This window comes from Leptinotarsa decemlineata, unplaced genomic scaffold (assembly GCF_025532065.1).
Source record: "Leptinotarsa decemlineata unplaced genomic scaffold, Ldec_3_MD MMD2_tig00026328_RagTag_RagTag, whole genome shotgun sequence".
NCBI classification, from domain to species: domain Eukaryota; kingdom Metazoa; phylum Arthropoda; class Insecta; order Coleoptera; family Chrysomelidae; genus Leptinotarsa; species Leptinotarsa decemlineata.
Window position 1 is genome coordinate 24,241,193 of NW_027412688.1, and position 60,948 is coordinate 24,302,140.

Genomic DNA, 60,948 nt, shown 5'->3' on the forward strand with positions numbered 1-60,948 from the left:
AAAAACATAATACAAAAAAAAAGGTACCTATCCGTTAAAAAAGTGAATATTTTAGTCAGAACCATCCGAATCACAATTATGACAAACGTAAAACAAGCCCGCATCTGCGCATTTTTCATGTGCCCACAATTTGCATTGGGTGCACTGAATCCATTTATCGTTAGGCAAACTATTTGACCAGGGTTCAACGCAAAGCAGGCAGAGGTTTCTTCATCACTGATTGAATCGTCTTTAATTTTTTAATTCTTCGGATTTGCTTGTTTCTTTGTGTTCTTTTTGGTTTTGCCAAAGACCTGTTTTTTATCGATTTTTATTTTCTTTTTTCTTTTTTTTTTTTCTTCTAATGCATCTTTAATAGGCGTATCTGTCAAGATTTCAGATTTTTTTTTGTGTGACCCCGTTGCACTTTCCTTTCTGCGGCTTTTGGAAACGGCTTCAAATTTTCGAGATCTGTAAAACTACATGTTGCTACCTTGTTAGATGACTGGAGACACTGAGAATTCTGAGGCATGGGCGTCTTACTTTCTGCAATTCTGCTTGATCCAGCTTGTTGCACGTCTTCGTTGTGATTAGTCTCTTGGTCTGGCAAGGGGTTGTCGACACGGTTTAAAGCCTCTTCGATGGGTGTAATTTGACCAAGTTCAGGTAGATTCGCTTTAACTCCCAATACTTCACCAGGGTTTACGTTTTGCTCAATATCTTGCAAATCTTGTTCAGGATCTGGTCTATAAATTCACTGTCCGGAAAAATATCCGTATTAAATGGATACATTCCGGAAACCTGGAATCCAGCTGTAATGTTGTTTGGAGTTGCCGCTAATGGTAGTGCAGTAGGTACGAACAATACTGGGTATGTCATAATGTCATAAATGGTCATCGTTGCACCCGGACGATTAGTCATCCAAGAATCACAAGCACTATTGACATACTTCTTCAACGGTCCATACACACTACGAGGTTGGAGCTTATGGCTACAGTGAGGTGGAAAGGATAATTCTGTTACGCCGTGATTATTGCAGATGTTTAGTGCTTCGGAAGATGAATACGAATCGTGGTTGTCTATCAAAAGCAGGAGAGGGTTTTCTTTAGACGCTTTGGAGTATTGAATGAAATGCTGGATATATTGTATAAAATGAACTTCTTTCATTCAGCCTGATAGATTGGCACTTCCATCGCTTCCAGGCGGGGCATCTCTGAGAAAATGGGGCCTAAAATGAACACAAGGAAATATGAAGAAAGGTGGCACAGTATTTCCAGCAGCAGAAACAGCATACGCCAAAGTTACAAGCGTACCGCGTTCTGCCGAAGTAACTCTTCCCAGTTGTTTGACACCACGTCTACCCACAATTCAGTCAGGTCTCTGAACTGTAGTAATCCCTGTTTCGTCCATATTCCAGATGTCAACAGGAATAAAGTTTTACCATCTAAGAACAATTTCTAGATTGCTGAAAAATCTGTCTACATTTGTTTTATTGAAGCTCGTGGCTCTAGACAAACTGGTGGCTTCAGGTGTTCCTGTAGCCAATCCAGCATTTCGCTTTAAAAATGATGTAAACCAGTCGGGGCCTGCTATCTCATTTTTCTTCCAGCTATTTGGAACCGTCAGGTGCAAAGAAGTTGCATATAAATAAGCTAATCTTTTCACTTCTTTGGGCGTAAGACCATAGTAAATATCGACAGCTTTTTTATATAATCTGTGAGATTGGACTCTTGAAGCTCGGTGAGAATCTAAAACCAAACATTTTACTAGAAACTAGATCATCAAGTATATTTTTAAAAAACCTGCCTGTCTATTTTTAAAGTATCCAACAACTGTTGAAGGCATTTCTCTTTTTGATTACAGTTCCTCTAGTCAGGGCCGTAGCGAAAAGAAAAACCAGGGGGAAGGGAATCCAAATTTTCCCAACCCCACCAGCAAAATTTCCCAACTGTCGAAGAAATGAAAGCCGAGGGATTAGTTACTACTATAATATATTAATTTTCTTACTTAGCTATCCAAAGATTGGCTGAATGCTTAGGGTATGCACAAACAAAAATGAATTTTGGTGATTATAAAAATAATAATGGCGACGGCCCTGCCTCTAGTGTAAACTTGAAGCAATATCTTCTTTATGTGTTGAATGGAATTTCGAAGTCACTGGCAGCAGATCTTAGAAATTGCCCTTCCAATTTTACGGCTCTGACCGCCCTTAACATAATATCCGGGGTATTTGCCTCTTTCCGATTTTCTTTCAAACGTACGCATTGAAATGAAGGTTTCCTAAAAAGGCCAGCTAGTAGCAAAACAAAAAAAAACGTAAAGCTAGCCCCCGGGATTGCTTAGTACACTGTACCAACCAGCCCCTTGCAGTTTGTACCAACCATCCCCAATGCATTTTTACCTTATAAATGTCAAAACTACATGTTGAAGATGAGTTTCTCCTTGAAGCCTAATTTAATTGTATTATATTAACTTTTTTTATGTATGTTTTATGTTTATATTGACTTTTTTATGTTTGTTTGAAGGTAGTTGACAATGTTTCGTGATGTATTTCAACATTTCGGACTTCCATTGTCTAATATAATATAAATTGATTTGAAATCCCTGAAAAAAACTAAAAAGATTACCCGAAAATAACAATTTTATTAAACAATAAACTGAAATGACTAAGAAATAACATGCAAGCAACAACCAAAAAAATAAAAAATTGAAATATTAATAAAAGCTGAAAATTAAAAAATCAAAATATATTATTAACAAAAATAAATAATGAAAATTGAAAGATTCCAAACCAAGTTACGTCACGACGTTTCGATTGTTAGTATCCACAATCATCTTCGGGTGATAACTGGACTTATTTCTCCGAGATCTGACTATTCGACTATTCGGTCATTCGAGTGCTTTCACGTATCCCCTCTTCCCTCTCTCCGCTTTATTGGTTTTAGCAAGAGATGACCGTTTGGCGATCATTTCCCGCCGAGAGGAAAGAGGGGATAGGTGAAATCACTCGAATGACCTATAAATTAAATAAATAGTCAGATCAGAAATAGTAGATACTAACAATCGGAACGTCGTGACGTAACTTCGTTCGGAATCATTTACTTTTAATTATTCATTTTTGTTAATATTTTTTAATTATCAGCTTTTATTAATATTTCAATTTTTTATTTTTTTTGTTGTTGCTTGTATGTTATTTCTTTGTAATTTAAGTTTATTGTTTAATAAAATTGTTATTTTTGGTTAATCTTTTTAATTTTTTTAGGGATTTCAAATCAGTTTATATTATATTAGACAATGGAAGTCCGAAATGATGAAATTGACTTTTTTATGTTTGTTTGGCCTGTTGAATCACCCAGAATGTCATTATGTTGGTTTGTTTTTTGTCTAATGTGATTGTGAAGGAAAACTGATTCAATAAATGTTTGATTGATTGATAATAGAAACGTTGCGAATATGAATCATATCTGTACTCGAATGACTATATATTGTATTAGTTAGTTGATTCTGAGCATTCATCAAGATAGCGTGTGTGAATGAATATAGTACAGAATAGAATATAACTTTATTGCGCCCATAAAAATACAAATATTTTGGACAAGTCACCTATTACATTGCACAGTAACATAAAAAAGCTGTAAATGTAACAATAAAATTAAATGTAGAGTATGAAATGCATTTTAAAAATTCTTAACGTATAAAGAAACAGTGATAAAAAGTGGAAAAGATGCACTAGGTATCTCCAAGCGAATCCTTAAGAGTAACATTGAACTCACTTAGAGTATACAGGCTCATTTTAGTGAGAAGTTTTTTCACTGTTTTTCTGAAAAGTCTGATTGGCAGATGTTTGATTTTTTCAGGAAGTAAATTGAAGCAAGTGATGCCAATTGATTTGCTTGTATCCAATCTTCTTAAGAGGAGCACGATATTATTTACATTGCGTGTTTTGTAGGAGTGAATATCCGAGTGTGTCAAAGATAATTTGTGAGAATAGAGTCATGATTCCTGTATTCTCAAACAAAGGCTCACAGTGTTCATTATATTCAGCTTTTACAATGCTACTACAGCAGCTTTATGCAAGACAAATACTCTTTGAAGATGGGTGTAGCTTGCATTACCCCAGCACAGCAACCCATAATATTGCTGAGTGGAACAAGGCGTAGTATGTCATTAGAGCTGCTTTCTGCCAAGCGTTGTAGCTATTCACCTTATGGCATAAACAGATTTTGCTAGTTTGTTGCAAAGATTACTGATGTGGGTGGTCCAGGCAAGAGACGAGTGAAGATGAACTCCCAAAAATTTATACTTTTTGATGTAGAAATGACATCGGTGCGATAGTTTGAAAATACACAAATTTCTGTTTTTGTTTCATTAGAGTCAAACCACTGTTTAGCAGTGGCACAAATATTTGCCGATATGTTATCAACATCACGGGTTCAATTTATATGTACAGAAAATGACGTGTCGTCAGCGTATAATATTGTCAATAATTCAAGTTTGAGATGCATATATGAAGGTAAATCATTAGCATAAATTAGGAACAGGAAAGGCTCCAGTATGGATCCTTGTGGAACTCCCATTTTGATAATACGTTCTTGACTTATCATATTGTTATTGTAAACTCTTTGTGTTCTGTTAGCTAAATATGATTCAATTATTTTATTGTGAATTCCTCTTATGCCATACCATTTTAATTTCTCCAACAGTTTATCATGACTGACACAATCGAAAGCCTCCGACAGATCTGTGAAGATAGTTAAACAGAATTGTTTATTTTTAAAAGCTTCACTAATGTTATTAGCTAATTTGTTTATAGCGTCTATGGCACTTTTACCTTTCCTAAACCCAAACTAATGATTATGTAAGAAATTATTGCTTTCCATGTAGTTACTAAACTGTATTAAAATAGCTTTTTCCATTACTTTGGATAGGGCGGGCAATATGTGAATTTGTCTGTAATTCTCAGGTAATTTTTCAACTCCCTTCTTGAATATAGCCAGAACTTTGGCTGGTTTGAACACTGATGGAAAGAAACCATTAGAAAGACATTTATTTATTATGATGGTAAGTGGTTCAACGATTAGCGATGCGCATTGTTTGACCAAATAAGTGCTGATACCATATACATCTTGCGTCTTTTTTGTTTTCAGATTCTTAATAATAATGATAATTTCCTCTTCGATGAAGGGGCGTAGGTAAAAGGATTTAAATGTTGTACAGGAGTTGAAAGTAATTGAAACATTTTCGGGTGTTGCAATATTATTAACAATACTCTCTGCATTATCAGTAAAGAATTCATTAAAAAGATCCACATCACATTCGTAAACAGATGATGCATCGAACACGTCATTGCCTCTTTCAGAGTTTATAATTTTCCAGATTGTCTTATTTTTATTGCCGGAGAGGAATATTTGATTCGATTAATAATTTTGTTTTGCTTCAAGCAGCATTCCATTGTATTTTTTTTTACTCACTCGTATTGCAATTTATTGAAATCGCTAGGAGATTTTTTATTCATCTCATATGCTAATTGAACATTTAGTTTTTGCTGTTCAATGGCATTATTTCTCCAATAATCGACATTGTGAGTTTTTTCAGTGATCTTGATTCAATGATAGAAAAAGAATTTTCAAAATGTGTCATGAATATTTCGTGAAATTTTAGCGCCATTTCCTCAGATGTCGATTTACTGTACACGCCAGAACATGATTCTTCAGTGAGATGAGTTTTGAATACACTTAGATTTTTGTTGGAAAAGTTTAGCTCATATTTCTTATTAGTATTTTTGTCACACCTGATTTTGTATGTGAAGATTTGAGGATCATGATCTGCCAGTGGAACAATAAGAACTTCTGCATTTGAACTCTCTATATTTGAGAATATGTTATCAGGGCATGTTTTAGACTTCTCCGGATTTAGTAAATTTACATTTAAATCGCCACATATAACAACGTTAGCTCTGCTATAATGTTTTTCTATATAGATGGGGTCTTCTGTCATTATGTTTAAAAACTTAGTAAAATCAGAGATACTACAGGGTGGTCGGTTTACAGATAATACAAGTAAATTGAATTTCTTTGAGAATAATGCAGCAAAATCACAGTGAAATTCTTGAGATAGCTGTTTAATTTCGATGAATTCTTTGCCATCAAAAAAATGATTTATGTATATACAAGTACCTTCATGTATATGATTATGTCGGCAATAAATAGAAATTAATTTAAAATTTTTAAGAGTATAACAGAAGATCTCACTTGTAGATAGCCAGTGTTCAGTTAGGCACAGTATATACACTTAGGTTATTGAGACAATTAACAAATTTATCTAGTTGCAAAATCTTATTCCGAAGGCACTGAATATTTAGATGTAGAATTTTTAGTTATTCAAAAGGACCTAGTTTTTCATGAGTAATGTTTGAGCCTGGGACGCCACTATAGTTGCTGTTCGTTGTTTCCGATAAGCTTATATTATTTAGATTCGATTATGTTTGTTTTGGTGCTTTAGTTCTAAAAAAGATCTTGGTTGTCCTTCATATTGGAGACGATCTCTTCTGAAGTCGTATCTTCTGTAACCGACTCCCCGGGGCCAAAAGGAAGGTTTGTAGAAATCCTCCTTGAACTTGAAATCCGCAGCAACCATAAAAGATTTCAAGTTGTTATCAGTTCTGATGTACTTTACTATGAAACTTTCTTTGAGACATGCTGTTTTTTCAGCTAGAAAAATTCTGATGTACTCTTCCTCAACATCTTCAGTTACTCGATAGATGTACAACCAAACTTTTGGTTGTGCCCCTTTGAATTTTGAGCCACCATCATCCGACTGACCGATGAGACGTCTATTTGTTCGTTTTTTTCGTACTTGTTGCCATTCTGAGGTGTCTTTGCAGTTTCCAACATGGGAAGATTCTGATAGACCTGCTTCTGAGTCAATTTGCAATTTGACAACTTCATCAAATTTCAGTTGAGTCTGAACTTTCAAGATTTCATTTGCCACTTCCTTCAGTTTGAGGGGTGGGTCACTCTGTATAACAAGTTCATTTGTAGGTTTAAATTAGCGATGTTTTTATCTGTTGGCTTACTCACTGTTTTAGTTTGTATGTTCTTGGACGTATCATTTTTCTTGTCATTTTTTGTAACATTTACTTTATCAATGAGCTCCATACTTTTTATTGTACCCCCAGTTTGTTGTAATTCAAGATTTAGTTCTTCTATGTGTTTCAATGTATCTTCTAGAAATGCAATTTTCTCATTTAGTAGTCGAATGAGTTCATCTTTGTCATTAATTGTCCAAGATATTTTGCTTCAGAAGGTTATTTTCTTCAGTCAGGTAGGCTTCTTCTGTCATGTAGATGTCCAACATGATTTTTTCTTTAATTGTCTCTCCACAACAAGTTTTCGTTCTGTTAGCACATGCATTATGGTAAACTACGTCACAGCCAACGCACATTAAGCCAGTATTTGCATAGTTTCTTTACTTTATCTAATCCACTACCCCTTACTGCTATCAGCCATATTGAATCTACCTAAACTGGTCGTTTAAATTTGATGCCCTATCCTAACAGATTTATTCCACTGAATTTTGAAATAACTCATTATTTACCATCCCCTTCAAATTTTGATTGGACAATTAAAAAAGATTAAATAATCAAACCAGTATAAAATTTAAATATTCATGAATATTCCAAAAATTTCCGCTTAGTTGGTGAAAGTAACAAACATATGGAAAGTTAAGGACGTTTCAAATATAAACTAGTGCTACACAGTGTGTAAAAGCCAAATGGAATAAATTCATCAATTCGGTTACGGTACATATTTTAACAAAATCCCGAAACACATCAAATTTAAATTATAATTTGACATACTTCAACGAAAAAATGCTGCCCCTACCTTCAACCTCCGTCGAATGACAGGTACAACCCCCATCTTTTTAAATAGGAAGTATAGGCTTGTGATATATCGTTTGAAAGGTATATTCATTTCTCTATTCAAAAATGTTATTGTTTTCAAGTTTATTGTAACAATCAAGATAAAATAAATTAAAATCATGTGGTTACCGAAATTCGATAAAATACACTCAAAACTTATTGCAATATACTCAAAACTAATTTTATGTTGGGGTATGGATGATAAGAAAGTAAGCGAAAACCATAGCAATGTTATTTTTAGATGGTATCCTTTAAAAATAGTAAATAATTTCTGTGGCAACGTTAGTTTAAAACGCTTTGTCAACTTGTTTTGTATGTTACAACATTAGTTATCAGTATTTTAATTTAAGTTTAAAGTTCATTAACTTCAAGTTTGACAAATGGTTAGTTTAACGGAAATGCGTAAAATAACAGTTTTACAAATGATTGGTTACGGAGATCAAACCCGAACACAACAGGAAGTAGCTCACCTATTTCATGAGAAATTTCCTAATTTACCGCCCATATTTCAAGGAACAATAAGCAAAATAGAGAAGCAGTTTCCCGAACTTGGTCATGTGGGACAGATAAAAAAACAGCTGCTAATGCAATGAGTGATGAACTCAAATTAGATGTGATGCTTGAGTTTCAGAAAAACCCACATCATACATCCAGTAGACATTCAATCCACTACATTTAATGTTAGACATATACATCGATAGTAACATATTAAAAAAAAATAAAATGCATCCCTATAAAATGATACCTACTCAAGAGCTCATGGAAGACGATTTTGATAAAAGAACATATTTTTGTGAACAACTGATGGATAAGTTGGATAACAATATCATCCAATTAGGAATCGTTTTGTTTTCTGATGAGTGTCCTATATGCTCTTAACGGTTATGCTAATCGGCAATTTTGCCGATTAGCATAACCTCACTGAATGAAGAAAGAACACACGCAATACCCTCAAAAGGTTAATGTTTGGGCAGGGATTATAGGAAACCATATCATTGGTCCCCTTTTCATTGAGGACAACTTGAATGGCGATAATTATTTGACACTACTTCAGAATAATGCCATTCCAAGTTTAGCAAATTCATATCCTAATCCAGGAAACCCCACATTACCAAGTTAATGTCCGGCAATACCTCGATACGACAGGGAGGCAAGGATCGATTGAATAGCCAGCGCGATCACCTGATCTTTCATCATTAGATTTCTTTTTATGAGGATATGTAAAGACATACAAAACAGAAACAGACATACAAAACAGAACCTTCAGATTTGAATGACTTAAAGGAACGAATAACGCTTGCGATTAGGTCGGTCACGCCTGATATGTTAAATAATGTTAGAAGACAATTTTATTTGAAATTAGGATGTTGCCAAGACGTTCGTGGTGAACATTTTGAACATCTACTTTGTTAACATCCGTATAATTCTTTTTCGTATTCTACATTTCATTACAATTTGCATTACATTTTAGTTTTTGAGTGTATTTTATCGGTAACCACATGATTTTAATTCATTTTATCTTTCAAAATATATATCACAAACCTATACTTCCCATTTAAAAAATTGGGTGTTGTATCTGTCATTCGAAGGGGGTTGAACATAGGGGTGACATTTTTACGTTGAAGAATGTCAAATTATAATTTACATATGACGCGTTTCAGGTTTTTTTTAATATATGTACAGTAACCGAAATAATGGATTGATTCCATTTGGCTTTTACACACTGTATATTTATTTAATACATATTGAAAATGTCAATTAGGATAATTTTTTCTGGCCTACTAGTCATTTTAATGTTTACTTCTTTACGATACTAACTTATCATATTCGATTACATACTTACACAAAAGAAATTCGGTTCATTAAAAATAACTAGCTGCTTTCTATTTGAATATTATCACATTTTATATTTTTCTATATTTTTGAATGTCAAAATTTCAGTATATAAGTTGTAGCAATGAAAATTTCGAAATATAACACACGAAGTTAAAATGTCAAAAGTACTACTTTTTCTCGCTTTGGTAATAATTGTCCAAGTCGTTTGCGAAAGACCACGGAAGTGGTATCGAAGTCCTCTAGATATTGGTGAGTTTATTTATTGAAAATTCACTATTGAATGTATGATATTTGTCGTTGGGATTGAAGATTTTCAGAAAGAAAATTTAACTGCTAATAACTCTGGAACACACACAAGATTTCAAAAACTACACACCACGATTTGATCTCCACAAATTTTATTTGAAAAATATATCACAACATGTTTCGCTAGTGATTTGAATACTTCAAGTTGTTTCTTACACTAATATTTATATACTACAGGCAACCATAATTGAGGCTACCTCCAAAAAATTATCTAAACCTTTACCTAAGGTACCTGTTCAATTATGATCATCTCACATCTACATCAATAATAATTCTTTCTTGGTTTTTAAGAAAACATAACTTGATAAAGCTACTGCGCTAGCTAAACATGTTGTGATATACAGGGTGATTCAAAAGTACTTTGACAAACTTCAAGAGGTGATTCCTCACAATATTGTAATATGAAATGTCCAAATAAATAAATGTCCGGAAACGCTTCGTTTCCAAGATACTGGATGTTGAAGTTTCATTTTTATTTTCGTTTTTTTCAAATAACTTTTGAAATACTGAACTTAATTAAACGAAACTTGGTAATAGGAGGTTTTTGAGGTGTCGAATTCGAACCTGATGTTCTTATTGCTCTTACTCGTAGGGGGCGCCACCTACACGTCTTTTTCTTTTTTAAAGATTCATAACTTTTTTGGGCGTACTTCTAGCACATTTTTCAGTAAAAAATCGATTCTTCTGTTATATCTACGTAAATAAGCTACCCCTGTTACTAGTCGCTGTGAGCAACCGTTTTCTAAATATTCGAACTTGAAAACTTCAAGTCGATTATTTGATAATCGATGCATGTTGAAGTTATTACGAATATTTTGCTTTTTTCACAAGAATGCTTTGGAAATAAATTTGACGTTTTACTCGTTTGAAGAGGTCATTACTGTTGGGTACGTTCCTTTATGACATCCTTAAGCGAAATAGTTATTTTTATATCAAGGGTGCATAATCAGTATTTGTTTTAGTAAAATTAGCAAGACATGTCAACATTTTATTTCAGGAAATTTTGAATATGTAGAATAAACTAAAATAAACGAAACTAAATTGTATTCAAAAGTGTCCACCTTCAGCGAAGATACAGGCAGTCAGTCGTCTAGTCATTGAATCTCGTACCCGCTCAAAAATTATTGGTGTGTTTCTTATTGTTTCACAGGCGTCTACTATTCGGTTTCTTAGATCTTCCTCGTTCACTACTGGAGTCTTATAAACTAGTGACTTCAAATGTCCCCAAAAATAAAAATCTATCGGGTTTAGATCTGGGGACCTTGGTGCCCACGCCTGGTTAGGTTCTTCTACACCCCTACCGATCCATCGATTTGGATAGACTGTGTTAAGGAATTCCCTGGCTACAACGCTAAAATGGGCCGGAGCCCCATCATGCATAAACCACATGCGGATACGAATTTCTAAGGGTACATTCTGAAGTAGTCCCGGCAATTCATTTTCTAAAAAGTGTCTGTAAGTTGCGCCATTCAGTCGGAGCGGAAGAAAGAAATTATCAGTTATTGCCGCCCATACATTTACAGAAAATTGATACTGATAATACATTTCACTAACTGCGGGCGGATTTTCGAGAGCCCAAACATGGTTGTTATGAAAGTTTGTGATAGCATTTCGGGAGAAGTTTGCCTCGTCCGTGAAGAGTACATATCTTAAATATTGAGGATTTCCAGCCAATTTTCTCAAAAACCATTGACACATAGTAATGCGTTGGGGAAAGTCTCGTGGCAAAAGAGCTTGTACCCTTTGAATATGGTATGGATAAAACTGTTGATCGTGGATAATTCTCCCAACTGTGGACTGAGTAGAATTGACAGCTTCAGCAATTACTCTTGTGCTTGTTTCTGGATTCTCCTCGAGAGCGTTCAAAACAGCTTCTTCCAATTCTGGGGTAAGGACTGCTCGTGGTCTTCCAATAATATCAGCTGCCCTTTTAAAGCTACCTGTTTCTGCCAAACGACGGTGGAGACTAGCAAATGTTGGAGCTGAAGGCAGTACTCGATTAGGAAATCGCTCCTGGTAATACGTTTTGCTTCGCGCGCATTGCCATCCGCAAGGCCATAAACGAAATGCATATCGGCTAAATGAGCATTATTGTTTAAATAATCCATTTTTTCAAAATAAGTGTTTTCTACTTCTACTTACGGAAACTTCAACAAAACGTCTAACTGTCACAAAATATGTAATTACCATAACTACTCACAAACGTCAAATTTATTTCCAAAACATTCTTGTGAAAAATGCAAAATATTCGTAATAACTTCAACATGCATCGATTATCAAATAATCGACTTGAATTTTTCAAGTCCAAATATTTAGAAAACGGTTGCTTACAGCGACTAGTAACAAGGGTAGCTTATTTACGTAGATATGATAGAGGAATCGATTTTTTTACTGAAAAATGTGCTAGAAGTACGCCCAAAAAAGTTACGAATCTTTAAAAAAGAAAAAGACGTGTAGGTGGCGCCCCCTACGAGTAAGAGCAATAAGAACATCAGGTTCGAATTCGACACCTAAAAAACCTCCTATTACCAAGTTTCGTTTAATTAAGTTCAGTATTTCAAAATTTATTTGAAAAAAACGAAAATAAAAATAAAACTTCAACATCCTGTATCTTGGAAACGAAGCGTTTCCGGACATTTATTTATTTGGACAATTCATATTAGAATATTGTGAGGAATCACCTCCTGAAGTTTGTCAAAGTACTTTTGAATCACCCTGTATTTTTCAAATAAAGATGGTGAAGATCAAATCGTGAGGTGTAGGTAGTTTTTGGAAAAACACACAAGATCCTTCTTCACATTTAAAAAATGTGACGGGTCAAGCCACATAATTGTTTTCTTATCAGGTAATAATAAAAATGAAACCTATTTTCTTCCTAATTGTATAGTTTTGCATTTTTTCAATTTTTCTACGTATCTTTGACTTGAAATATTCCTGCTACTCATTGTTTACTACACTGTCTCTAGGCATTTTCTCAAAAGTCCAAATGATTGGTTTTTGTTGTTTTTTATCCTTGGGTACAGAAACATTTGGAAACCACATCCATCTTATGGATGTCCATATGATAGTTGTAGCAGAAAACATTTATATGTTAGATTCAGCACATGATGTTGAATAATTGTTTTTCAATCAGCCAAAAATACTGTATTACAACAAGTTCATTCAAACACATTAATACAGTGTATTGTATAATTTTCACTATAAAGGGTTTTACAAAAAACGCGACACGTGTTTCGTTATACAATAGCTTTCTCACGCATAGATCAAGTAGATTATTCAACAATAACATCTAAACAACATGATGATTGACGTTTAGATTTTGAACATGTTTTTACTGAACTAGTTTCTGGATGCTCTTCTATTTCGTTTTTAGTTTTTTCATTATAGTCATTTTCTCAAGTATCTTTCAAACCGTGTAATCGAATACAGAAAAAAGCCAGAAGGGTTGTAATGGTCAGAACCCGAAAAAATTTAATACACTACAGAAAGCTCTATACTTTTTTCAAATAGACACTGATAACAGAAAGTTGAATGCCAGTTTCAAATGCAATAGCTTCAGTAATATACTATATGGTTTTTTAAAGTGAATTTGAGAAAATATTGAAAATTCAACGCCCTCTTATATTTACATCACATTCAGAAACGCCTATACTAGTTAGATTAGGTTATGTTATCAGTCACTTATAAGTATTTCTTTAACATTAATTTTTTTTGTCGCGAAAGAAAGAAGGCAAAGAAGGTATACCTATACATATTATTTCGATTATTTGTATTTAATTTATATTCATTTTTAACGTATTTCAAATATTACAAAAATAGGTATACAATATTTCTTCACCTTCCTTTTCTACTTTTGAGTCTATACTATAACCACCGTACATAAGTAATCAGTGTTTACTTCTATACTGTGCTATAACTAATAATTTCAATATTTTAAAATAATTATTTTTCGAAAACTTTCACATCATATTTTCCATTTTTTCAATATATATATAATTTTGTTATCAAGGGTGCGATAGAAAGACAGAGGACACGGATGAATGCCCAAATGAATCACGTAGGAAAGAGCGAACATGCGATAACAGAAATCCTGGAAAATATGAATATTTCAAAGATGATTATTGCGACCCCACTTTGTGTTTCTGTAAAGATGGTTACGCAAGACATGGAGGAAAATGCATTAAATTCGATGAATGCCCTTAAAGAATAATACCAAAACGATTACCAAATCTAAAATAAATGAAAAGTATGGTGTAGAATTATAGTGATATAATTTTCAATGTATTCAAAAAATATAAATATATTATAAAAAAGTATTACAAGTTATTCTCTAGCCTTTACTCTAGGTAAAAAGTATCCTTGTCCAGAGAATTGATTTAGGGTAGGGAGATTGATTTGAAGGTAATAGAAACTCGATGTAAAATAAAAATTACAACTTCCTATGTTTTTATACCTCTTATATTTGTAACTAACGTTACTGCAGTTACGTCCTAGAAGGACGTTTTCAAACGAATACGAGTACAATAAGATGTCCTTGTCCTTGACAAAACTATAGTAACGTTAGTTACAAATATAAGCGGTATAAAAACATAGGAAGTTTACATTCTCATTTTTTATGATGATCTACCACGAAGTAACGGCTACATTCATTAATTTGAGGATCTCGATGTTTTAATTTTTTCTGGAATAGCTCTGGTACTCTCTAATTAAGATCTCACTATATTATAAAAACAATTATTATTGTATCCTTAAATTTTATATGAAAATGATATACTTGGCCTTGGTGGAGATCTCATATAAATTACTTAGTTCTTTGGAAATTGATAATTAAAGGAACTTTTGCATTGTATTAACAAAAAAAAAAGAAATTTTGTGAGGAAAAAAAGCACGTTATTTGCATCTCAATTGAATAATGAATGTATCAGATTTGTCTCATGGGATCCAGATCCATATTGCGTCTTCATCGATGCTCTCACATTGAATTAGAATAAATAATTCAAAGAGATGCAGCTGAAAGATTTGTTATTTATCGTAATGATAATGTCTTTCAAATAAAGTGAGACTCGTTTCTCTTTTTTTCACACTATATTCAATTGTTTACAATACATGCTTTTTTTCATCTGAAAACATAACAATGACAACTGACAAGTATTTCATCCCGAACTATTATTTTTACCTATTTGTTCAGGTAATTCACCACTCACCTACACAATAGGTTGATGGACTCACACCTATCAGAAAAAAACTACTCCCCTGGCTATTACAATGAAGGGCGTGTCAATGCAGGATTCTTCACAGAAGAAATTCCTGCATATACTTTTGACAATACAACTGCCGGAATCGATTTTCAATTATTGGAACAGGCACACTTGCAGACCCGGTTTCGGACTGTTTGGCCTCTCGTCAGTGCAAGGTCTGGCCTGAATGAATTCATTTTTGACACAAATTTCACTTCTGAACCACCCGGTATGAACTAAAACAACGCCACATCTTTGAGATGCACTCTGTCCAAAAAATTTAATCAAGTGGAAATATATGGAGTCTATTCAAAAACAAAGGTTTGGTCTGTTACACATTCATTGGACACCCTGTATATTAGTAATAATAATCAAAACATAGCTTTCATTATAATCTCCACAACTTTTTTATATCTCTAATAGGAAAGCTGCTATCGTCTACCTATCCATCATTGATACACCCTGTATATTTGGTGATGAAAACTACTGGATTACGTATTTTGATACAGATTTTATTTGAGATTATTGACTGAAATATACTTCTGATTTGTGACATTGAGACCATTTTATTTTTGTGTATCGTTTGTGGATTAACGATTTGAAAAAGAGGCTGACCAGAAATAAAATGTGCTTAGAAATAGATACATATACCACATATTAGGTTGATGGTTGCAGCACAGTATTTTGTATACAGATATACTGTGGTTGCAGTATAAAGATGCATAGAACCCTGGTGTTTTACCGATTCGCTTTCGTTTTGTCAAAATCTCGACGCAAGAAATGAGATTAACGTAACTTCGTACCCATGTTGATAGATGGAACAAAAATCGTTTCCAAATATAAAAAGTGGTGTGCGCTGAGCGCCTCTGTGAATGGAATGCCAAAGTACGTTCGATATCTCAATTTTATGAAAAATCAAGAATGCCGTCATCGAGTATTTTGTTGACATATTTTTCTTAGGGGGGGCTTGCAGTAGAGAAACAAAAACAATATGGAATGAAAATGAACAGGGCCAACCGCAAAGCTTAGGAAATGGTTCAAATTGAACAAAAATACTACTTAATCTTTTTTCGTTCATCTTCCAGTAATTACTATTAAATGATTACAAACTCTGTGGTTGAAGGTCTATTATAAACAAATGCAAAGCCAGAAGAAAATATTTCTTTTTTCGTGTCATTCACGTGCCGTGGCGTTGCGTTCACACCCAGTGTTACCATCTCTTCCGCAACAATGGTCAAGAGCTCAGGTCAAGAGTAAATTGCTCCCGTGCATGTGTGTGGAATGGTTGAAAGGATTTCGAATTGTGTTGGGGAATTTGATTGTGAAATAGGGGAATTTAGATGGAAGTGAGAACATTCAAATTAGTGTTCAATTCAAAAACTGTCATATGGAAAGCATTAGGTATATAAGTAGACAGATTGGTGCATAGAGTGTTAGACGATAGGGTCTGAACAACATCGCATAAATATTCTTTCATGGCATATGCTGGTTTTTGAAAAATGTTTTATCGGACATATGTTTTTTGTCCGTTGATCTTGAAACTGAAGTTAAAACTTGCCGCTGCGGTCTTCTTTCGGAGATACGACCACTCAAATTAGAAAAGTCAATTATTTCACGATCGCATGATGTAGACCACTTACCACTTTCCAAAAATCAATCTCTCACCAAAAAAAAATTAATCTACTTTTCAATTCAAAACATTTAATTTGCTTAGAATTGTATCTTCTCAGGGAAAATATATCATAATTATTGTTTATGAAACTGAATAATATCGTTACAAGGAATTCTTTTGCTGGTTTTGTTGACTGTATCACAAACTTTTATAAATTCATTGTCAATCAAAAGATGAAGAATGTTATTTAGTATATGTGTTCCTTGAATTGAGTCCATATGTTCCTAGTTTGTGGTGTTCCATTTATAAAAGGCTGAATTATTGGCAGCAGAGAAAGTACCATTTATACGTCAATGAATAAGAAAGAAAGCTTTGAAAAGGTTTAATTCTTAAGCAGTTTTAGTCGGTTCTAAAGATTGTACAGATCTATTTAATATGCTTTATCCACCCAAAATTTTTGAACAACCCACGAGTCAAGACGAAGAATTACAGAAGAATGTGTATGAAAATAACTTCGAGTAGGATTCAGAAAATGACAGCAAAGAAAGGTGTGGGCCGGAAGAGCTATCGAATTCAAGTTGAGAAGAAATTGTAAGCAACCTGCGAGATCGGCGGACAAACATACTTCAGGATAGCAAAATGTTATGAATATTTTAAACTACTTGAGTATCCTTTCGAATGTTTGGAAAATGTCAGATTTTGACAGTTCAGATCATGGAGTTAACTGAGTTGTATTTTATCAATTTATTAAGTCCAGATTGACGATAGTATTTGTGTATAAATTATGATAGCCCTACCTGGTAAAACATAATCTAAATTAAAAGACTTTTAGAGGCACTTCTGATGTTTAGATTTAACATTCATGTATTTTTCATTATTTCGAATGATTGATGTGGACTTCCACAAATGCTAGTAATGAAGAATTATCGATAGTAACCAAAAAATCATTCCAAATTTATAGCTTCTGAAAAAACAATCCCTACAGAGCATGGGATGCTTACATTTTTCTTCGTACTTCGAGGCAGCTTTCACAGCTTTGTTTTAATGCACTTGAACAAAATACTTTCATTCTGGGACATATGCGTGTTTTCTTTACTCAAAGTTGTCGAATTGAAAATTTTTTTGCCAAAAAAATTATCCTATCAAATTTGTCTATTTCTAGTCATGTGTGTCGAAATAACCAATGAAACCATCATTACACTGATAACTACCCATGGATAGTTTTCACGGGTAGTTATCACTTATGTCATGACATTGCTAAGTAACCAACACAATAAAGTTGTTTGACATTTCAGTAATTCAATTTATTTCGAAAATGTCACTTCCTCGCTTTGGTGTTCAAAATGATGCGGCAATTGATAAAATCATTGAAGAAAATACACCAAAAAATACTGTCAATAGTAAAAAATACACTTGGAAAATATTTATGGAGTTTTGTGACGCCAGAAAATATGAATTGGATGGAAATCGTACTCTCGAAGAGCTTGCATTAATACTCAAGGATTGGGCGATTAATATGAGAAAAAAGGATAGCACAGAGTTTAAGGAGGCTTCTGTTAAAACCGTATGGAATATAACAAGCAAATTATCACAAGAAAAGTATTACAAGGAGTATAATATCATGCTAGACCCCTTTAAAAGTGTTGCATTCAAACAAGCGCGAAATGCACGCGACACAGCACGAAGAAATTTACAAACAGATCCCACTAAACGCAAAACAAACTCAGTACCATTAACTTCAAATGAAATGAGTAAAATTATAAACTTTTGGGATGAAAATACCCCTATAGGACTCCTACGCAAATTTTATCACATAGCAGCGGTGGAATTGGCCTGGAGAGGTGGTGAAGGTGCTGCTTGCTTAGTTGATTATTTTCATATCACGGAATATCATTACACGAATTGTTCTTTTAATAACTGTGTGTTCAATAAATAATTTTGTTCGAATTGCAAAAAATTTTCTCACCGAATATCCCTCGAACATTGATAAATAACTCATAATTTTATCACAACTTCCTCAAGCACGTTATTTTAGGTAACATCCCTCCGCCTTCGGCGTCGGGATGTTACCAAATAACGTGCTTTCGAAAACTGTGATAAAATTATTTCATTAGTTATCAATGTCCTTGGGATATTATAGTTGATAAAAGCTACTTTAGAAAAATTAGTGCTTATAACACTTTCGTAACAATTTTAGGACAACATGCTTCAACTTCATTTTCGATATCTATTTTTTTCATCAAACTCTAAACTTCACAAAAAAGTCAAAATCTCGAGATAAGGTCAAAATTTACAGAATTAAGTTGTGGACTCGATGAAATAAGACGAAACATTCAGAATGAGAGGAGAGTCTTTGTGCCAATAGCCAAGACACTCGAATTTGAATGATTGATAGGAGCCTCAGAAATCTCAAACAGTGAAAGAAAATTCTCTTATCGTTTTTTTTAACTATCAAAATCAAACGTCAGCGCCGCTTACTGTTATCTAATGAAAATATATAAAAACATGTCGTCTCCAAATATAATAAGTTATTGATAATACATATTACAATCGTAAACAACTTCTTTCATGAATAAAAATAATCTCTCCCAAAAATATTACATTTCCAATTTCAATACAATCGACCTCAATCATAATGAATTGAAAATAATAATAGAAAAATTACTTGAAACTTCCCTTTCTAGATAAAAAAAAATCAATGAAAATCACTGTTGCCAACAAAGTATCAAGCTACCCACCAGAAGCGACCTCTAAAACCACCAGAAATCCACTAACAAAAATCACATCAGTTTAGAAAAACACTAAATTTTCCACCAAATTTATGATCAGTAAATTTTTGTTCATCGCGAAAGAAAACAATATTCCAAAGATACATTAATTGGAGAAATAACATTGAAATTACACATTATGTAAAAAATATAATGAAATTATATTATTAAGTCATCTTCAGATGAGTCGTTTTCGTCCGTACCATCATCGTTAATCTCCGATTGGTACGACTCTTTGATGTCAATTAATTTCACAATATTGTTTGGGATTCCATAGTCGTTGCAGCATTTCCCACTATCTTCATTTCGCAGCGTACTCTTAATATAGCAGTTGAAAGATTAAGCCCCATCCTGTTTCTCTGCTTGTTTTTTATTATTATATTCATACTGCTAAAACTGCTTAAAGACTGATCGCAAAAGTCACCAATTCGTGAAATCTTGAAACCCCTTATACATCTTTGAAATGCAGGACTGCATACCAACATATTTTTGTATTTTTGGTTTCCTGCCATTTCAATAAATAAATTTGTTGCGATTAATCGTCCACTTCCGCAATGAATTCAGAACTTTTATTTAATTGAGCCATAATGTCTATTAGATCTTCTTTGTTATGACTAAGTGCTTTTTCGACACTTATTCGTGAAATTTTTTTCATTAATTCCACATTTTCTGGAAGCCAATTTTTTAATTCGTCAATTAAACTCACTATAAATTGCATGCACCGAGTCCGCACTATTTCTTCCTCTTCCCTTGGTAATCCCTTTTCTCGCATTTCGAGTATTTATTTTTTTAAATCGGTATCCCAGATAGCATTTTGGATCTAAAAAGTCACGGACATTTTGGGTAAAAATATTAATTTTATGTGTAGGTAACGTAACCTTGCTGACAAGCATATCTATCAGGTTGGTCAACTCGCCACACATTAATGTGTGGTCTGTATCTTTTGACTCGAACATTTTATTAACTCTGTTTATCTCAATCAATATTGGATATAAAAACGAAATATACGCCTAATTCATCTCATTCGCGTATATAGAGTGCAATAACTCTGCCGTATGGCATCTTTCATGCAACTTAGCTGAAGAAAAATGAGTTTTCAACTCTAGCCATTGCGTGTATATTCTCGACACAGCAGACTCTATTGACAGCCATATTATTTGGCATGCTTGAACAATTTTATGCGGTTTTTGTCTTTCGTTGATGATTTTATATAATTCTTTATACGCAGTGTGTCTGGAAGATGAATGAGCAAACCACAGTCATACGTCTCTCTAATTAAAAACTCCAAATTCCTCGGCAAAAATTGCTTGGCCGCAGCTGAAACAGCCAGTTGCAAAGAGTGACATAAACAACGTAACAAAACTAATTGTGGTACTTCTTCTTTCAATTCAGTATAGACCCCATTATTTACGTCAACCATTACAGAAGCATTGTCTGTACCAACTCCCATTAAATCATCAAGTCGCAGATCAAATCGTTTCAGTGTCTTCTTGATAGCAGAGATAATACCTTCAGAATTGCACTCAGTTAGTTCAGCAAGGTCTAGATAGGTAGATACTAATTTTTGGTATCTAAAACGGTAATAAATTATAATGACTCCAAGGTATTGCAATTGTATTGTATTGTATTGCAATATCTGTAGACTCATTAACCAATATATACTGTAGGGTTGATCTTTGATATCTTCTTTTAGGATTTGTGTAAAATGCAACGCCAATATATTTTTAATAACCGAAGTGCACTTAGTTTAGTGTAGTTGTACTTTATCGATATCTATTTCATGACTGTGATTAATTACCTCACCCAAGTGGCAAATACACGGTTTACATGGCTGTGAACAATGCGAGTCTGGCTTCTTCTTTTCTCTTTTTTCCTACAGGCTCTTGTTTGAACGGTAACTTAGGTTTCGTAACGATAACCTGTGGAAATGTAAATAAAAATATACAAAAACCTCACCTATAGTTGAGTTTTTATATCTCCATAGTGAATCCGTAAAATCCTTCCACAAAACTTGCATTTCGGTACTTGACCTGCAGTACTTTCAATTACTTGAAGCCAATCTTTAAATGTGGGTCTTGAAGTCAAGAATCCCGAAACTTTTGTGAATATTGTGGTTTCGGCATGGTTATTAATGACGAAACACGAAACAAACCGACACCAACTCACTGAGCTCGAACGAAAATGTAGACTTGAGTGAGAATAGGGATTTCCCGTCGGGGTGTCAGGGAATTCCCGATAATGATAATTTACTGTCATTTTTTAAAGAGTTTGTGGCCTGGGTGCGTGTTCTTTTGGCTGTTTTACCCATTAGATGAAAGAGTGTTGCTGCACGATGAAATTGAACTCCAAAAACGGTACGAGTGGACTTTATAGTTGTCGTTCCAATGTTTAAGAAAAAAATACTAAATTCTTAAATTCCACTAAACAAATCCACTAGCCACTAAAATCAATATTTGTCCGCTAAAAGACAAGTCAAAACCACCAGACTCAGAGGAAAATCCACTAAGTTGGCAACACTGATGAAAATATTTCAGTTTGATAACTGACAAGCCCTCTTTATGAAAACTTGGAACTGTTGTCGGATGTAACAATTCATTTATCCACTAGATACCGCTAGTTGTACATTTTCTGTAATTTCCAATAAATTAGTATTTACATTGGTATTTACAATTTCGTATTTTGAAGAAATTACAGTTTTTATTAGTAATTCTGAGCAATGTTCATAATTTTGTTTGAGTTAATGTACATTTCAAAATTTAAATATTTAAAAACAAAGACATACCTATATGTTTTCCTATTGGTCTCATATATAAACAATGAGAATTTCAAAAGTGTGTGTGTGGATTCCATTCAAATTCACTTGATTTATCCTGGCAATGTGTTCGGAGTAAATACCAAAAAAAATTCTTTGAGATTTACAGGGGATGAAAGATTATAAATATTTTTGTCAAAATTTGAAATAAAAAGATTTATTACGAAATCCGATTTTTCATATAGAAAATTTTCAAAGGAAGATGTTGGTATATCCTTCACTTATACTTATGGCGATTTTTCATGGTCAATTTGGTAACAATTCAAAACCCAGTCGTTGTTTTAAAATCTTAGTATTAATTTTCCGTATTCATATATAAATAATTGCTCTTGTATCATTTATCCAATATTTCGATTTAATTCACCTCTATAAAAGATCACAAATCATTATGTGATACATTTAAACCTTTATTTGAAATAAAAATTGTTAGATTTTGATTTCCAACCGAAATATTTCAAATGTGATAATTGGCAAATTTTTGAAGAGTTATTCAACAAATTCAAAATCATTCAGTTGATTGAAAAAAATAATAAAATCAAATTTCCCGGCAGGTCGTTGGATCTCATATCGAATACTTCCTGTCATGCGTAGTTTCTTTGAGCCAATGTTCAGGGCAGCGCCATATTGACAATAGGCGGCTGCGTTTATAGTGAAATGGAGTTGTTTTAATGTGCAAAGCTACGAAAGGTGTTGTTAAGCGCGATGGAGGACGTTTCTGCGAACTGTCCACCCAAATCTGTGTCAATCTAGTGGGACTAAGTGCAGTGTTTTTCGTCCCGAATTTGTCCGGAACGGTCACTGGGAACGTAACCAGAATTGTTACTGGTATTCGTTAATCCCCTTAACAGTTCGAACTAGAGGCTTCTTCAATCTAGTTAACGATAATAAGATTAAATTCAGGGCTAACACGACTATAAGAGCATGTCATCGGTCAAATTTAATCACCACACCCAGCTTACTACGATGGTGGCCGCTATGGGAAGTGTCAAATTGTAGGTGTGTTTTTTGTGCAATAGAACGGCGTGGATGTCAATCGTGGCCCCATCAAGTCCTCGACCATGCAGTGTTGTCAGTCAGATGAGGCTCGGGAACAAAAAAGAATCAACGCGGAAATCGAAAAACAGCTCCGCAGAGACAAACGAGATGCCCGACGAGAGCTCAAGTTGCTCCTTCTCGGTACGTACGATTCCCGTCCCTGAAGTATATTCATAATTTTATTACATATTCTTCTTTAAAATGTTCATTTCATTTGTTTTGAACTTGCACCCGATGACCTGATGTGGGTGTTTATCAGACTTGATTAAAATACATAACTTCTTGGAGCTGATATTTCCTAGAATGTCAACACATAATTTAGGTCTTGAAGAAATAGGAAGCTAAATAATTGTGTTATCAAAACTGGGTGAAGGTAGAGTACATGGTTAAAAGCCCGATTTTGAAAAACTTTTCAAAAAGATTTGAAAATATCTTAGAGGGATACAGAAGTAAAAATGTATTCTGGAAATGATGGGAATATACTTTTTTCAGCAAGTTATGTCATGAGGTTTAGAAACCTAGTGTCAGAAGATATTAACAAATTTTTCATCATATATTAACTCAACTAGTTCAACTTTTCAAATTTAATTGCTGCCTTGACAGTACAAACTTTAATAATATAATCTTTAACAAAAATTGTTTAGAAAATTTTTGATATTGCAGGAAAAATATATTGGTCAATCTTGATCATCTATATAATGTTAATCCAAGTAGGTTGGTGTTCAGACCAAAAAAAACAACGAATTTTTCGGCTTAATTTTGGGCTATTTTTGTTATTTATCTGAACCAAAATTTTAAATTTATTTTAGATCGTTCATCTTCTTAATGTTGATACTTTTCAAGTTGTTGAAAAAACATGTCGATTCTGATAGTAATCATTGAACTGGCAGAACTAAATACATTTTCTTTTTAAATCTGCTATAATTGCAGATTCATTCCCTCTCAGTATCCTTTAATTCTTTTTATACCTGCTTTGAAATATTCAAGATTTTGATGGGACTACTTTTTTTGAAAGGTACTTCAATTTATCAGAAATTTCAACACTTCTACAAGATATTGAAGTTATTAGAGTAAAATATTCTGATTTCAGTGAATAGAATATTCCTGGGAAAAGTTTTTTAGTTTACTACTACTCCATCTTGACACAAAAAAATGTGGGAATCTTCCAAAGAAAGGAAGGAAGCAATCAATTTTAAAAGAAGTTACTCTATACATAGATGTGTAGATCATACAATGAAGTAACTTTCACACAAACTGGAAGAAAAAACCCTTCTGAAACAGCTACTTTCATGTAAACATGAATATATGAAAAAAACTTCTTTCGAAACGAATACTTTAATGTGAACACTGAAGTATACAGAAATCACTCTACTCAGTTTGTATTCCAAACATTCGTTATGGAACTGAATCAGATATCATTCACACGATTTTTATACAATTTACTATATGAAAGGTAACTTATATGGAACACTGTCATCATCACTGGAAGCCATAGGTGTTTCGCTGTAAGACTCTTGCCAAGGGCTTTTCAGTACCAATATGGATAACATTTTAATAAAATGAATGAAAGTGATCATGAATTACCACAAAATAAACAAGTCATCAATCACACATATAGATAACATTATAAGGAAAAACACACAATTTATTCATAAATTCCGATTTTATGTCACGGAATGAATTTGATCTATTCATGTCATCGATGGCATCGTAATGACATTCATTCGCTTAGTTGATTAAATCCCAGCAAAAAGGAATCTGTAGAAAGGCAAAAACTTTCTTTCCCAAAAATCAATCACTCCTAAAAATATAATATCCCTCATATTAACTTTAAACAAGCTAACATGAGGCAATAAATAGCACAGGACATGAGGCTAATTGCAAAATGTGTTCGGTTCCAAAAATCTGGAGCCAAACGAGCAGATGCAGATTTGATACCAAGTGATCACAGAGTCAATTGAGTGAAATATATTTAAGGAACACTCGAATGACACTGGAATGACATTCACATTTGTGGTATTGTTTATCAACACAAACATATAACATTAGTATTGAATTATATGATCGCTCAAGTTTTTTTCTACAGCAGAACTGTAATTTAAAATTTTCTTTTTGTCATCAAAAGGAGCCAACTTACCATTCTCAAGAATTAACTGATGTGTCTATGAAAGGCAATAATCTGGTCTTGAACACAACCAAAACCAACTTCATAAAGTTTCAACCCCGCCAAAAACTATAGACCATTCATATACAATAATTAGAGAACCAGAGCACCTCAAACAAAACAGCTTAGCTAAATTTTTAGAGGTATACCTAGAGGAGTACTGGAAATGGGGAGTTCACTGCTCTATGCTAATATCTACTCTGGGTCAAACATTTTATCTTTTCAAAATTCTTAGAGAATTTTTAAATGACTCGATGACTATATCTGTCTATCACAGTGAAATTGAGTCCCAGCTGTGGTATGTTATCGGGGACTTCATCTACAGTGAATAATATATTGAATGCACAAAAACTGATAATTATATGTATGAGATCTTCTCATTATCTCAAACCATGCAACCCACATATTAAATGCCCAGGCATTATAACAATGATCAACCTGTATATACTGGAAATAGCTTGCTTTGCACATGTTAGAAAGCACCAAGCCAACCGCCACGAGTCCCACAGTTATGGGAATCAACGTGTACAACCACCTACTCTGAAATTATTACTGTTTGGAACCTTTGGTGTAGCAATGAATATTACTGGAGTTTTTTCCCAACACCAAATCGTTATTATAATAATAATAATATTTATCAGTCTCAAGAAACACACAGTTTTTAGACACGTCAATACAATTTCTAAAATAGGTTTGAGAGGGTAAGATTTGTCAATATAGTTTTAAAAAAATGCTTGTAGATAAATTAGATTTACAAAAAAAAAAAAACAAGTTAACAAGATAAAATTCCAATCTTATAAGACTTGACTAAAATGTGAAGCCATGAGCTTTTACAAATTATAAACACATAGCTAACGTATTATATATATTCAAAGTTGAGTAAAAGTTCGGGAGGTGACCACAAAAGTGTCTCTTTCTTCTTGGATAACTTCGAAAAATTGATCAATTTCATATAAAGGATGTTTTCCTAGATCAACTATTTGATATCTTTCGTTAAGGTATGACTTCATCATGTCCAGGTAGACACCTCCAGGCAGACACCTCGACACGTGTTTCGATCACCAAGTGATCATCTTCAAAGAGGAAGATTAAACCTGAGTTTTAATTAATTAAAACTGGGACACGTGTTTCGATTGTGGTGATCGAAACATGTGTCGAGGTGTTAAAAATAACGATTTGGTGTTGGGAAAAAACTCCAGTAATATTCAAATCATTATTCTAACAAAATAAAGGCAATTTGTGAAATCATTAATTTTGCATATTTCGAAAAGTGTCACTAGTTTGATATACATGGTCAACAGCCTGTTCAAACTAGGTCTGATTCAAAATTTGAAAAAATGCCAAAGTTCAGTTTTAATATAAATCTGTTGATAGAAAAACGTTTGAATGTTTTCATTGTTTTTTTTCTTCAATAAGGCAGGAACAAACATGGTCTTATATACTGTTGAATGTCCTAATATGCTGGATGATGAATATTTCATCGAAAGCAGCCATTGTCTTATCAAATAAAAAAATAAAAAAGCAAAAAACAATATTACAAAAAAATATGGAAATTTTTGTGAGGGTAATCTTGATAAAATAAAAACTAATTTGATTTCATGCTAATAGGCATTGAGTTCAGTAGATGTAAATTTTATTTATCAAGAAATCATTGATAATTGTTTTGCAGTTATCAACAATATAGCACCATTAAGAATATGTCAACTTAAAAATAGTGTACCATGGTTTGATAATGAAGTAAATAGTAAAATCAAGGAAAGAGATGATGTATATGTATGAAAAAGATTATGTCTACTGTAATATTTATGAATATCATAATTAAAACAAATAGATTTTTTAGGATATGTTCCAGATAAATCATTAACAATTTTATGCACAAATATTGTCTGGTATAAAAGTCTCTGGGATACCAAAAGCCAATTTAGGGTTGTTAACATTGTAATTATGGGAGTATATCGGTTTCCTCTCAATATAATGGGGAATGTTCCTCCTGACGAAAATCAAGTAGTTTTCATCAAAGAGCTCTAAAACAACGCATTTTAAACTTATCATTTCAACCTTTTTCTTTAAAAAATTATTTAAATACTTAAAAAAGAGGAATGAAATAATGCATTCAATGTTTAAAGGGATTCGTTTCTATTTCACCATTTGGCAACATCGGTTATAGCTAATAGAGGACAATGAATCTGTTACCTGTATGAGACAAACAAAGATGACATATTTCAGAGGCGTGCTGTTCTGTTCATTTATGCTCCGAGTTCTGAGACATTCTGTGTCATATGGCATTTTGTGCACCTAACCTATCTTCCTCTATATAAATAAATAACAAAACAACTGTTGTTTATGTGACTTGTGGGGGTGGTATTGAACTATAATTTATATTTTCCTTAATTTTATTTATGAAGATAATTTTCCTTTTTTAAAGTAGAATATCTAGATACGTATAAATTATTTCAACTTGATATAGGCGCTGTTGCCAATATGTGAATTAGAAACAAATCCCTTTAAAAATCAAAACCCAACATATAAAACATCAATTTGAATACTTTTTGAAGTGAATTTGAAAAACTTTATTTTGTTCAAACTTGCATTTGCTGTAATAACCCAAATTGAGGAATATTCCCCATTACAAAACTCAGCCTACTGTTATATAAAAGAGTAGAATAGTTTGATGTTAGCAGTCCAACTGATATCACTTAGGGAAACGTGTCTCAAATAAAATTTATTGCAAAAATTGTATAATTATTATCATAGATAATGTTCAACTATCTACTATCTTAATTTAGATCAAAATTTTTTCAAACGTTTTTCAAATCATATTTCATTTTTCACATTTATGTTCATATCTCCGATATAAGTTTGAAAATAGATGAATACATTTTTTATTTATTTTTTTTTGTTTTTAATGTGTAGAGTAAATTATAATTTAAATGTATAATACATACTTTGCTTTTCATTACAGGAACTGGAGAATCGGGCAAATCAACTTTCATCAAACAGATGCGAATTATCCATGGAGCAGGTTATTCAGATGAGGATAAACGAGGGTTCATCAAACTTGTTTTTCAAAACATATTCATGGCAATGCAAAGCATGATAAAGGCCATGGATCTCTTGAAAATTCAGTATGGATCCCCTGGCAGTCAGGTGAGACAATGTCCGAGTCACTTTTTTCCACCACTTTTCATTAGGTACAATACATACATTATTTATTTCATTCACAGATGTGTCTTACTTTTCATTTTCACAATCTTTTCCATTCCAGGATCAAGCAGAATTAATCAAGAGTATTGACTATGAGACAGTGACTACATTTGAGAGTCCCTATGTAGAAGCTATCAAAGACCTTTGGAACGATGCAGGCATCCAAGAATGTTATGATAGACGCAGGGAGTATCAACTCACTGATTCTGCGAAATAGTAAGTTTTCGTGTAAATATCTCTCAGTTTTTATCATGTGCTCAATCTGGAAAAATTATAACAATTGTGTTCTGGAATATCCATAAACAAATGCTTTTACTGAATGTAGTATTTTCCAGAGGCCTTAATTATTTTCAAAGGTGAAACTGAATATCTAGTACAATTTAAAAAAGTTCAAAGTCAGTGTACCAGAACCGTGTGAATTACGTTACTTTGTTAATGCTGAATTATAATTATTTGTTAATTGAAAGTGGCTTTTGAGTGAAATAAAACAATAGGAGATTTAACACTTATTTTTTCGGTATTCTTTCAACTAACTATTGTGTTGATATCAAGGCTTGAATAAATAGAAAGGAAATAGGGATCAACAAAACATTCAAAAAGTTATTCATTTTGAATGATTGAAGATTCGAGGGGTTTGAAGAGTAAAATGTTCATTTTAAAATGACATGATAGTTCGTACTTGAACCTCTGGCGTAAAACGAACCTATTGAAAACACTTTCCCAACACAGGAACAAAAATACGGTATCTCGACACCCGTTTCGCTAACCAAGTTGGCATCTTCAGGAGATCTGAGGATACAAACCTTATTAATTGGTTACAATGTAGGTCTTTATGCAGGGTTTCCTACATGGAGGCTTTTAATTTCAGTGTCATTATTGGTTGAATTTGTCAAATGTAATTTTTAAACCAATGATTAAACTCAAATTAGGTGTCTTGGTGCACCCTCTCAAAAAAAGGAAAGCATGTATGGGGACATATGTCGATTTATTCCAAGTTCCACAACATATTTAGTTTCAAGTATGCAAAAGACTAGATTAACACAGATTCTAAATCTTTTGAAGTTTCTAATGAAGTAATTTCTTTATAAAACAGTTATGAAATATATTGTCAATGGATGGAAATCTACCTTGTAATGATTTGAACATGTTTTATTATTGAATGATGGTTTTTAAATATAAAAAAATTGAAGGATCTGAAGAATCTCTCATATATAAGTTCATTTCTTTATTCCAACTGTTGACGTTTATTATGTAAGAGATTGGTTAAAAGCAGAATAAATATGCTCACCTTTTTTTATGGAAATACTTTCCTCAATTTTTCAATTCAATATAATAAAATACATAGATATACATATATTATTATAACAGTTATCCTTTATTATTCCAAGGGTTCTCCTAAGCACTCACCCCTTGGAATAATTCAGGATTTTCATTAGGTAATTAAAATAAATGGTAATCAAATTACACATAATAATGTACTGGCCTCAAAGATAATATACAGTCTATCTATAATTTTTGGATATTCTTGAAAATTTTAACAGGAATTCACACATTAAGAATTGAATTTGAAAATCAAATCAATCAATTGATGATATAATTTTCAAGGTGAACTATTCTTTCAACGTTTTGATTTTCGTCAACTTAAAAACTGTGAATTTTTTTTCAAAACACGTTTCAATCACTGTTTTGGAGTTTAACACATATTAGGTATCTGATCTAATGTTTAGCAGTGAAAATATGTCAAAGTTTTGGAGTAGAAAAAGGTAATTCTCAGTATATTCCATCCCAGGTTCTGCTATTACCAAAAAGCTGCTCAAATCAGAAAAGTATTGGTTGAGTGAATTCAACAATTAAATCCAAACGAGTTGAAACTATTTTGAAATAAGACTTTATTTTTTATTGAATTATTGGGAGGCTCAAAATCATGAATACATATAGGTAGTAAAAGAGTAAATGATTGTTGTCAGTACATGGAAGATGTTTGAGAAAAACATTAGTGTGAGTCTTTATAATCACATAAAAAACCAAAGCAGTGATATTCAGAATTTTTGTCTGTGTTTGTGCACGCTACTTTTAAAAACAGTTAAACCGATTTGGGAGTCATTATTTGATTTATTTCCATCAGTTCTTAAATAAAAAACTTGCGTCAGTTCAAACATTCCTTGGAAAAATTACTATATAAATGAAAGTAAAACTGACAGGTGCACTAGACAGGCGCAGTAACCAACCAAACCAATTGAAGCCACCAAGCAAAATGACAGTTAAATCACATTCATATTTCAGTCTTTTGTGGTGTTAGTGCAGGAGTGTGAAATTTGTTAATTATTGTGAACTCAATAACTGAACTTAATGCATTTGAAGATTACATTGTCATTGAATTCAATTATAACCTAGTATTTATATTTGGTTTATTTCATGCAATGAGATTTGCATTATAAAATCCTGATTATGTTCCTATATGTGAGCGATTCTACAATAAAATGACAATAGTTATAGTTGAATAAGGTGTCTTGTCTAGCGAAAAAGACAGCTGGTTTCAAATCCCGGTCAGGTTATGATTTTTCAAATCAGTTTCTTTCATTATATTATTATAAGTTCACACGAATGAAGTAGCAAGCAACTGATAGTTTATATTATAATAGAATAACTTTAAATACTTATGCTGTGGAAATATATAAAAAAGTATTGCTAAAATGAAACAAAATATATTTTAGCAGAATAAAATTGATTTCTTATTCAGACTTGAAAAAATTTTCAAACAAACTTTGCCTCTACATTATCAAAACTGAAAAATAATGCCACATTTTCCTATATTTTTTCAGTGGAATATTCAAGTGTAGTTCCTTGAAGAAATATTTTTTGTCTCATTTGTTTTATTCAGTTCGTACTCAATTAGAGTTAACTGTAAAATGAAGACAATGTTATCATTTCAATAAACGACTTTTCAATTTCCTGGAAATAATTGCAGTGTGCCTGATATCAGAAGATAATGACAAATTAATATTTTTCCTAATGACATGAGATGAGTCAGACACTCATTAAGTATACATTAGTTCGATGGAGTTCAATATGTAACCCTCTTATTGTACTGATACACAGATTTGTATTAGGTTATTAACAAATTCAACAAAATAGGTGTTTCAATTTTATTGCAAACTCAGTAGTTTTCTTCAATAATCTTTGATAGGGAATTCTCAGAAAATCAGAAAACAGCATAATCAGTTCGAAGAGCAAATATTCATTTTAGTTAAAAACATGTACATCAAAGTAATTGGATAAAATATATATCTACTAATAATGAATGATGAAAGCAAACAAACATTGTCGTTATCTCTTGTTTTCTATTAAGCAGTGATATCCTCTATTTTGGTTTAAGTAATTGATTATTTGAACATATTTTGGTTTAAATAATGTTTCATTTCGTGTAGCCTTCTAAAAGATATTTATCTCATTTTACTCCGACTTAACTTCCCTTCTAGTAAGCACTTATTCAATTTAAGAATTATTAAATCTCATCACATGAATTGGATATCAAGGGTCTGACTAAGAGGATCTTTCCTTGACATTGTTTTCCTTTACGCTTTTCAATGAAAGGGGAAGTAAAATCATCAGAAAGGTAAACAAACTTGTATACATCAGTAAATGCAATAATTATATGGGATATGTGATTGAAAAGAAAAGGAAGCTGAGAGATGAAATTAATCATAGATTTGAAGGGAGTGTTATCATTAATAAATAAATTACGGAAAATAATGAAAAAATCGAATCTCACTATATTTTTTTTTATATTGTCGGTGATAACAGATTGATTTTAATGATGTGTGATTATTCATTTACTGATTTTATAGAAATTTTTGAAATTGAGAATTTCTATACTTTTGTAATTTCTACAGTGAGTTGATGGGTTCTTTGTCATATGCAGCTTCTTTGAACTTTGTCCTAAACAAGTGTTTCTTCCTTTGAATGACATCACTTGAACTATTTCGTGGGTTTAAACATACTTGTCTACTCCTGGTTTCTTGGTTTGTTTGTCCAAACTTTCTATCTGAAGTAGTTCAACCAACAATAAACTTCAAAGCACAATAAAAACCATACAGTAGTACAATGTATGTAAAAAGTATTATTGAAATTTGTTTTAATTTCTTATTCCATTGTAGTATCTTTCATTCAAAAAAATATATACCAATGAAATGTGTGGAAATATTTTCAAGAAATATTATTTCCATTATATACTAATTAAACGTAGCACTTGATGATTTGAAATCTCATCCCTCACATTAAAAATGTAAACTTTCTTTTTATAGGGAAATAAGTTAATTTCCTTGAACAATATATTTGATATGAATTTTAGTTATGTCACTCTATGAGGAATTTTTAATTGGTACAGATGCCTTATGGAATATTCTGAAATATTTTTAGGCTTCATTAATTCATTTTCAGTAAGTAGATGTTTTAGCTGGAAGATATTTTTTTCAAAAGATTAAAGTAAATTTAAAATTCTATCCAAGAAATATCTTGTAAGACATCTACCTATAATTCAACTGTTTCATTAAAATTATGAGTTGACTGACGAAAATGAATATAAAAAAGGAATAAGAAACCAGTTGTGGTACAACTGGATGTGATATATTCGTAATCTATTTATTTTTAGAATTGTTCTCTTCGATAAAACCACTGATTTTCATTAGTTTCCTACAGATAATTGCTTTTCCTTGTTTGCAGAGAGCTGAGTTAGATAGCTCTATCCACGGGTCTCATAAAGTACATTTTCTGTTGCTGTTTAAGAGAATTAGCTTTATTAAAAGTCAAGTAGTGTATTACAATTTCATAGCTATATTTTCACCCCCTATACTTATTGGTAAAGTTGACACTGACACATCACATTTATCATTTGTGATTGAATCAAGTCTAAATCAGTGAAGTCAATGCAATTAAACTTTCTTCTAACCAAAAATGGTAGCTATTATATAAAGGTTTTGAATATTCTCACAGTTAGGGTACTAGGTATGACCTTGCAAAACATGATGATTGATATTGTAAATTTTTTATTGTTCAAACTCCTTTTGCAAAACTATTCTATTTTAGAAAACGGAAGTAACTTTCTCTGATAATGACCACATTTCTGAACAAATTGATTATAATTCTAAAATTTTTGTTCCACCACCTGACCTTATATAGTTGAGCTATTATGAAAGGTTGTGAATTTGCTATTTAGGCTAGGGAAGATTTGGGATGATTGGATTTTGGTTTCGATGTCATAACCATAAACTCATGATTCGTCACCAGTTATAACCCTTTAAAACAAATCTGGATCACTGTTGACGTCATTAAAAGTCCTGAGCGATGCTCATGTAACCATTTCTTTGGTCAAAATTCAGCAACTTTGGAATGGACTTTGCTGCCATACGCTTCATGCCTAAAATTTAAGAAAATATTGCATGACATGATTTGCCGACATCCTCAACAACTTCTCTAATACTGATTCAACGATTCTCCTCAACAATTTTCTTCACTTTCTCTACATTTTCGTTGGTTGTTAATGTGCCGAGGCATCCAAGGCGAGAGTTGTTATTCACGTCTTCTCAACCGTCTGTGAAAAGCTTGTGCCGCTTGTAAACATTTTTCTGATTCAGTACAATAACCGTATTCCACTGTCAACATTTCAAACGTTTTTGAGGACTCAGTTCCATCTTTTACAAAAAAATTTGATGCAAAGTCTTTAATCCTTTTTTTTTCGAAAGCAGAATATTGCCTCTCACCAACAAACCAAACATGCTAAACAGCTGAAACTGAATGTATGTTCGAGACAAGTGTGTAAAAACGCTAATTGAATATACGTAGCCCGCAGAATTTGAATACTCACCTTATTTTTTGAACAGACCTCGTTATTTAGTCTTATCTTCGACGCTTGTTCCATGAAATAAAAAGAACCCAAAAGTGGTTCTCAGACAATGGTCTCTTGTTAAATGAAAGAAAAACTGTGCTTTTACGTTTTAATAATTCAAGAATCACTCCAGATCACAGTTTACTAGTAATGTCAATTAATCAACAACAAGAGGAGACAACATTTTTGGATTTGAAGATAACAGAGAATCTCAAATGGAACAAGCATATTGATACGATTTGTGAAAATATATCCTCAATATCTTATTGTATTTAACAACTATGCTGGAATGTATTATTAATGCACAACCATGCATACTTTCATTGTAACATTTCCTATAGTACTATAGCTTGGGGAGCATTTCGTGATTGTTTCGGAATACTCAAAATTCAAAAAATAAACATAAGGTATATAGTAGGAGTTGCTAGAAGGACAAGTTGCAAATTCATCTTCCAAAATCTCAGAATATTGACTGTTATAAGTATATACATTTATGAGGTATTAAAATATGTAAAATCGCACACAACCAATTTTCTTACTCTTAATGGTAATAAGAATTATAATACTAGAAATTCTCTACAGTTGGAAGTGCCAACACACAGATTAGTAGTACCTGAATCATGTCCCAGGCTTATGGCCATTAATTTGTACAATAAACTTCCAAGTACAATAAAAAATCTGACTCTAAAACAGTATAACTATCAAATCAAAGGGTTGCTCCTGGATACATCCTATTATTCTCTCAAAGAATATATGGATGATAACTTATGACCCTGTACATATGTAACATTTTAGGAAGATTTTAATAACGATGCTGTTACATAAATAACAGATTATTTTTGATAAATTTAAGGATGTAGCCGTTACTATGTGGTAGGAAATCATAATAAAGAAAAGAGAAATGAAAGTTTCTATGTATTTTACCACTTTTATTTGTAACTAACGTTACTGCAGTTTCGTCCTATACAAAACTTGTACAAGTTTGAAAATGTCCTTATAGGACGAAACTGCAGTGAGGTTAGTTACAAATAAAAGTGGTAAAAAACAATTGTACAAGTTTGAAAATGTCCGTATATGATGAAACTACAGTAACGTTAGTTACAAATAAAAGTGGTAAAATACATAGAAAGTTTCATATATATATATATATATATATATATATATATATATATATATATATATATATATATATATATATATTTCAATATTAAATTCTACAAAACGGATTCGAAGCTTTATATCTTCTATTAATTATCTGCAAGCGCACATCTGGCACTCCTCAAACTACAGTTTGAGGAGTGCCAAATGATGACAGTACTACCAACTGTCGAAAGCGCTCGCAGATAATTAATAGAAGATATAAAGCTTCAAATCCTTTTTGTAGAATTTAATATTGAAATACTCAAAATAAATAATAATAATATTTATTTATCCTTCGAGACGTTAACAACGTATAGGACATGTCACATTTATTATAATAAACAGAGCAAATTCTTCCTTGAATAATTTCTTCAATTTTTGATGTGAAGATTTTTCAAGTTTGTTACTGACTTTTTCCAGATTGAGCAAAATGCCTTTATTATTGTCAATGGGCATCGGTTCATGTCCATCAGTTTGGTCACTGTCGGTTAGGTACCAATTTAAATGTGTCGAATTAAGGCTCGTTCGTGCTTATCCGAATATTCGCATTTTTGTTGCAAATTATAAAATAATCATCGCATTGAGCGTACATACTTGTACGGCATATTTTCATGCAAATAGTTCATATGCTGTCAGCTGCCATTTTCTTTCTATAATGAAAAACCATAACTCAAAATTGTTTTGTTTACAATAAAGAACAGATATTGACGGAATACGGCTTGTAGGTGAGACTGAAAAGAAGTTACTGCCAAAGTTTTCGAAGGAAGTATTAACAGCCAGTCATTAAATTTAGATCAACTTACATGAAAATGGATTAAATTAAACTTGAAATAGAACTGCTCAACCAACCCTAGTCAAAACATCAATTCTGATATTTATTCAACTATTAGTAATGCCATATTTTTTTAACGTGGTTGAGTTGAAGAATAACGAACATTACATCTTCTTTATATTTTTTTTTTTCAAGAAATTCTCGATAGTTTCCATAGACGATATATTTGAAAAAGTTGAAATAATGTTTCCAGGCATCCATATCTAAAACCAATGTAAATAAAAATGGCGTGGTATGTAAAATTCGCAATGAATTTCAAGTATTTCTATTTCTTGGCGGTATTTGTAGCAACCATTTTATTTGCAAAAATTTTGCGAAATTCGGATTAGCATGAATACGACTTGAGACGTCACTTTCAAAGTGCGATTATATTGTCGCCCGATCGAGCTGGCAGTGCTTCTTACTTCATTGAGAGTATTTCATGTAGCTTATTGCACCTTAAAATGAGGGTTACCTGGAACCTTGCCAAGGACGTTAGAGTCATGTCCATTCATTGGTGGAGCACCCAACAACCTCGTTCAAATGTGTGATAATTTTCTTGGAATAAACTATCAGTGGTGTAAAAAACATTTCCCGCCTAATATTAGGTCTACTCGAATCTAGTTTCAATGGGTTTGGCGACAATTTGAATGACGCTCATTGGGTGCCAATGTATATACCCCTTTTTGGACACAAATTATTATGTTCTTCGTGGGAAGCCAATCTGGTAACTTCTGGTTACAAACTCATTTATGGTAACGGCTTATAAGGGTGTGTGTATGCCTTACAGCTATCTGGAAGAGATAGATCGAGTGGCAGCTAGGTTCTACTTGCCTACCGAGCAGGACATCTTACGTGTGAGGGTGCCCACAACCGGCATCATCGAATATCCATTTGATCTGGATGAAATCAGGTTTAGGTAGGCCGGGCTACATGGACGATTAAGGCATGAGAGCTTAGCAGCACTCACAGTATCTCTAGTGGAGTTGGGGATGTCATTTTTGTCTCTATCAAGCCATTGATAGCCCAAACAGGTTTTTCTAAAATGTGGTTTTTACGAATTGCAGTTTTCAAATTTTGTTCTTACAGTAAAATAATTTTCAAATAGTAGTAACTCATTGCGAGCAAAATGAGCCTTTCGCGGTGTTGAAATTAGAGTTATACAAAATGAACACTTGTTTTTCTATAGATCTTGGTGTAAAAAAGAACGAAACTTTCTATTATAAAAAATCATTTGTAAAAAAGCTATCAATGTAGTTCAATGTATGATTGCTTTGATTAAAGTACTACAGAAATAATAAATAAATAATAAATAATGTATTTATTTTAGACCCTGTAAAAGATCTAAAAATAATAAGTCAGCTTCAGTTTCAAGAGGACATCTATGTTGTTGCTTCTCAAGTACTTTTACATTATAAGTTTTGTTATTAGTGAGTTACAACTGATTCAAAAAATTATCGAAATCTATAACTTGGTTTTCAAAGTTGTCCCATTGATTTAAAAAAATAGTTTTTTGTATTATAGTCACCTTTCTAGATTGTTACCATAGGTAATAGTAATGTTATCCTTAAATAGAGTGAGAAAAAATATATAAATACAATTTCAGGGCACTAACTTTTTTTTTAATTATTAGCCACTTGAAATAACCTCGCTAAAGATATTCTTCTATATAGATATTCTATAAGGATATCCTTCTATATAGTAACATAATTTGGATCATAACGATTTAAGGAATAGGGACTATGTTAATGTCGACAGTTTTTATATCCTGAAAAGGTGGATGAAAACTATTTCTATCATTGGCAAATCAGTGTATTGAAGAGCGGCATGTATATTTTCAATCCAGTCATAAAATTGACCACATCAGGAAATAATATTTTATATAAATAACCATTTCATGTTGATAAGAACAAGTTATTTCCTGAAACTTATATAGCAATTATTTTAAAATCATATGTGGCAATGGAATGAGTTTGCATATTTTTAAATATCCATACCAATGAATGGAGTATTTATTGGTTCTCAAGTAATAACACATAGAGAGAGTTTTGAAAAAGTTTGGGATAGTAAAATTCAAGTATTGAGAATATATAAATATATTCAATAATATACAATGTGTAAATGAATAAATATAAACTTTTGAGTATTAAAACCATACCTCAAAGTAAGTTACACAACACTTAATTCACAATTTACAATAAAAATTAATATTAGGAAGATATTATATTTAATGTTTTTTCATATAATACTTCTTTGGTAAGAGATCTGAAAATATATAAAACAATTTGTAAATGTTTATTTACCATGGCTTTTTCAATAACAAATCAACTACCCCACATCTTGGAAGATTCTGTTTGGTTCAGTCACTTCAATCGTTTATTATTTGTAATCTAGGAAAATATAAGATGATATCTTCAACAACTCGCAAAATTCGTTGTTTGCACGTCGTATTTAGTCACTTGAACGGTTTTCTCTAAGGCGTACTCACACATTCTACAAGCAAATTTGTCGTGATAGCCCTTATTTCTGAAATATGGTAAATTTCACACAAATCAAAGGGAATCGATGCCCTTTGCAATACACAAATAGAGGATAAATTCTCTATCAAGTAACTTTTAAAAAGTTTGTATCATATTAAGAATAAATTTAAAAGTGCTTCCCTTTAAATTTTTGCTCAGTCTCATTTTCATTGCAGAAATGCATTGTAAGATTGATTTTTAATATGAAATATAGGGATAGCTGTTTCAACCGATATAAAAATGTGCGTAACATATACCACTGATGACGTCTGTTTCAGTAGTAGACGAAACGTTTGCTACTACGCCTATGTTCTAAAGTATACTTCTCTCAGCCAGAGTGCAATGAGGGGTTGAAATGCAGTGCTCTGAAAGCTTTTATTACGATTGGATCAGAATTTTAGAATACCAGGGTGGTTCCAGAAGTACCCGGCCCAACAAAGAAAACAACAATTTTTGAAGAAAATATGTTTTTATTTTTTAAGTCTCCTTGCAGCTCTATACAATTTTTCTAGCGACGTTCAATAAGTTTCATACCTTTTTTATAATAAGAAGTCTTGCTCATCAAAATAGCCATCATTTGGCGACATCGCTTCTTCATTCTTGAAAAATCTTCGACCACTGAGCAATTTTTTTCAATTTGGGGAGAGAAAATAATCCGAAGGGGCTAAATCTGGTGCATAGGGCACATGAGGTAGCGATTTAAACTAAATTCGTTAATTTTGGTCATTTCAGTAATGGATTTGTGAGCTGGTGCATCGTGTTGATGGAACAACACTTTTTTTTACTAGCTAAATGCTGCCGTTTTTGCTTGATTTCTTCACTTAAACGTTGCAATAAGTTCGCATAATACTCGCCGTTGATAGTTTTATTTTTGTTAAGGTAGTCAATGAAAGTTATTCCACGCGCACCCCACAAAACCGATGCCATGACCTTGTCTGCAGATGAAACGGTCTTCGCTTTCTTTGGAGCCGGTTCTGCCTTTTGATTTCACTGTTTTGATTGTTCTTTTGTCCCGGGTGTAAAGTGATGGACCCATGTTTCATCCATGGTTATGAAACACAAGATTTATGATTTGTTGCTGTGAAACTTCGCTAAACACCCAATTGAAACATCTTCACGACACTGTTTTTGCTCGAGTGTGAGCAAACGCGCACCCATATTGCACACAGCTTTCTCATGTCCAAATTTTCAGATAATATAAGATGTACAGTACTTTTTGAAATGCCTAATAAGTCAGCTAATTCGCGCACTTTCAGTCGACACGATCATTCAGTACCGCTTTGTGGATTTTCTTCACCGTTTCTGGAGCTTACTTGGTCGATCATTGTGATGCTCGTTTTGGCAGCTTGTAAGGCCTCGTTTAAGCTCCGCCACCCAATATTTTTATGTTGTAAACAAAGGAGCAGACTCGCCAAGAGTAGAATCCAGTTCAGCTTCTATATTGGTTGGGCTGAGGCCTTTCAAATGTTCGCTATTGATGGCTGCCAAACAAATACCAAATAATGCAGCGTTTTGAAATTTGAAACATGCCTTATAGATTGTGTACTTTCTAATACAGTGATATTTTTTAAACAACTACCATACTCTCTAGGTCAGGCCGGATACTTCTGGGACCACTCTCGTATATCTTTCAATGGAATGGAGCACAATTTGAACACTTCTTGACAGTAATTTCAACGTTTCTGGTTTTCATTTTAATTCATTATTGGGAGTGCACCGTTTTTGTATAGCCTCTTTTCGCTCGTTTGGAAACATAATTGATATCTTTTTAGTTGGATTTTACACGACATTTCGATATTTAGATGTTTTGGAATTAGGATGTACTTTATTTGTTTTTGGTCATTTTTTACTAAAAGCACAACTGTTTCATTTTTAAAGCAGCACTGAAAGAGAGACTGAGAAAGAATGAAATATTGAGTTTCACTCTGAAAGGTGAATTAAAAAGGGTGTCGATTTTCAAAAGTTTTCTTGCCTAATCGTCATATATTTGTTGAATTCTGTTTGAAAAACAAATAAAAAATATATTACATTTGTTTTATTCAACAAGCAGGGTTCTTGAGCAGGATATCTAACTACGCTTCTCGGTATTTGTTCAGGGAAAGATCAATTTCATCGATTGGAATAAATCCTTTTTTTAGTATCGACTACAGGATTAGCTTTTTCAACTCTCTGAAATTGACGATTTTTATTTCTTTATTGTGGAAATTGAAAAACCACAATATTTCCAAATTTTCAATATTCAATAATTTTTAACCATTTCCGATATATTTCACTTTTCACTGCAGTTTTAACCATAATGTACATGATTTTTGAAACTTTTAAACGCTTTAGAAAAACTATTCATGTACTCTTGGTTCTTCAACTTAGAATTGTGTACCACATAATTTGAAGATACCATTTCAGTAGTATATTCAATGTTTTATCTTCCTTTTGGCGACCTAAGTTTGTAAAAATTGTGGCAAGAAGTGTATGTTGAAAGAATAATTACAATTCTTTGCAAGAAGTACTACTTTCTGAAATATACGATACTTCAAAAAAGCATTATGGCTGATCACCAGATACATGGAGTCGTGTTAGGAACGACACGTTGAAAGGTACGATCTCGTTAGTCCTTAACTAAAACAAGTTTCGACTCCTGAGAGTTGTCGTTCGTAGGGGGCGACAGCTGGTTAACGGAAAAACAGATTTTGAATAGATTTTTTGACCTTCTGTACCATCAAAAGAAAACTATTTTTATAAAGGAGGTTATAAAGCTTTGTTAATTCGGGGAATCCTCAGTCCCGATGCCCCGCTGTGTTTTGAAAAACGAGTGTAATATATTTGAAACCAATTTAACAAAAAAAAATCGATATGATTTATGTCCGGGCGGTTAAGCGGCCGAACTATCTTTGGCTATGAAAATTACTGTTTTATAAAAGGAGAACCGCTATCATCGAATTCCTTGGCAATTGTTTATTTTTTACCTTGCGTTGCTGCATGTTGCATGCCTTGTGTTGGTTGCAGTTATCTTAGCGACCTGGAACGAATTAGAGCTCCCGATTACCTGCCCACCGAACAGGATATCCTGAGGGCGCGAGCGCCGACTACGGGCATCATAGAATACCCATTCGATCTCGACTCCATTATATTTAGGTACGGTAAGTTATACGGTACTGAAACGATCACCATCACATACACATTTGTTCGATGAATGCCATTCATTTCATTGGAATTATACCAGTCAGAATAGACATTTCATCTCATAATAATTCGCATATAGCGAAAAATTGATACAGGTCACAAATTCACTGTTGTAAATGAAACTTCAAGAGGCCCCACTGATTCCATGTTCGCATAAGAATTTATTCAAGGTCAAATGTCAAAAATATTGTTTTTTTATTTCATTTTTCCAGTTAACGGTTTGTGTTATTGTAAAAACATTTCAGATGACCGCTGAAAATCATCCCATTGTTACAAAAATTGTCGTTAAAAGTTGAAGTAAGTATTTTAAATTATACACATTTTTCAGCGTTATTCCTCCACGATATAGTGTATTGCAGTTCGGTTTTATTAAGCAATAATATTGATAATGATGAAAGGTAAATAAATTATTTATCATCATATTGTGATTCTGATTAATTGTCTTCAAATGTTACTCTAACAGTAATGTCTTCTTATGTTCATTCTTCCTATCTTTGTTGGATATATATACATCAGTTATTTCCTCATAATCCATATCTATATAATTTAACTCAATATTAGAGCAAGAATGGCAAATAGTGCATATTAGGGAACGAAATAATCCAACCATAACTGCCATTCAATAAATAAATTTTCAAAAGTTATTCTAAAGTTCAAAAATATCAGATAATTTTTTGTAGAATACATCTATGACATTAATTTAACTATTTCAGAACACTTATAAGTGAAAAAATTGTATTTCACCTTTGGATTTTATTATTTTTTTTTAGCATAGACGACATTAGTGAGAACTTTTGATATTCCATTTATAATAGTGTATCAATTTTCAGCTTTATGGGAATTATGCTTAGCACTTTTTTCGATTATTTTGACTGGACTATTTAGTATGGTTCACAAGTTTCATTTTATCGAAAACCTGACCTCCAAGACACAAAATTATCATGGAGGTATTTTTCGATTCAGAATGGCGTCTAAATCTTTACGATAAGTATCTTCCAGTAAAATTGTGAAAGTTAAAATCAATCAAGTGAAAAAAAGTGGTTTGGTTGCAAAAATCCCCAAAACTATTTGACAAGTTTGAAATCTAATTAAAAAACTGTATGAAGTAAGAAATTCACTAAAAAATTAAATTTGTTTTGTCATTGCCAAAAGCTCCATAATGTTTTTTTTCATTTTTTTAAACTAATGCTAAACAATTGTAACAAAATACATTGAGATTTAAAAAAATAATTTTTAGATTCTAATCCTTGATAAAAGTAATTATTTCCGAGAACAAAAATAGTTCTTCAATTTTTAGCAGGATTTGGATTTTCATATTTTTTTAAATATATAATAATAAGCTCCTCCTGCAAGTATGCATTATTGCCAAAACATTCCCATTCACGAATATTTTGATGAAGCTATTCGAAAAACCATCATTTTTATCAGGATTTGAATTCCCATTTGTTTCAATAAATATTATTTAACACCTATTAGCAAATAAGTGTTATTGCAAAAAACATCCCCATTTACGAATATTTTGATGAAGTTATTGAATTCTGCTCTAAATAAATATAAGGGTGGGTGGGAGATCTGTTTTTACCCAGCAAAATATTTTGGCATATAGTATCATTGTACATCTTTCAAAGTATAGAACGCCACAGTATAGAGCGCCACAGTACGTTTGAGGTACAACTTTCACATCGAATTAAGATAATAAATCTTTGATGCGCGGTCATAAGGCTTTGAGTCAAAATTTTGAATTTTTCAGGAGAGCAACAGCAAAGTCCAAAACATTATGTAAAATCTAATTATTGATATTATTATTTGTAACTGTTATTTTTGTAAAACAATATAGTAGTAAGTCTATCTGAAGCATACATTTATTTCTTGTCTGATCATTGACTGACTGCACACTGCTTCACTGCACGGGGCTCGAAGGGGTTTTTTACTGCACACCTCTTCATAAAGTACTTTGGCTTTAGTTGTGTCTATGTTACACAGTTAAGGTCACTAAAATTTCAATCACAATGACAGTTAACTTTTATAAGAAAAAATTAATTAAGTAGTACTTATAAAAATAATAGCAACTCATTTCTTTTTTAATTTGGGAGTTTTATTCTTTACAAGAAGGGAAAAAATAAATAATAAGAATACATTTGAACATGGTATTAAAGTTGTTTATTAACGAAGTCAAAACTAAAATTTGGGAGTTAACAAGGATGATTTTTTTTTAACATTTCACCATTCATAACCGCTTAAGCGTGTTAGGACGTACATAAACCATAGTTTTGGTTTAGAATAATTTTATTAAAATTTTACATTACAGAACATACTAAAAGAAATACAAAATTATCAAATCTCAAAATTCCATTCCTTTAATTTGGAATTACTCCAGCTCAACTTTCATAAGGTCAAGATCCTCCGCTTCGATAGCAGAATCTGTTGGGAGTTGTCTATAAAAAATTATGAAATACTGGTGGTATCAGAAGAAGTAAATCCATGAGATCATTTTTCTTCACCTCAGGTATAGGAACCATGGACTTGTACTTTTGTTGAACCTGTCCTATGGAAGGCCTCCCTCTTCTTCTAAAACTCATGGATTTGAAGGGTTTTTCTTCTGTTAAGGAGTTCTTGTACAACAGAGTACCGTGGTCTTGAGTGTACTGAAGCCACTGAACATTATGCCAGGAAAATAAATCCCCATCCAAATTCTTCTTCCGTAATACCAAATCCGTCTTGAGAATCTCTGCAAAATCAAGAAACTCTTCTTGTTTCATTTCAATTACTTGAAATAGCATTTTCTTTTCAGTTCCCCTAACTAGCTGAAACCAATCATGAGGATGATAGATTGGGATTTTTAGCTTTTTTTTTTTTTTTTTTTTTCAATCATTGAGTGGTCAACATCACACTCCAAATGAGTGTGGCCTGGAACCAAAAATTTATGATTGATTATTTTGATGTGTGAAAAGACAGGCATGGCCTTCAAAAACATTGCAGCTACATGCGAATTTTTGTTTTGACCTCCGCAAGTGCCAGAATAAAAAATCACTTCTTCAATAGTAGAAGGAAGTTTGCCCAAATGATGAAACAAACATGAGGATGTTTCACTTGCTCCTCGTCCTGCTGTTGCCTCATGCCACATGTGGTTGTAAGACTGACCAGTTACATTGTCATGAATAGTAAGATTATTGTAGGTCCACAACTGTCTTTTGTAGAAAGCAACAGACGAATCAAAAGAAGGAGTGGGGAGGCATTGCTGCAGATCAAAACTAAAACATTGCTTTCTATTATCTACTTCACAAGCTTCTTTATCATTTGCTTTTGTCTTGTAAGCCAAATCTGCAGATTCCTGATGGTTTTTAATTTCATTTTCAATAATTGACGTTTCTTCAGTAGTAGCTATTTTCAATTTCATATTCAAGATGTCACACTTATGACATGTATCTACTTGAGGCTTCTTCAGATGAAGGTGGTAAGTATTTTTTGGAGTTTGTGCGTCTTGTGTAGTGGCTTTCATGAGTTGGGAAAGAAAGGATGTGGCTCCTTATTTTCCTGAATCTTCTTCATTTTTTTGTGTTTTGGAAGATTTTTACCACGTCTGTCTTCTTGAGGGGTTCCTGTGACGGTCCGTTTTTTATTTTGTAGAACCATTTTCACAAACTTCTCATGTTCATCTAAAGTTTTCAAAAAACAGTTCTTACAGACTATTTTTCTTTCTCCTTTGATTTCGAAACAATATTCATTGATTATTCCTCGGTTTTTTAAACTGTTTTCTTTCCTAAGACTATTCATTCCTGGTTTTTTGCTTGCAACGTGTTTTGCAATAAATTTTACATGTCCTTCATGTGAACCAATACTCCAATATTCATTGAAAATTGATTTCCTAATTTTCTAGAAAAACAAAACACTTGTTTCTACAGTGCTTTAGTTGTTTAATTTGTCGTCCTTGTATTTGTTTTCCATTAACATTAATGTATGGTTTTCCAGTATTTAGCAGTAATTTTCTTTCTTTTCGAATAGACCATAGCCCATGGACGTGTGGAACTATTCGCGCCAACACTTGAAACTATACCATCATTAGTCTGTGGATTCGTTACACTGGAGGCATCTACAGAATGTCAGTATTGAGGAATATCTTTCTTGAAAAAAAATCATTCTATTTCGTTGCTTTTGTAATCTGACAGGCTTTAACTTTGAATATTATCAAGGTTTTAATGTGAATCTTCAACTTGGAAAACATTGTTAATTTTTAGTTTCTAAATATTCATATTTCATTGATAAAAATATTTTTTTCGTATGTATTTTCATTCCACAATTAAAACTATAAATATTGGTGTTACAGTTTTGGGAGGGGGGATTTTCTGTCAGTAAATTAAGGATGTCAAAAAATGTGCCTTATGGTTACTAGATCTTCATACAAAATGACGAAAATTTTTATAATTTTTGTAGTTCCGAATAATTCTGATCCCAAGTAACAGAGTACATAATCATAATTTATACTTATAAAATGTGTGACTAAACTATATTCGTGTACTCTCGACAAAAATTGTGAAAAAGGTCAATTCATCTATTTGAATGTTATATGATGGAATCGGCCGATACTTGATGAAAATCCATAACTAACGTATTCTAAAAACACTTTATTGTGTGATTTTCACTAGAGTTTTACAAAAACGCAACACGTGTTTCGCCATACAATGGCTTCCTCGGGCGTGTCTTATTAACTAATTCTACACATTCAATGCTATATATATATATATATATATATATATATATATATATATATATATATATATATATATATATATATGTACCTTATTCTACAATTTGAAGTACCTGAATTTCAAGTACTTACCTGATTTTTTACATATGTTTGTAATTAATTAAATTACCTGAGTTTATGTTCCATTTTCCACATTTGAAAAAATATTCAGTAACGGAGAGTTATTCAATTCTAATTGATCATTCAGTAAATTACCTGCTAAAAGGTGGTTTGCAAATGTGGAATTGGTCTTTCTATTTACAAAACTACTTCTATGCTCTTTAATTCTTTGGGAAAATATTCTTTCTGTTTGGCCAATTTTCAGTTTTGGACAAGAGCCACAAGTCAGCTTATATACTCCTGACGATCAATGATCAATTAGAATTGGATAACTCTCCGTTACTGAATATTTTTTCAAATGTGGAAAATGGTACATAAGCTCAGGTAATTTCATTCATTACAAACTCAGGTAAAAAATCAGGTACTTCAAATTGTAGAATAAGGTATATATATAGCATTGAATGTGTGGAATTAGTTATTAAGACACGCCCGAGGAAGCCATTGTATGGCGAAACACATGTTGCGTTTTTGTAAAATAATCTAGTGAAAATTACACAATAAAGTGTTTTTAGAATAAGTTATTTGAATGTTGATTATTCCATATACAGGCTCAGCCAGGCTGTTAGTAACTTTGTTCTTATCAGAGTAATGAAATTGTTCAAATTGGCAAACTAGTAAATTGTTTATGCTTATTGGGTGCAAGGATAAAGAGACAATTGACTAACCCATTTTTTATTGTTTGATCGAAAGGCTTGTTATTCTAACAGAAAGCCCTGTATGTGATATGTGTTTCTGGTGGTAGAGAATTATATTTCAATTATAAAATCATACGAACTTTTTTTGGTTGTTAATTTCATTTGAAAATGATGGATTGGAAACCCCCCCCTCCAGGATATGTTTTAGCCCAATTATTCTCCACAAAAATATTACTTTACTAAGGATTGGATTCTTTTATTTTTTTTACTTCTATCGGTAAATCGTCTACGTACTTGATTTGGTTTCAGATTTTGAACGAGATGAGTAGTCTTAAGAACTGATCGGTATAATTTCGATTAGAATTAATAAATTTTATCCCGTAATGTAAAACTGAGACGGTTCAGGCCAAGTTTCTATCTGGAAATCACAATATTTTATTTCTGCGAGGTGCAATGTGAGGAACGGTTGATACTAATAGAAACTGTAACATATCCAATACGATCTTAACTGTTTTGGATCTGAATGATTCGGAAACTATTTTGTAATACAGGCATTAGTGCCGTTTCTTTTCATTCTATTTGATTGGAAGTCAAATATTTATATAAAAATGTATTTTGATAGACTAAATCCAGCAAAATGGTAACCAAACTGAAATTTAAAAATGGCTCCACTTATATAGAAAAATATAATTGGTTTCAAATTGCTATACAATATATTACTCTGTTGTATTATGGAATAATATTATTGGAATTTGAAAGAAAATTATTTCTTCCAAGATCGGTTAAATTTTTAGACACTTTGGTTGATAACCATAGATTTTCCTTTGCAAAAGGTAAACATCCGTGTTAGGAATCACACGTTAAAAGGTAAGACTTCGTTAATCGTTAGCTCGCACAAGTTAAGTTTAGACTTCTGAGGGGTGTCGTTCGTAGGGGTGCGACAGCTGGTTAACGGAAAAACAGATTTTAAACAGAGCAGAACATACAGAAAAGGTAAACATCGTTTCATAAATATATCTGGGAAATTGATTGCCAGTTTTCAGTGAATTTTTGAGGGAGATTTTATTGTTGAATGTGAAACAAAATTATTACTCAAAACTAAATCTTATTAGCTGTAACTTAATAATATAATCACAGTATTTTTAACCGACATGGTGATCTGATCGGGACAGAGAGAAACCACACAAAGGCATTTACAATCCAATTATACTTTCACATGTTACCCTGGTTGCTGAGAATTTGTGTTAATATTGTACAATATAAAATATACATTTTTTATTTATAGTGACGGTTATGTTTGAAACCAACACAATTTTGCTTGAGCTTTGCTTTTTCATGTTACATTTTCTTTGCATGCAAAATGTTAGAATTTAAGAAAACTTTCGAAAACACTGCTCAATCCACACTCACGATTTGATCAAACATGAATGAGCCTTTCTTCCTTTTGATTTGGAAAAAAAATGCTGTATTGATTTTGTGAATTCAAAACAAATTCAAAAGCTTCCAACAGACCATTAATCAGTGGAGCATTTCGCTATGGTCGAAAATTAGGCACAATGTGAGCTTGTGGATGGAGCCTAAGTGTTGATAATTATTGCACGACACAAATGAAAAACAAAGTAGATTTTCTCAAAATGAACTAGGTACTGATAAAATTATATGACTTTATATAACTAGAGTTTCATTTTGTGATACATATCTGCATTCAATTAACAATGAAGACTGTCAACTCCCATAATATGAATTGAATTCAAAATTCAAATGATGAAAAATTGTCAGTCATATTTTTTCATTCACGGTGACATAAAGAAGATAGCAAAATTTTGATTTGGAAAAATATTTATTGATTTTCTAATTTCCTAAAAACGTATTACTAGACTAAAAAAATGTTTTGATTGCTTTATTCAATTACCAAATATGGCCATCTAGTTTTTTAAGCTCCAAACCTACTGGTCCTTTAATATACAATTACTTCAATATATGCACTCTTTTGTCACCTCTGATTTGATACTGATAGTATATTTTTTACGATAGAAAATGTGTTGATTTGAATTAAAAATTTTGTGACCCCGATAATTTTTTGTATAGGATGGTAGATGTAGGAGGACAAAGGTCGGAAAGAAGAAAATGGATCCACTGTTTTGAAAACGTCACTTCCATTATATTTTTAGTAGCTTTAAGCGAATATGACCAGATCTTATTCGAATCAGAAAACGAGGTAAGTGTCTAAAATAAATGGATTTTCTTGATAGCTACCATGTTTTTTCCAATATTGTTTCTCTAGATTAAAAAATACAGTAGTAAAAAGTACAGTACAGGAGTAAAAAATACAGCTATTTTCAAATGTATCCTCTTTATTTTCACATATTTTTAAACTTATCAGTTCTGTTTGTATATTTAAGTGTTCCACTCTCAACTCAAATTTAGCATCAGCCATTGGCTTGGTAAATTTTTAAATTAATGTTTTTAACTCTTGACCGTTATTTATCGACATAGAACCTGTTCACGATTCTGGGATAAGTGACTTGGAGTATTTAGAAATCCAAAAGCAACTCTTGCATGTCAAATAACAATTATTTTACCCTTTTCGTTGTACAAAAAAACATTATAAAAAATCTTTGTCACTTTTTTCTTGTAAAATTGAAATGATGATAATGTATAAGTTTTGTGGAAGGTATGTTTATGAAAATTCATCGTTACAGATCCCTGAAGAAGAATTCAATTGAATTCGAAACGTCGGCAATTTTTTTTTAAGAAAAAATTAATCATGTTACCCCCAACCAACCTTCATAAAAAACTAAAGTTACTATATTTGATTCATGTATGTTTCTTCTTCATGTTATAGAATCGTATGGAGGAATCGAAGGCACTTTTCAAAACCATTATTACCTATCCTTGGTTCCAGCATTCATCTGTAATATTATTTTTGAACAAAAAGGATCTGCTAGAAGAAAAAATCATGTATTCACATCTGGTTGACTACTTTCCTGAATACGAAGGTGAGGAATTCATTATATTTGTGGAATTTAGTTTTAATTATTGAACATTACCATTACTTAATGATTATCTTATCTGGGTTCACACCTGAATATTTGTTGAAGATGATCATTTGTCAAGTAAATGATGTTTTGGAGTTTTCTTAATGTTGTTATTTGCCTAAATACATTTTGTTGAAAATAGTTCTTAAATGAAATGATAACCATAAAGTATATGTATGTTAACTCATTATCATGTCCACTCTAATCCACTTGAAGTTGAATAGTTCTGTCAAGCTAATCGGCAATCATTTATGTTGGGAGGTTTTCGTATGATCATATTTCATTTACTTCAATCTGATAGAAAAACGTAACTTCAAAATACTTTCCCAAAATTGATAATTTTCTGTTTTGTTACCTAATTTGTGAATTCATTGAAATTAAATTTTTGATTCATGAACAAAAAGGAAAGAAACTGAATTACTTGTATTATGGTTCAATATTTCGATAGCAAATTTCAAAAAGTGTTTCAACTCAGAAGCTGCTGAGAGTTCTTGCTTATATCTACCATCTTGAGACACTACAAAAACAAAAAACCCTTGATGGAACCAAAATTTCTGAAATGTATATAACCTTCGTGTACATCCAACTCAAATCAGTGTTCAGATTTTATGTTTGTGTTGAATCTTTTGGCGCCACTGGTACCAAAGAGGGGCTCTGCGTACCTGCTGCAGGAACAGTGTGGCTCATATTGGGACCGTGCACACTGAACGTGTTAGATATCAGATGTTCAGTTCTATATTAAATGTATGGAGGGTAGAAGTTAAGGAGAACTGTCTCTGTGTGTGAAAAAGTGTCCATTAAAATGTGCTAAATAAGGGTGGCTGCTCATTTGCAACAGGGTAAATTTACCACAGCAATAATTTGAAGTTATATTGACGAAATTAGTTTGGATTACATAAACTTGAGGTCTTGTATATTACACTTTCACAAACTACTCTAGTCATTAAATATATTGAAATTCCTAACTCAGCATACCCTGTGTCTATGCTAGCGCCATTCTGAAGGGTTTTTGAACTGTTATCAACTGCTGAAAGTCAGACACGTTTTCAAGCTTCCTCCCTTATGAGATGGTTTTCCTTACCTCTACCCTCCATAATTATATGTCAGGTGTCATCGTTGTCATTACATTTTCAATGTTTCCTTTCTCAGAGATTACAAAATATATATACTATTGGTAATTTTATTGGAATTGATTTGAGTCATCAATGAACATAGTAATTGATGATTACTTTGTTAAAATTTTGATATTTGTTTCATAAATTTTCGAATAATTTCATTGTGATTTGATTGCATAAGGTGCCAAACAAGATCACATAGCTGCTAGAGAGTACATATGTAAACTGTACCTAAGAGAAAATCCGGATCCTGACAGAAGTTGCTATTCACATTTCACAACAGCAACAGGTTGAGTCATAGTAGTAATTCAAGCTAGTGAAAACAGGCCATTTAACAAACATGATTTTTTGCAGAGGTGTATATGAGAGTTGATGAATTATGTCAATTTCTAAGTGATTGATCTGTTCTTCAATTCTTAGAGGAAAAGTTTAATATATTTTGCACCTCTTCTCCTTGGAAAATTATTAGATTGGTTCCCTACAAAAACAACCCTGAAATGTAAAATTTTTATCATTATTATCACAAAATTTTGACGTTTATATAGAAAAGATCAATATTACTACTGTATTAAGTGAATAATAGCTTTTTTCATTATATTAGTTATGTGATTTTTCTGGGGCGTTATCAACAAAGTACTTCATACGAGTAGTAAATGTAGTTTGATTCAGAATATTATATTCAAGGTGGTCCAATGAAAACGAAATGAGGCTGATTTTTCATAGTTTGTGCTTGAAAAAAAAATCATGTGTTCACATATTATTATAAGTTATTTTCATCCTTGTGTCATTTTTCATCAACTTTTAACTAAAATTATTTTAATGCCAGTGTTTTCCTGTACTTCCAAACGGTAAAGGAGCTTCAGTTTAAAGCGGTTCAAGTCTATTTGTAAATGACTGATGATGTTTTTATTCTCTATAGTGAATTTTTTCTGTTTACTAATTATCTGAAGACACTGAATTGTTACAATATGATTTATCTAACTTTGTATGCTGGTGTGATATAAACTAATTGCAATTGAATAGAGACAAATGCCATGAATTTACTTTTTTCCATAACAAAAACCATAAAGCGTTCATATAAAATCAAGCAATTAGAACTGGAAACAAATACAAAGATTTAGAAATTACTCTTGGCCCAAAAATGTCATTCAAACTCCAAATTGCTAGTGTTCCTCCAGAGCCCAAAAAATTTTGGACTTCACTCTTTGACCTTTGATCTGCAAAGAAATTATCTTTCTCTTTCTTTAAAATCATACATTGTTCAATTGTTATATTATTGAATACAACTCCACAATTTGGTGCCCCTCATATAATGGGGATTTTGATATGCTTGAAAGTGTTCAAAACCAGTTTTAAAAAGGTGCTCTGCATATAAACCGGGATATCATATTGTTAAATATAACTATAAAACTACATTGGATATTCTTAACTTGAATACTGTGGCTGATAGAAGATTAGAATCATATCTTACGCTAATTCACAAAATAATCAATGGTAGCATTCATTCTCCAGAAGTTGGTGAACTTATAACTTTAAATGTGAATCCATAAAGAAAAAAAAACTACACTACGGCCAAAATGAGTATAGATAGAATTTTGAGACTTAAAAGTTCTCACTGCTTTATGTTTCTTTGAAATCTATTAGGTTTATTTCAGAACTTCTGTCCCTGCAAACACATATAATGTATCTTTAGAACTTTTCAATTCTTCTTTGGATTCATTGAAAAAGACCTAAGATTGTAATTGATTAGCTTATTTCTGCCTTTTTTATATTTTTTCCTTACATCCATCAGATAGTTATAGATTATTCTTACATTACATATGTGTGAATTTGTTTTTTTTAATTAGGCAATGCCGTAAATGAATAAATAAAATTTTCTGAAGTTTTTGAGGTATAATTTTCTGACATTCAGCAATAATGCGTTGAATTAGATGCTGGTTGAGTTTTATAAATTTTCCTCTTTGAGTGTCCACACAAGAAAATCTAACATTCTTGATTTGTGTGACCTTGTGGATCACTTCACTGATACTGTTCAACCAATCAATCCACCAGGAAAGGTTCCACTCATATACTGACGAAAAGCAAAGGTATGACTTGGAGGTGGCTCATCTTGTTGAAATGTCAACTTGTTCTCTCTTTACTATTTAAAGAATGTCTGTTAGTGTGGGATTTGACATTGTATTATAACAACTGCAAGTAGATTTTTTCCTAGAACATATCCTGGTAGAAAAAATGAATCAACAATACAATCGCCATAAATTCCAACTCACACATTTCTCTTCTCATGATACATGTGAACTTTATGAACAGAGTTAAATTTTCTTCGGATCAATACTGACAGTTATTATGATCAACATTTCCATTCAGAAAAAACTAACACAAACAACAGGTACAACCTTTCACTAAATAACTTGCAAAAGTCAATATTGACATAGACCAAAACGACAAATTCTGCAACTCCATTACCTACAATTTCATTTGGAGAGTTTCTTATTTGCCACCACTCCTGTTTTCTTACATTTGGTTACAAGTTCAGTAACATTTTTTATTTAACATGTTTATCAGGAACAACTGTGCTATAATATCAGTGCACTTACTATTATCATAAAGTTCAGTTATTGATACTCTTGCTAATGAATAAACCATTGAGTAAAATAAGAAGCAAAGTAGTTATGATCAAAATACTATGAAATAGTAATTATAAATGAATGCAAATTATTTACAAATTTCTCTTTCAACATAACATAGCAACAACAAGCAAATTGTAAGTGGGAAAAAAATAAAATTAATTTGAAGTAGGAAGTGTTGAAAGGAGAAATCAATGATCTGATATGCCTGACCACTAATACTTTTTAAGATCTAAGGGTGAAGAGGTGTAAGTGACGAGGTTGAAAATCTGCTGAAAAAACTCGTCCGCAAAATTAAAAATAACGAGTCGGAGTGATTTAAATGCCAATTGTGAGATATTAATTTCAATTCGTTTTTACTGGCCCACTCTGAATGAATAAATTTAAAAAAACTTGTTTTTATTTACAAATCAGAAATGTACTCAATTTTCAGGGTCATTGAAATAGTAAATGCTTATATATTACCTTTTATATACATTTCTGCCAAAAGTACTAATGTTTAGATTTCAACTAGTTCATCACTGCCACTATTACTTCAATTATTGATTGGCATTATATTCATCAATACATTTCTCAAAAGCTAACTCAATAAGAGGTAGTTCCAACTAATATGAATTCATATGATGAACTGAAGACATGTTTGAATGATATAAATAAGGCCTAAGAAAAATTGTAAAAAACAGTTGTGTTGTAACCTTGCAGTTATTTCCATTTCTTGGGAAGGGCCTGACTTGCTCATCTCTTCCAAATCTCCAGTAACCACTACGGCCTCATGGGCCTATTCCAGTTTACCCCCCCAATCTTCTAACAATTTTTTCTCCTGTGCTTGTTTATATGGATCCATTGCTGAATGTTCGTCATATTATTCTGAATATAATTTGGGTTGTACATTGTTGTATAGCTCTATTTTGTTCAGTTGCCCTCTCAATAGACAATGTCCAATAAGTAGCTCTGTAGTTCTTCCGTGTGAGCCATAATAAAACCCTTGCAGGTTGCGGTGGAGGGTCAAATAGACCCACTCACTTCTAACCTAACCTAGTCAGATTCGGCGCTACCTTCGCCTTTCTTTTTACTTTTTTCAGATATTAGGTCCAGGTCAGCCTGGTATCTAGTATCAGTCCCAAATATTTGACCTCCCCAACATTGTAATTTACCTCTGGTGATCTCTGTGAGATAATACCATCCAAGCTCAAGCTTCTGAAAGATATTTTTTCAAAAAACTGCACCTCACGATTTGATCTCCACAAACTTTATTTGAAAAATATATCACATATTTCGCTAGCATAGTAGCTTTGTCAAGTGATTTGAATGACTTGACAAATCACTTCTTAAAGCTACTGTGCTAGCGATACATGTTGTGATATATGTTTCAAATAAAGTTTGTGGAGATCAAATCGTGAGCTGTAGTTTTTGAAATTACTAAGAATCTTCATCAAGTAACGGCCGAATCAATCAGAAAAAAAATTCTGAAAGATATTCTGAGGAATTATTTTCAAAGAGCATGACATTTGGTAATAACCGCAGATGTGTCAGTGTGCTATCACCATTCAAAGTGATTTCTTTATAAATCATGGAAAATATGAGAATTAAAAAAAGCAATTTGTGAAATTAGAATTGATCAGAATTGATTTTGTAACCCCACAATTATTCGAATATGCTGCTTTTGATGTACTATGAGCTATATTTTGCTATGCTAAAATATTGCTAGACATTTGTAATATTGCAGTTTCCAGCAAAATAGGCAAAATATTGATTTTTCTACAATTGAAAAAATATTGAATCAAATGTGAATTCACATATGATGTAATGTAGTGCTAATTTCCTGAAATATTTCCTTTAGGTCCCCAACGAGATGCGATCGCAGCTAGAGAATTTATCTTGAGAATGTTTGTAGACCTGAATCCTGATAGTGAAAAAATTATATACTCCCACTTTACATGCGCCACAGGTATTGCTAGTATTGGTTATTTGAAATCGTTTCAAAATATGAACACAAAATTGATGAGTAACATTTTGTTTTCAAATTTTGGAGCAATAATTTCATGAGCTTTTTGTAGTGGAAAAGGTTTTAGTTGAATAACATTATCACAATTCTTCAACTTTTTCTGATTTTTTTGCATGCTCCGATGGAATGGATTTTTTTGCCTTATTCTTTAGACACTGAAAACATTAAACTCGTGTTCTGTGCTGTCAAAGATACAATCATGCAAACTGCGCTAAAAGAGTTCAATTTAGCCTAGTTTGAAGGTAATGGTAATATTTTTTGATGATAATATCATTTTCATTTCTTTCATCTACATAAAAGGTAAAAATTTGTGGAATCATAGACAGGAACATCACTTCAAATATTTGGTTTGTTTGTTTTAATTTTTCATTGATTCTGTCAGTTTAACATTTTATTTCATTGCATTCTCATACAAGACAGTTGGGAGTTGTATCCATCATAAAATACTTGTCAATGTTTCATTGTATGAAAATTGTTTCATCAATCAGATATAAGGCATGAAATCACATCATCTCCATAACATAACGAACCAACCTGACATCCTTTCATTTTTTAAATTGTAGTTATGGTGAAATACAAAAACTCAAAAAAGTAACATTTGAAAAAAAATATTATACTTATCAAAGATATCTTGATTTTTCTCACATATGTTTCACTAGCATTTGTGTAATGTTAATAGACAATTAATATAAAATGTTTTAAAGAAACAACTCAAATTCTGAAATTTAATGTTTTGATCTCATGCAAAACCTTCTTGTTCCCTTGTTTCATAACCAATGGGGAATAGACAGCAAATTTACAATAGAGACAATAAAGACTAAAAGTTTTTGTCTTACCTCAAGTCGAAGGCAAATGGTCAAAAAACATTTTTGAGTTTTTATCAATTGAATCGTCATAAATAAATATCTGACTCTCTACAATGATTCTAAATGAAACTTGATAACCAAAAAGCCTCAAATAAATTATATCATGAAATAAATCATGAACTTTTTGCATTGATTTTGATTCTAATATCTGACGAATAACGCAATATAAAATTTCACTTGTGTTTATTTGAAATTACTTAATTAATTTTAAAAAAAGGTTTACTGACTGAACTAAAAAGATCCCAATAATAGCAATATGTACAATTTGATGTCCATGTTTTAGGTTAGCTATAGTTAATTAAGACTTCATTAATCCTTGAGTTTTTCTTTTTGAGGGTCGTCATTATTATGAGGACGCCAGCTCATCAATAGATAAACCCATTTGGAACCTTTTAAATTGTATGGTTTCATTTTCAGTTGCAGACATGTAAATAAAGTCACAGAATTTTCTACCATCTTGTAGTGAGGCACATGAAACTCTTTTTAAAAGTAAAGATTCAACCCTCGTAGAGAACGGTTGATTTCCATTTTGAAATTGTCCTGAATGCATCAATTGTACTTTCCGATGCTGCCAGACTCCATCTCTAAAAAGCCATCTGAATTGGAGTCCTGAATATTTTTATGAAGACCATTCAACTGTTTTAGACCAGTTGAGTTGTGGACCATCGAAACTTTTTGCAGATTGTTTCAATATATACCAAGACTTCCAAGCTTAAGTTCTTTAATATATCTCAGACATGTTTTGATCATTTTTTCTTTAACTCCACCCTAACTGCATAAACCATTGTGTTCCGTAGTTTCTTCATCAGCCAAAAAGTATACTTCTACTCTCTGTCACTTCCTTCATTGATTTGAAGTCCTGGTAGGTAGGGGATAGGTCCAAAGCGAGTGGGTCTATTCAACCTTCCACTACAACCCACGATGGTTTATTGTGGGTCACACCTACTCTAACTTGATCAAATAAATCCAATTTCTTAAGGAAGCTGATTACTTCATATGGTGATTGAATTTTCACCTCAGCTGGCATAAAAGGGTCTCTGCCAAATGTTCTGATTCTCTTAGGTAACCTTTAGCCATTCAGGCTAGAACGTGCAAATTGGGAATCGTACCTGTGAAAGTTCTTTCAGCAGCCATATTGGCATCTGAAAAGATTCCATTTGATTAGTTTGTAGTGTTATGATTTGTTATATGTCATCAAAATATGGTTTTTCTTACACATTTCCAAGTGAAACAATGTTTCACTTATGTAATTTATCATTGTACGCTACAGATTCACTATTTGATGTTGATATTTGCTTGTCATATAACTAACTTTTGAAATATTAGACATTTCTAGGAATATGTTTTTATTCCAGAGTGTTCAAGAAAGAATTGTAGGAATATATGATACGTACACTAGGTAGGTCAGAGAGGTCCAAATTTGTAATAAGCCGTCACTTTTGGAATAGTAAATTTTCAACAAGATTCCGCTAAATATACGATTTTGACATATTATTGGTCTCAAAAGAGAATCAATGCAAAAAGTTTCAGAATAATACTGTGAAAAGTTCTTTGAGGTTTTCATTATAATGCTAATCATTGACTTATATTTTTGTTTTATCAATTGACAGATACAGAGAACATAAAGTTCGTTTTTGCGGCAGTGAAAGACACAATATTGCAGTCGAATCTTCGTGAGTACAATTTGGTTTAGTAAGCTTGGACCAGAAGATGCGATCCACTGAAGATTCTTACGTTCTTCACCCCGCACCCGGCCTATTTCCACTCTCCTGCCGGGTCCGATTTGTGATCTGTTTGAAAGTCTTCGAAGGAACAGAAGCATGTGATGTTCAAACTGTCGATTAAAAATATTTGTGTCCCAAAGTGTGTAACGCTTAGCATAGTGTATAATTTTTTTAATTGGTCATGAGAAATCGATGGATTTTCGAAACAGTGTGAGATGAAAATACGTGACTATTCATTATTTAAATAGTATTGTTATATATAATATATTAAATTAATGTAGGTGTAAGAAGTAAGAAACTAAATTTTTTTGTCTTGCAAGGTTTTTTAAAAAGAAGTATTTTTTAACAGGTCAACGAATAATAATTTTCGGATGGCTTTGAAACTAGTCTGATCTGCTTAGTCTTTTGTAGTAGATTTTTGTCTGAAAAAAGGTTTTGTACAATTTTTCATTAATTTATTCCGAAATCTCATGTTTTCCTTCTTTTTTCACAAAAATCTACTACGTGACCTTTTTCAATCAATTTTTGACATTTATATTGTATTTTTATTGTGGAATTTATTCAGATTTGTATGTATCATTATTAGTCATGTGGCATATGAATGGTTATTGGATTAATTTTTTGAATTCATAGTTCAAAATAAGAAACGCCTACTGGGTGTGTTGTCTTACCAAAAATGGGCAATATTTTGGAAATATTCAAAGTATTCACTTGTTTTCGTCAAAAAAACTACCTTTGGGCTGGGTATTTTTTATATGTATAGATCCAGGCGAGGAAGTGTTGAGCTAGGTGAAATTTTGTACAGTAACTCTCATAAGTACCTCTCAAACTGAAAAATATCCCATGAATGCCGTACCCAGTAAAACAAGAAAACTGAGGCAGTCCTTGTCATTAGACCAGTGGTCAAGAAAAATAACAGTAAAAATATTACCGTAACGGGTACTTCAAGAAAGGTAAGTGATCTTTCAAACTATTCAAGTGGTCGATTTTCCTAAAAAAAAATTTGAAACGGTTTTGCTTATTTTTTTGGCCATCTTCGGCTGCTGGTCGATGCTATGAAAGCAATCTTTGTTATTGGACTTTCACAGCTGTACTATGTAGAATTATCTAGGTCCTTTTTAACTTTTTTACAGTGTAATAACAAGCATTTGTTTCAATGTGATAAACCTAAATTGTTGAAAAACCTTCTCCCTAACTAGATGGACTCCAAAGTGACATTTCGATGGCAGGGAAAGGACGGAGTGTAGAATTAAAGGTTGCTAAGTTATGTCCTGTGCTTTCTTTGCGAATTGTTGAGTTAACGTACTATACTAATGGCAGTTTAAAAAAATTAAATAGGAGCTTGGTTTTTTGTGCGTGTGAATGCTGCGAATGTGACTGGTTGAAGAGTGGATGAAGTGTACAACAATAGATTATGAATTTGTAAAATCATTTTTTGTCAAAGTATAGAATTTTTTCTGATTATTGGTGTGTTATTTTTCCCTACTCCTTTATTCAAATCATTCAAAAATGTTTTTGACTGAAATACACTGCCTCACTTTGTTTTTTCTCAAATTGTTTTTTCTCAAATTGTTTCATAATGTTTCGGAAAATTCAATTAAATTTGATATCTTCAATGGCAAATATGTCAAATATTTGCGTTTGAAAAATTTTCATTTCAAGCTGA

The 60,948-nt window shown here is 32.3% G+C and overlaps 1 protein-coding gene across 5 annotated transcripts; it reads left to right on the forward strand.

Moving 5' to 3' along the window:
* Positions 1–23,052: 23,052 nt before the first annotated feature.
* On the forward strand, positions 23,053–60,744 carry LOC111512200 (guanine nucleotide-binding protein G(q) subunit alpha). 5 transcript variants are annotated; one of them, XM_074182452.1, is made up of 9 exons: positions 23,053–23,647; positions 28,633–28,817; positions 28,936–29,090; positions 37,500–37,628; positions 42,232–42,360; positions 49,996–50,125; positions 50,753–50,906; positions 56,528–56,635; positions 56,845–56,942. In XM_074182452.1, the coding sequence occupies exons 1-9, from the start codon at positions 23,530–23,532 to the stop codon at positions 56,925–56,927; spliced, it is 1,191 nt and encodes a 396-aa protein (XP_074038553.1). In that variant the 5' UTR covers positions 23,053–23,529; the 3' UTR covers positions 56,928–56,942. The 5 variants fall into 5 exon arrangements, with proteins under 5 accessions (XP_074038553.1, XP_074038552.1, XP_074038551.1 ...); XM_074182451.1 differs by lacking the exon at positions 56,845–56,942 and adding an exon at positions 59,169–60,744 and having other exon boundaries at positions 23,054–23,647; XM_074182450.1 differs by lacking the exons at positions 42,232–42,360; positions 56,845–56,942 and adding an exon at positions 59,169–60,744 and having other exon boundaries at positions 23,054–23,647.
* Positions 60,745–60,948: the final 204 nt, after the last annotated feature.

Excerpts from the sequence above, each read along its gene's own strand:
- LOC111512200 (XM_074182452.1), top strand. The coding sequence starts at position 23,530 with ATGCAGTGTTGTCAGTCAGATGAGGCTCGGGAACAAAAAAGAATCAAC. Across the intron at positions 42,361-49,995 it reads CTCGACTCCATTATATTTAG|GATGGTAGATGTAGGAGGAC; the intron begins GTACGGTAAGTT and ends TTTTTTGTATAG. Across the intron at positions 56,636-56,844 it reads CCACTTTACATGCGCCACAG|ACACTGAAAACATTAAACTC; the intron begins GTATTGCTAGTA and ends CTTATTCTTTAG.